Below are 60948 nucleotides of genomic sequence, written 5' to 3' on the forward strand. Positions count from 1 at the left end.
AATGTTGTGGTTGATAAATTGATGATGAATTCATGATTGGTTGTTGTTGTTGTTGTTGTTGTTGTTGTGAGGTGTTGCTGTTGATGAATGGAACCTTGGGTAACCATAATCTTTGAGCTTGTGATGATTTGTGTTGTTTATTTTTTTGAAGTTTTATGAAAATGGGTCAAATGGTGAATTTTGTTGGGAGAATGTTTTGGGTCAAATTTTATATGAATTTGAGTGTCTTTTCATGTTTGGAATCGTTTAGACAAACCATGGGATCAAATTTGGGCATTGGGAAGTCAAAATTGGGGTTTTGGGGTGAAAATGGGGTTTTTCCCGAGAGCTTACTGTCACAACCCGCCACAGCGAGCTGGAGGCTAGTTGGACGCGAGCAACAGGGGCTTCCTGTGGCTTGCTCGCCTCGCGAGTAAAGTTACTCGCAACGGCAAGTTACACAGGGCAGTACCCCCTGTTTCGCGTTATTGCATCTTTTTCTCTCATTTCTGTTTTGATTTGGTTTTTGGTGTAAACATGGAAGTTTTAGATAATCTTGTTATCTTTCCAATGGCTCTGGTCTGACTTGAAATTGATTCTTGGATTTTAAGTTATGAGGAAAACACTCTAAGGATGTCTTAGAGAAATTTTACGAAAACTCCGCATAACCACTTTTAAGTCAACCCAAACCTTATGGATTGTTTCCTACTTTCAAACTTGGGTTCTATAAGTTCAATTATGGTTTTCAAACTGTGATGTGTTGGGTCTAACTTTTTTTGCTTAGAAAATGGAAATTTCTTGAAAAATGTTTCGGTGAGACGAACTTTGTGATTTTCATGAATTCGTCGTGTTTGGCCGGTGAAACACCAAGATATCCTCTACTGCACCCACATGTGGCCTAGAGGTATACTTAGTTGAGGAAATGGAACTTGTTTACTTGGTTTTGGCTTAAATGCTCAATTATTTCTAAAGTTGTGATTTTTAGAGACGAAATTTGTTGGAAATGTTTTTAAGAGCCGATTGCCTTATGAATCCTTGTGGATAGTTGATATAATTTATGTGGAGATGATTGATGATGTATATATGTGATAACTATATGTTGATTGAATTATGAATGTTGTTGGTGATTGTATATATGTCAAGTGGTGGTGATTTGTTGTCGATTGCATATATACTAAATGTTGGTGATGGTGAGGTGATTTGTTTGTGTGAACATATGCATTGTAGTCGAGTCATATGTTCATGCATTCACGACTGATGGTGGCATATTTTATATCCAATTGAGGTGATTACGATGTTTTTGTTGCATCGAAGGTGACGACATTGAGGTGATTTGGCCCCATATGCATGTATGTGTCGAGTTTAGGCATATCACATTGCATGAGTCTTAATTGTTGTATTGAATGATGAATGTTGATGATGAGTGTGCTAAATGATCATATTATTGTAATGATTGAGGTTGTTATATGAATGTGGATGTGGAGGTTAAATGTTCATGATGATTTATTGAGAATTGCACTGTTTTATCTAAATCAAGTTTTTATATATTGATTATGATTGATGTAATACTAACCTCCAGTGGTTTTGACCGCCTACCTGTCTGTATGGATGGGTAGACACTGTGCAGGAGTAGTCCGCTTGCGGTGAGTGCTTGGATAGCTGGAGTTAGCCTCCGCTATCATTTAGAGTTATAGTCTAGGGCTCTGATTAGGTCGAGTCAGTGTCTTTTGGTTGTGTTGGACTTATTTTATTTATTTGAGGTGTACTGTTTGTTGAGGATGGAGAATTTTCATATGATGATGTATTTGACCATGGTATATGTATGATTTATTGTCCGCTGCGATTGTTGAGATTTATATCTATGCATGCAAGCCGTTGTTTAGTTTGAGACGTAGCGTCTAATTCTTGAATATTTGCTATATTCGCATGTTTTATTGCTTTAATTGAATTAGGGCGTTACACGCAGACCTTTGGCAATGAGGTACCGTTTCATTGTATCGTCGGCACCTCGTACCTGTACGATTTCCTTGTTGAACCTTTCGATGTAATCTTGAAGAGGTTCGCTCTTTCCTTGGACAATAGCTTCGAGGGAAGCCACCGTCTTTGGTTGTGTTCTAGAAGCGGTGAAATGGGTGGTGAACTCGTCGCAGAGGTCGCTCCATGAGTCAATATAGTTTCTCCGTAAGTTCTTGAACCATGTGACGGCTCCTCGTCTCAGCGTGGTGACGAAGAGCTTGGATTTAACGGGGCCTCGCACCGATCGATAGGTGACAACAGCTTCAATGTTCTCAATGTGCTCGTCTGGATCTGTTGTTCCGTCCTACGAATCCATTTGAGGTGGCTTCTCTAGTCCTCGGGGAATAGGAGCGTCTCAGATGCGCCGTGTTAATGGACCGTAAGCGTTATGATCATTCTGGGAATCGCGGTTGTCCTCATAACTAGAGGGAGACCAAGAGCGTCTGTTGCGTCTTGGTAGGGATCTCCTTGGACGAGACCGTCTTGGAGGAGTTCTCCTTCTGGTTGACCTCCAGGTGTGGCTTGGAGATCTGACGCTAACTGAGTGCCGAGGGACCTGGAATATGAGTGGCGAAGGCTCGTCCCTTTTTGCTAGGTGCTGGGGAAGGAGTCCGTTTGGATTGGACCAACTGGCACGCTTGCTACAAATCTATCAGACGTCAGTTCTGTTCCTCGATTAACGACGTCTGTCGTTGAACCGTGCAGATCAGGTTACTGATGAGGGCACCTGTTGGTGTAGCGTTCTCTGACGTCTGTGTAGGTCGTAGAGGACCTTGCAGAGGCCTTTCTTCGAGAGGGATATCCTACTAATGGATTATTTGTATGGCATCCCCTCTAGGTGTACCCATAGGAGAAGGTGAAGATGTCATTCCGTCCCTTCGAAGGACACGAACTTCACTTCGTATCTGTGAGCTGGCACCATTGGCAGTCATGGTAGTTTTTTTTTGAAAGCTTTGGTTTTTAGTAGTGTAAAAATGGGGAGAGCTTATATTTCCCACAGACGGCGCCACTGATCGTACTTGATCAGAAGGTGACTGCCGGTGCTTTAAATGCGGTGGTTTGAGTGGTGGTTGAATGCTTTAATAATGATTTCTTGGAACGGCGGGAGGGTGTGTACCTGCAGGCACTCCGATGCTCAAGTCAGTAGAGATCAGAGAATGAGGGTTTAGAGAGAGAGAGTAGATTCTACCTTGGGGACGGCTAAGAGTCCCCTATATATAGAGGTGGGTGGCTGCAGAGCCGTTGTAATGGTACACGTGAGTCTGGCGGTTATGAAATTGCGGGTAGTTTAACCGCCGGAGAGAGATTCGCGGGAACGTTGGAAGAGACGTTGCAGTTCGTTTGAACTGGTCTCACTTGCTCCATGCACCACCCCCCCTCGCGGAGAAGGTGTGTGTTGCGAGTAATATTGCCAAACACGGTATTTAGGCTTGGTTAGTGTTGGGCCTAAGTAAATGGGCCTTAGGTCTTTCGACCGATCCAGAACAGTTGTCATGTGGAACTAATTCTTTTTAGGTTAAAGTATTAATATTAACCTCTATTTATTTTTTTTTGGATATTTATTTAATTTAATATCATTTTTAGTTTATTTATCTTTTGTTCGCTATTAAGTTTTTTTTAGCAATTATTTATTTCAAAGGATCGTAACCCTAGATTAGGTACTTAGGTTGTGACATGGCCTAATACAGTTATTACTATCTTGCTACTTATATCTTGATATTTATTGCTCGTATACTAATAACTATTTGTCTAGGAAGTAATTAGTTAGTAACTAGCGAAAGATATCGAAAGCGAGTTGACTCTAGTAGTAAGTACTTAGGAGATAACATTAGTAATACTAAGTAAAATCTGCTGAACGTGGAAGGTAACTAGTTATTAATTAAGGAAACAAGCGTTTCTGGGGAATTAACCTAATAGAACCATTCTCTTTAACCCTTGGTAAAGTAGAAGATATAGGGTTGTCCGTTTGTAGAACTACTATGTGCGAGATAGAGCGTGCTATGAGTGTCCTAAGATTTATAGATGGGTAGACCTATAGGAACCCTGGCCTTCATTGCCTTTGGAAATCTAGAAAAGCCAATATAAAGTCTATGATTTCAATTACCTTAGAGACGGTAAGATCCCACACGTAAGGATCACCGTGTGATCAGTAGGTGCAACCAGACACAGGAGGGATAAACCTAGTTAACCGAGATTTATAGACCCCACATGTAAAGGATCATTGTGTGATCAGCAGGTGCAGTTTCCAACCTTCCAGGTTAGTCACGTCCCAATGACCTCATCACTTTTATATTCTACCTAAGATAAATAAACGCAACATGACTGTTATTTAATATCCAGCAATATAAACAGAGGGGATTCGAAGAATCCATACCACTGCATACTTTTCTACAACCAAAAACAGGTAAACTTGCTCTGTTGTAAATAGATAAAAATTGCAAGCTTCTAACCCTTATCTTTTATGATATCTTCAACTTAAAAAATAAGTAAAACAAATTGTTTGGACGAAACGACAATCCATGTGGATACGATACTCTACTTATCACTTTATTACTTGGTAAACAATTTGGTACACTTGCCTAATCCGCACATCACACTACAACGTTGAAGTTAAAATATGAATGAGGCGGTGAAACGGAAGGTAAGGTGGAAAGTGAATCACACCTCGAGAGTAATGAGGAACCACCCTTACAAAGGCGCGGAGGCACGTAAATGCCTCTGTGAGATGCGATGTGAATATAAGAGTATGTTAGAGATGATCTGGGTGGTGGAAATAGAGTTTGGCGTATGTCTATGCGGTAATCCGCATAAAGCTTAGCCTGCTCTCTCACCGCGCTGTCTAGAACAGTTGCCCCCCAAGTCATTACTGTCTTTATGGCGTAATGAACTTATTATCCAGGGCGTGAAGGATGCCACGTCGGTGAGTCTTTATATCCAGGTGAAAAGGATGTTGTGTTGAGGTACTCCGTGCTGGACTCCCTGGTGGAAGATTCCTACCGAGTGCGGTTAGTTTGGTTATAAATGACGTAAAACTAAAGGGACATCTTTTCGGTTTTGCTTTACACGTGTCAGGAGCATGGGAGACACTCGCTGCAACTTCTTCCATTTCAGGCGTTCCACCACTCAAGTGTTTCTAGGGGCTCGAGGCTAATTCAACCATTGGATCATGGCCTTTGGCTCCTGATTGATATGGAGCGTTGATTCAAACGCTTTAAAGTCTTTAAAAGGTGGGAAACTCTTCATTCCCACTTTTTCTATCTTCTCAGCTCAATTGCACACTGAAACCGCAAATTTATCCTTTATTAACTTCCTTTTGTTTTTTCAGATCTCCTTAGTAGATGCTAGATTTTATGGTGATCTCGTTCGATTTGTTTGACCATAACTGAAGAATTTTGATCAGGTATGTTTTCTTCTTCCTTTCGCCTTTAAATTGTTTTCATCCTTTTTTGATCAGGTATGTTTTCTTCCTCCTTTCTTCTGAAGCTTTGTTGTTTTTCTTTTCCTTTTTATTGCATCGAAATCATGAAAGACATTATTGTTCTTGACTCTGAGAGTTAATTATGTGAGGAAGTTGATGAAATGCTTGTTGAGTGGGACTGTGTTCCAGATGAGGATGAGGAATTCAAACCACCCTCTGACGTACGAGTGTGTGTTGTTTTTAATTTTGATTTGATTGAGCTGATAAATCATGGTTTTGTCACCAATTTTGAAAGTGACGAGAACTATTGGTCTGTGAGAATGTCTTTATTCTCGTATATGAAGCGTTCTCCCTTCAACCCGAAAATTATGTGGTGATTAAAAGAGACTTCCAGATTCCGTACTCACGGTCTTCCTTTTCTATTTTACTGGATGAAACTCACAAGATACGTCAATAACACATATGTATCAGGAGACGGTGGAGGATTCTAGTTCCTCGCCTGGGGGCAATTTTCCGCTTTAATGAACGGTGGTGGTGTCATTGGTGGAGGCACCGCAGCCGAATGAATCCCATTGTTCGCAATCTTTAGAGAAACTTCAGTGTTGTTCTCGTCCTGTTCCACTGGTGTGATTATAGGCGTTGAACAGTCTTCTAGGATCTGAAAAGCCAATCAAACTTCCGCGCGACAGAATCCTTTCTTATAGTGGTTCTGTTTCTAGTTCTAGCTATAACTTCAAATGGAATAAGGTGACTGTTGAACCTGTTGGAACAAAATGTGTTTGACAATACCACTTTGAGTTTTGATGATAACAAGGTATTAAAAAATGTCAATTAGATATGCTAATATTTGTTCAAGTGTGCAGGACCATAGACAAAAATTTAAATGTCTTTATATCAAGCATAGGTTCTGGAAGAACAAATGAGAGCAATGAAGTTAACAAAAAGGAAGCTTATGTTGTAAGAAAGAGCATCTGAAGAGAAGAGGTTCTGAAGATCATCAAAAGCAGTCTCATCAGAAGCTGTCTACCAGAAGCTGACGTCATCAGAAGCTAAAGTTCATTAGAAGCTGAAGAATGGAAGCTAAATTCAGTAACATGTTGTTATTCTGAATTCATATCATTACAGAAGGAATAAAAGCCTGGAGCAACGGCTATTTCAGAGGAATTAGAAGGTTTTGGATGCTTATCCACAAGAGAGTGCGGGAAAAGGACATAGTACATTTGTACAACCACTACCTCCACTACTCCACTCCTCATGTATGCAATAGTACAAGACAACAGTTGTGACTATGCTGGTATTTCTCTATACAAGGAATGGATTTGAAATTGTTCCCTCCTAGAACAATAACCAAATCAAGCAACAGATCATTGGTGATTTCATCAAGCTTCAACAACGACTCTTTTGTGATGTGCTGGAAATTTCCAACGTATCTTTCACACGTCTATATAAAGGAGTGAAGACCTGAAGATTGAAAAGACTCTTACAACAATTTCAAAGTGCCAAACCTCTGGTGAAATTGTTTCACATCATGTTCACTTAGAATTTCTTATCAACTTTTATATCTTAGAAATTCTTGAGTCTTAAGAGTCTGTATCTGATTTGTATTTGTGAACACCACTGATTGTATAACAAGTGTTCAAACTCAAACATTTATCTTTGTAATTCTGTTTGAATAGAAGTCTCTTGCTTTTGTGCTTAAGCATATGAAGTCTCTTGCGTTTGTGCTTGAGCATAGGAAACCTCTTGCAGTTGTGCTTGAGTAGTTTGAAGTCTTTTGCTTTAGTGCTTGAGCAATTGTAATCAGATATTGATTTTAGTGAACTCTCCTTGGCAGCGCAGGAAGGAGTGGACTAGTTCCGGATTGTGGAAGGAGGCACAATAATTGCTTTGTGTCTTTCCTCTCTCTCTCTCTCTCTCTCTCTCTCTCTCTCTCTCTCTCTCTACTTAACTGCTGCACTTAGACTCTGAACATTGCATCAGAACTTGAACTTTATCAGCTTCTGATCAGTGAATTCATTTTTAGGAGAAGAAAAAGAAAACACAATTCAACCCCCCTTCTTGTGTTTTTCTCACCATCAGAACCGTCATAGTGGAGGAACGTGAAACCAAAAATAGTTACGACGGAAGAACGCGTAACTGAAAACGATTATAGTGGAAAATTGTTTGAATCACTGGGAATCAGTGAACGGCCCCCCTCCTTCTAGCAGCAATTGTCCATCGAAAGAATGGTTCGATGGAGCGAATAAGATGTCGAAGAACAGTTGGCATCGAAGAGTGGAGCTAAATGACGGTTTCTCGTCGAAGAGGCGTTGTTTGGAATTCAAATACGCCCGTAGCAGTTATTAGAGGTTACGTCCTAAACGTGTCCGTAGGCAGTTACTTAGTATAAGTAGTATTTTCCTCAATGGAAAACGGGTCACAATTCAAACAAACTAAAAGCTTACACACTCAAACTATCAGGACACACACAAAGGAGAAACGAGTAAACAAGACATAATGTATGAATCTGTGTACCAACCTTTTTTACTTTCATTTACTTCAATGCAATTTCTAGTTTAACTCTTTAGTCTAGACTCTTTCCTTTTTTTCCTTCAAATCCTTTCTTTTTTTAAAACTTTTGCATCGATCCATTGAAGATAATCTCGACGGGTCTCACTCTGTTTCTGGATTTCGACTGATATATTCATAGTTTGCTAAAATAGTCACCAAACGATGTTGAGCAATCAAGTATAAACAGTATTGAGATTTGCTGGCTGATCTCGCTCGCCCTTGTCTTAAAACCAGTTCAGTAGTTTACCAAAATCCAGGGTAAAGAAATTGGCACGCCCAGTGGGACGGTTTGTACTTTTGCGTAAAGTCATTCCTTGTGTTCAATCTTCGGTGATTTTTGTTGTGTATGTTCTTGAGGAGTAGAAAGAAACTTCCAGAAATGGTATGTTCTACTCGTAGTAATCATCCACCATCAAGCCCAACAAGGGCATCTATGGATAATTCATCATTAAATGGAAATCCACAACAAAGTCCACATACGACGCCATCCCATGGCGAAAACGTTGATGAAACAGTGGGGGCAACAATTCCTGCTCATACATCATCAACCTTTCTCGTCACAGCTTCAACGGTTTTAGCGATTACACTATCTAATACGAATTTTGGCAATCTGTTAGTTCAAAATCCATGGTCCTTTGATCCATCAAATCTTAGGAACCAATCATACGGAATGCCTTCATCTTTTATGATGGGCCTCCATAATAGTCCACTTGTTGTTTCAGAGAATTTAAATGCGGTTCACCCTCAGTTTTATTATCTTTGGCCGAGTGTTTCTGGTTTAAATCCTCAAAAAAATTGACCAATGCTTCCTTGGTTGCCTTAAGACAACAAATGGAAGATAGTAACCATGAAATGGTCAATATGTTGACTCAACAAATTGGAACGATATTTAATCATTTAATTAGGGATACCCATAACAGTTATTTGGTATTATCAGACCAGATGGGGGGAATTGGTGATTTCTTTGGCGCTCCTCCACGGCGAAATGTGAAAATACCTCAAGTTCAGAATCATATGCCTATTAAAATGCCTGTCAATATACCTAATGCTGGAAATCTTATCAATTAAGTGCCCCAACCTGTGGTCGAACCACCAGCGCCAGGGGTGTAGGAAAGAATTCCAATTATGGTTAAAAGGAACCAAGATCCTGATCAAATAGTTAGGCAAGCCCAACAAATTAATTTGGAGGGTCAAAACAATATTGCCAACGTAGTCGAAACCCTTTTGACTCAAAATGGTTTCAACATGGGTTTGCATAGACCTAATTTCGTGTCACCTTTACCTGAGTAAGTGACAATGGAGGAATTACCCAGGGGTTGGAAAATCCCTAAGTTTACCAAGTTTGGTGGAGAGACTAATGAATCCACTGTTGAACATATCGCTCGTTACTTGACAGATGCGGGTGACATAGCAAACAATGAGAACTTGAGAATGAAATTTTTGCCAAGTTCCATGAAAAAAAAATGCCTTTACTTGGTATACAACGTTGCCTCCAAGGTCCATCTTTACTTGGAGTCAATTAGAAAAGGCTTTCCATGAACAATTCTACATGGGGCAATCTAAGATTAATCTCAAAGAATTGACAAGTGTTCGACGTAAAACGACGGAGTCTATTGACGATTGCTTGAATAGATTCAGGCTTCTTAAAGCTAGATGTTTTACCCACGTGCCTGAACATGAATTAGTTGAAATAGCTGCTAGCGGTCTAGACTATTCTATTCGAAAGAAATTAGATACTCAATATCTAAGAGATATGGCACAACTAGCAGATAGAGTCCGACAAGTCGAAAGAGTTAAAGCTGAAAAGGCAAGGGCTAGCAAGTATGGTGTTAAAAGAGAGAAGGTTGCTTATGTCGATACTAATGGCAATAACCAAGATTTCGACGTCGGTTGGAGTCTTGTCGAGGAAAGCGAAATTAATATCGCTGGACTGCAACCAGGACCCCCATTCGTATGTAAATTGTTAAAACCTTCCAATAGGAAGAATCCTGAGGAACCAAAAAATGACAAGTTTGTGTCTAAAACTTACACATTTGATGTCACCAAATGTGATGAGATTTTTGATCTACTAGTCAAAGAAGGCATAATGATAGTGCCTAATGGTTTGAAATTACGTCCTCTTGAGGAAAGATAAAAAAGAGGATATTGTAAATTCCATGGTAATTTTGGTGAAGACACATCTCGTCGTGTGGTTTTCAGGGACTTAGTGAAAAAAGCACTAAACGAAGGCATACTAAAGTTTGGAGACAAACCAAAGCAGCCTATGCAAGTTGATATTGATCCTTTGGTGAAATCAGATTCCATGTACCTAGAAGTTGCAGGCTTGAACATGGTGAAAATATCTGAGATCGATCCTATAGCGGCTACTGATGGTCCAAAGGTTAATATCGAAATGGTTACTGAAGGCCATCGATGTGCTGATACAGTGATTACTGAAGATCAGTATGAAGAAAAAATACAAGTGGTATTTCCTAAAGCTGAAGAAGATCTCATTGATTTTGTTAACAAATGCAAAATCTCTGGTTCTTTGGTTATGCTGTGTCCTAGATGTAGCGCCACTTTTGACAAGAAAGATGCAAAGAATTTTGAAGGCTTTCGACCCAAAACGAAGTGAAAAGGAAAATGGCTGACAAAAGGCCTAAGTTCAGTTTCAACAAAGCGAACATTCCTTTCAAAGACACATCCCCAATGCAAACCAGAAGACGAGACCAGTAAAAACCTTCACCCCTCCCTCCAAATCACCAAATAATCAATGGATATTTTCTGGAGGTAAGAAGTCTGATCACAAGTCTCCACCTAAAAAATGGGTCGAGAAAGTCAATGGAAAATCTTCAACTGAGCAGTGGGTATCTTCTGGTGGGAAGAGAAATACTGGACATAACAATCAGAATAAGATGTTTGTTCAAAAACAAGAAGAAACATCTGATTCGAAAAAGTTCATCCATAACGTCAACTACAAAGGGAAAAATCCTATGACAAAAACTCAATGGCGAAGATTCCAGCATCAGAAGAAGAATGATGCCTTGAAGGATGTTTCGAACATTGAGAAAAATGTTGACAGAGGGAAGAGCCAAGAACCAACTTTCTTCAACGCGTTTAGAAAGCCTGCTACTGAGAGAATCTTTCCTCCACTTTTAGATGTGAAGAAAGACCTTTCAGTCAAAGATGAAGAACTGACTTCGAATTTCACTCGTTCAAAAGCTAGCCTCAATATAATTTTTGTCGTATCAATGCTTCCGATTGAATATGACGTTATATCAAAGGTTACGGAGGATGAATATGATTTCATCAAAGAAATGACAGGATTTCATCATAGAAATGATGGCTCACCAGCCGAAATGTTATTACGTGATGGATAATGGTTGTGTAGAAGGACAACAAGCTATGTTCGAAAGACCTGATCATCACATGCAACATCATCTTAAACCTTTGTTCATCCAGGCTAAGATTAACGATGTTGGGATAAACAAAGTGCTGGTAGACGGAGGTGCAACAGTAAATCTATTGTCGCACTGTCTCTTGAAAAAGATTGGCGTGTCAGAAACTGATTTGAAGCCACATAATGTAGTTCTTTGCAACTATGAAGGGAAATCTGGAAGTTCCCTCTGTGCTGTTGAAGTTGACCTGGTGGTAGGAACTGTCAAAAGGCCAACTTTAGTTTTGATAGTTGAGTCAAAGGCTAACTACAATTTTCTACTTGGCAGAGAGTGGATACATGGTGTTGGAGCTGTTCCTTCAACAATTCACTAAAGACTCTCTCTTTGGAAGGAAAATGGTGTGCTAGAAAATATTTAAGTATACCAAAGTTACTTTGTGGCCGAAGTTGCAAACATCACAAAGAAGACCTTCGATAAACAATTAGCTAGAATTGGGCCATGTCCTATTTCTGCGATTGGTTATGAGAACGATGGCAATTTCCTTTGGTCAATGAAATTGCATCCAAGAGATGGTTTCATTTGGAAGAAAGAATGTGTTAAAGGTGATGTGATGAGGACTAGAGCCTCTATGTATCCAAAGACCCCAGCCTGGGGGCATCCTGAAATTGGAGTCTCACCATCTCGCTAGGAAGATGTCAGCGTTGATGACGACTGAACCCAATGTTTGGGAAAAGATTACGGCTTATGTGGCCGAAAACAATGAAAAAGCAGCTTTGGAAGCTGAGATCGAACAAGAAAGATCAATCAAAGATGTCGATGATGATTTTCGATTCAGTTCAATTGAAAGCCAAAGGTTAGATTGTATCTATAATAATGAACCTTTGGGTTTCGAGAAAGATCCAATGGGATTAACTGAGAAAATGAAGGCTCAGGATCCTTTGGAAGAAGTTGATTTAATTGATGGTTCAATAAAAAGACCAACTTATATTAGCACCAAGATTGACAACGATTTCAAAATTCAAATTGTTGAATTGTTGAAGAAATACAAAGACTGTTTAGCTTGGGATTACAATGAAATGCAAGGTTTGAGTTGAGATGTGGCAGAACTTAAGTTACCAATTTGACCTAACAAAAAACCAGCGAAACAGACTCCAAGAAGGTTTGCACCACAAATCCAGTCAAAGATCAAAGAAGAAATCGAGAGATTGCTAAAATGCAGCTTCATCAGCACTGCAAGGTATGTAGATTGGCTAGCTAGTATTGTTCTTGCTGTTAAGAAAAATGGGACTCTTGCCCCAAAAGATGAATACTCTATGCCAGTGGCAAAAATGCTTGTTGATTCTACAGCAGGCCATGAATATTTAAGCTTGTTAGATGGCTATTATGGGTATAATCAAATATACACTGCTGAAGAAGATGTTTCTAAGAATGCTTTTAGATTTACAGGGGCTTTAGGTTGTTATGAATGGATAATAATGCCTTTTGGCCTAAAAAATGCTGGTGCTTGCTATTAAAGAGCAATGAATTCTATGTTTCATGATTTTATAGGACAATTTATGCAAATTTACATAGATGACATTGTTGTTAAATCATCTGCTGAGAAGGATCATTTATATCACCTTCAAAGATCGTTCGAAAGAATGAGAAAATATGGATTGAAAATGAATCCATTGAAATGTGCTTTTGGTGTGCGTGCAGGCGACTTCTTAGGTTTTATTGTGCACAAAAAAGGCATTGAAATCAATCAAAACAAAACAAAGGCAATTTTGGAGACAAAACCTCCTTCGACAAAGAAAGAGCTTCAATCTTTGTTGGGAAAAATCAACTTTCTTAGAAGATTCATTTCAAATCTAAGTGGCAAGACTGAAGTTTTCTCACCACTATTGCGGCTGAAGATAAAAGATGTTTTCAAATGGGAACCAGAACATCAAAAAGCATTCGATGACATCAAAGCTTATTTGATGAACCCGCCTATTTTGTTACCGCCCCTTAGTTATAAAGTAATGAAATTGTATATAGCTGCTTCGGATAATACCATAGGAAGTATGCCAGCACAAGAAGATGAAAATGGTGTAGAAAGAGTCATTTACTATCTTAGTAGGGTTCTAAATGATGCTCAAACAAGGTATCATCCAAGTGAAAAATTGTGCCTTTGTTATTACTTTTCATGTACTAAACTTAAGCAATATATAAAGCCTATCAATGTTTACCTTTATTCCCACTTTGACATAATCAACAATATGCTGTCAAAGCCAATACTACATAGCAGAGTAGGTAAATGGGCTTTGGAACTTACAGAATATTCATTGACCTATCAACCTTTAAAATCTTTGAAAGGTCAAATTATTGCTGATTTCATTGTTGATCATTCTGTAATTGAAGAACCATTGAACTTTGTGGATGTTCAACCTTGAAAGCTCTATTTCGATGGTTCCAGCCATAAAAATGGCACTGGAGTTGGAATTTTAATCATTTCTCCTGAAAATATTCCAACCAAGCTTCACTTTTGAATTGACAAGCTTTTCTCTAATAATGAGGCTGAATACGAAGCCTTGATAGCAAGACTCGAGAACTTACTCGAACTGGGGGAAAAAGATGTCGAAATTAAAGTTGATTTTGAATTAGTCATAAAGCAATTGACAAAAGAGTACAAATGTGTTAAAGAAAATTTAATTATTTACTTTGCCACTACTACTTTATTGAAAAATTTCGATCGGGCAAACATTCAACATGTGCCTAGGATTGAAAATCAAGAAGCAGATGACTTAGCACAAATTGCTTCAGATACAGAATCACTGAAATAAAATTGAATGAACTTATCAAAATACGAGAAAAACTTGCCTCAAAGAAATCTGGTTCAGATAAATTATCAATACTAAAACTTGGGGGGGCAAGAGAACCAAATGGTGGTGAAATTTTTTCTTCAAGTCATGTTGAAATTTTTGCAATTGACAACTTATCGGACAATCATTGCGAACACCAATTGTCGAATACCTGCAAAACCCTGCGGTAAATACTAGTAGAAAGACTAAATACAGAGCATTAAGCTATGTAATTATTGGAAATGAGTTGTTTAAAAAATCTCCAGAAGGGATTTTACCCAAATGCCTCAGTGAAACTGAAGCATACCTAGCAATTTATGATACTCATAGTGGTGCATGCGGATCTCACCAAGTAGGTCATAAAATGAAATGGCTTTTATTTCGACAAGGGGTGTACTAGCCAACTATGCTAAAAAATTGCATAGTGTTTGCGAAAAGTTGTCAAGAATGTCAACTTCATGCGGGAATCCAACATGTGCCTACTAGTGAGTTACATTCGATTGTAAAGCCTTGGCCATTTAGAGGATGGGCTCTGGACGTAATTGGCGAGATTAAACCTGGTTCGTCAAAAGGGCACAAATACATATTGGTTGGAATAGACTATTTCACCAAATTGGTAGAAGCCATCCCTTTAAGGAAGGTTACTCAAGATGTGGTCATTAGTTTCATTCAAAACCATATTTTGCATAGGTTTGGAATTCCAGAAACCATCACCACTGATCAAGGATCAGTTTTTACAGGCCAAAAAACGGTACGATTTGCTAACCAAACAGGTTTCAAATTGTTAACTTCGACACCATATTATGCTCAAGCAAATGGTCAAGTCGAAGCAGCCAATAAAAACCTCATCACTTTGATTAAAAAGAAGCTGAAAGAAAATCCAAGAGGTTGGCACAAGACCCTTGATCAAGCTTTATTGGCTTATAGAACTTCCCCTAGAGAGTAAACTAAAACGACTCCCTTTAGGCTCACAGTTGGACATCATGTTGTGTTGCCTGCAGAAATTTGTCTTCAGTCGGCTAAAGTTCAAAGACAATAGGAAATCCCTGTTGACCATTATTGGAATATGGTTTTGGACGAGTTAGTTGATTTAGATGAAGAAAGGTTAAAAGCATTAGATGTTCTCATAAGGCAAAAGGATAGAATAACCAAGTTTTATAACAAAAAGGCCAAATAAAAAACTTTTGATGTAAATGACTTGGTTTGGAAAGTTATCCTGCCTATGGATAAAAGAGATACAACCTTAGGTAAATGGGCCTGGTTGGGAAGGACCATGGAAAATCCTAAGAATCTTTTTGAATAATGCATATGAAATCGAAGAGTTGCATGACGATAATCGAATCATGCGCATAAATGGAAAGTACTTGAGAAAGTATAAACCATTACTACAAGAAGTCAAAATAACTTTAGACTAATTTGAAAAGAAATAAAAGCATGGCCTTAAGAAATTAAAGCCAGCTATCAGGCAACTTACAAAAGTGTCGAATGATTACAATTTAAGTGCGAAGTCTTCAAACATTCATTCGACACATATGTTACAAAAATTACATTGCCCTAAAATCTAACTACAGCTACGAAAGAATTAGCCAAAATGGAAGGTGCTCCGAAAGTCATCAAGCTCAATGTCGAAACGGCAGAAGATGCAGATGTCAGTTTGAGAATACTCGTAATCTTGTCCAGGAGAAGGCCAGTAATAGCCAGGTAATCTTCCGTCTCAGATACAGGTATCCTTTGACTGACACAGAGTTCTCAGAGTCAAACTGTTAGGCATTGGCCTATCCCACCCAAAAGGGAGGAAACAAGCCCAATAAGAGGTTCCCCACCCGCTCATGCGGTGGCGACGTTCGCTAAGTTTATGAGCTCGAAAGAACCTAGTAAAGGTAGAAATCACTTTGTCGATACCTTCAGTTCCCTCTGCAGTGGCATCTAGCAACATCAAAAAATAATCCACTACTTCGGCTATAGGAGCAGAGGCAATGTTTAAGACATGTCAGACTTTTTCCACATTGGGGTCAATTTCGTGAAGCAAACTAACTCCACGAAGAACACAAGAGTCTGGATGACCATTCTTAATCATTGCGTTAAGGAAAGAGACTTGACGAGAGGTAAGATCATCAAAACCCAACCAATCCGCATATTCTGGGGGTAAAACCCTAAGTACCTCCGGGAGCGTACATATTCTTGCATGGGCTCTCGAAGTTCGCTCGAAATTTGAAAGTTGGTGACTACCATATTCTGCTACTCTATGTGTAATCATAGCAAGTTCATCATCACCCAATCTTTCCATTATTCTAGAAATACGAAAAGTAAAGGACGACAGAGCTTGTCTCTTTTCTTTCTAGAGATAAATGGAAGGAGAGAAGGAAGGTAAAATGAAAAATGGTGGTTTATATAACCCCGAAAGGATTGAAGAAACTAAGGTTAATTTCAAAGGTTAACCTATCGGGTGAAGCCACACATCTATGTGGAAAAGAGGCTTTCCAGTGGAAAAAGGAAAGTTAAAACGCCTTTAAAATCACAGAGAAAGAGTCAATAAGATCCCATGATAGGAAAGGAAAATGAAGAGTTCTGATGAACTAAGAAATGGGAGAGAGAAAGGCACGCACCTTTTCAACTTCAAATTTCTAAACGGATGTCATGGACGATTATTGAAAGTGGAGCAGAAGTTGGATTCCACGATTTGGAACGTGGCCCACTAAATGGAGTTTAATGACACCATTACTAAAAAGGTTGTTTTTAACTGCCTTTAAAAGTTTCTAATACTGATAAATTGGTTGGTTTCGACCAGGTAGATACGCTCAATGAAGTTCAAAAAATGTACTCTTTCTTCTTCTATCTGAAGATACCAACGAAAAAGACATTTTTTGGGGGGCAATTTGTTAGCTTGTATTTTCATCAGGCTATAATAAATGCGGTCAGTGAAGTTTGACCTAGATTTCGAAGAGAATGAAGCAAGCTCAAGTCTCAAGTTTGACAGTCAAAATGAAGAACAGAAGATTGGCTGATCGAAAGAATGGTTCGACGGAGCGAAGAAGATGTCAAAAAACGGGTGGCATTGAATAGTGGAGCTAAATGATGGTTTCTGTCGAAGAGGCGTTGTTTGGAATTCAAATACGCCCGTAGCAGTTATTAGCGGTTACGTCCTAAATGTGTCCGTAGGCAGTTACTTAGTATAAGTAGTATTTTCCTCTATGGAAAACGGGTCACAATTCAAACATACTGAAAGCTTACACACTCAAACTATCCGCACACACATAAAGGAGAAACGAATAAACGAGCCATAACGTATGAATCTGTGTACCAACCTTTTTTGCATCGATCCATTGAAGATAATCTAGACTGGTCTCACCCTATTTCTAGATTTCGACGGTTATATTCATAGTTCGCTAGAATAGTCACCAAACGACTTTGAGCAATCAAGTACAAATGGTCTTGAGATTTGCTGGCTGATCTCGCTCGCCCTTGTCTTAAAACCAGATCAGTAGTTTACCAAAATCCATGGTAAACACCTAGTGATGATCAATGAATACAAATGGATGTTCACGATGCTCCGGTACGGCTGAGGCTCCGCAAATTTTGGCCATGAACCTTTATCTTAAACCCTATGTACGTATAAAAAAAAGAGAAAAAAGAGATTAAGCCTTTGAAATACTTCTATTCATCTTTTATTGGCGTCCCACAACAAAAAGGAGAAAAACAATGTAAACAAAAACATGTGTTTTTCAATGAAGGGTCATGTTAACCGGTGCCCCGGGGCACTGGTTAAAGAAGTTAAAAGAGAAAATTTTAAATTAAAAATGTCACTTTTTATACTTTTATGACATTAAATGCACAAGTTTCAATGTAACATTACTAAATTTGGCTTCCTTAACTAGTGCCACGAGGGCACCGGTTAACATTTCCTTCAAATATTAAACTTTTTTGTAAAGGGGGTCCTATCCTATGAAAGTACTGAACCGAGGAAGGTGAAGAAATGTGGGGTACCGAAATATGATACACAAAGCTTTCTGACACCTGGATGATGGGATTAACAAAAATGGCAAGAAAATAAGGGAGATAAATTAAATTAAATGAAAAGGTACAAGTAGTCCAAATGTAATGACCCAAATCTGAAGAATATTCATATATTTTGTGTAAAAGAAATTTCATGTATTGCTATGGGAATAATTCGTGCATAGAACAAATCTTTGGTAGTTGAAGTTGAAGCAGTGATAGGTCCACAATCAGTCAATCATAATGTATAGAGAAGGAAACTAAAAGGGTTTGGTGATGAATGTTGAAGGGTAGTGGGTAGGGTAGGTAGGTCCTCTTCTCCACCCCCTCAGTTCAACAAATTCTTCACTATACTTCAATTATTCTCTTCTCTATTCAAAGAGTACAAAACCATGTTACACTTTTTGTCGTTGACGCAATTTAGCAAAACAGTTAATGGATAACGAAAGAGGAAATTAAAATTAAAAAGTAGTTATTTTGTTCAATAAAAAAGTAATGGGCGGCTAAGGTTGAAATAAGTTTTTGTGTGGATATCAAACGCATTTCTACTTCCTAGATTCCGTGATCCAATCAATTATCCATATATCTATGTAGCAAAATACTAAAAGTTATATTAAAATTGATAAGGATAAATTTATATATTAAAAAAATGTAACAAAAACACACACACACACACACACACATATATATATATATATATATATATATATATATATATATATATATATATATATATATATATATATATGGACAAGATCTGTTGACACAAATCCTAACTGTTTACTTTATTTGATCAAATGCTAATTATAGTGCCACGTTTTTATTTATGTGTATCCTTTCTTTCAATCACATACTATTATTGTTTTTAATGATTACAAAACCCAAATTGAAAACATGATCTTAACATGATCCTCTTATTCTCTTGTCTGCAAAGTCAAAATACTCCATAACTAAATAATAAAATACTTCAAGATATTAGAGTTTAGAATTAATTGAAAATTTGCTCAAAAAAAAAAAGAATTAACTGAAAATATTAGTTTTTTTTTTACTAATTGGAAATATTAGTTGGTTAATCATTGTTCTGGAAGAAAAAATGATTTTACTACTTGAGTGTTGATGAGTTTGCTTCCATTGGTTTAATGTATTGGCCATTAATTCTTGATTGAATAAATATAAGCAACTTCATATGAATTTCTGATATAAAATCAATTTTATATCAGGTGTCAATCGATAGTGAAAATTGATAATAACAACGAAAATTGATAATCATGTTAACTACTCCATCCATTTCAAAATGAGTGTCGTTTTAGGTGTTTACACACATATTAAGAAATGCAATGATTAAGAGAAAGAGAATGGTTATTTTACCAAATTATCCTTATTAACTAGTATTGGTTAGTTTTAAAAGTTATACTTTGGAAGTAGTGTGCAGAGTATTAATTGGAGGGTACAATTGAAAAGAAAAAGTTATTATTGCATTGGAAACTGAAAGCGACACTTATTTTGAAACAATTTTTTTTGGCTAAAACGACACTCATTTTGAAACGGAAGGAGTATAAGGTAAAGTTTGGTAAAGTTTTTAATTGTTAGAAACATAATTACAACCTGTTCCCTTTTCCTAGACAAATCAATAAAAACAAGCGTACATATACCTATCATATTACAAATTGGATCATATCAATATTTTAAGATGAAAACAATGAGAAAGGTAATTACAAGTTTTATTGTATTCTTCAACGGCAATGAAATCGAAATAAGAAAAGTTATGATCAAACAATTTCTAAAAGAAAAAAAATAAATACAGGCGTGAGTAATTTCAGGAAGAAGATGGCGTGATTTCATTTATCTCCTAAAGAGTCTGCACGTAAGCAACTAAAGCAAATAAATATGAGCCATTAAGATGAAAAAAAGAACGGATAGGATTTGGTGTCATCGAATCCGTTGACACCTGACGTCAACATATATATGTGTGTGTGTGTGTGTGTGTGTGTGTGATTTTTATCTTTAGGTTTATTTGATCAATTGGTTCTCTAAATAATTTCAAATTTTCATTTTAGTCCCACAATTAATAAAACTCAGGTTTTAGTCCCTCACTTTTTTCTCTGTTAGCCAAATAAATCTCTTATGTCAAAACATTAAAACTTCCGTTAGTATTGAGTCCAAGTGGCAAATCCTAAGTGGCTGGTATAAAAGGACGGATTTTTGTTTTTTAGGGAAAGAACGATTTTTTTCTTAGAAACCTAGAATTAGGGTTTGCTCATCTTCAACTTGCCTCATCTCTGTATGCAAAATCCCTTGTCCTCATTCTTGCTATTGCTGTGTTATTTTCGCAAGTGCGCATTTTTACCGAAGTAGTAAAAAAGTATCCTTCCAACAGGGAGTTGTGTAAATTGATTCTCTTTTTAATTAAGATTAGCTGAAAGATTAGGGTTTTAAAAGTATGGATTTTTGATTGATTGAAAATAATAATAAAAAGAGCCTCGGGATCGTTGGTTCATCATAATGACAAATCTTTCACAATCCAAACCTATATACTAATTTTATGTTAAACCTATTTCTAAAGACCGGTTTCTCTGAAGCATATCAAGGTTTCTCTCGAAATCAATGAGTGTGTTTTAACAACAACCACACCTATTCTCATGCTTGATCGTTGTTGAAACCCATTACGAACGAAACTTTAAGGTCTCAAAATTTTCTAGACTATTCTCATGTTTATAAAACCTTGTCTAATCTCACATGTCCAATACTAACCTTCTTCTTTCGATACTTCGGTTAGTATTTGAAATAAGAGTTAAGAACGATGAGATTAGATTAGAAAAATAGGGTTTACATGAAATTAGGGTTCTAGGCTTGGTTTGAATAGGATTAGGTCATTATACTTATCCAACAATCCCAAGACAAAAAAGTCTACTCACTAATGTTCATCGTAGACACAGAGATTAAGAAGAATAACATGAAAGTAAATAACAAGAATAATAAAAAGAAAGAAAAGTAAGAACTTTTATTAATGGAAAGAGTTGTCACATAAAATTCCCAACAACAAAAGATGAAGAGATATGTCTGGTCGCTGCTCTATTTATAGCCTAAAGCTAACTTAAGCCCTAAGAAAAGGAATAAAAATTACATAGCAAGCAACCCATGGGCTTTTAGGTCTGAAAAGTAACAAAATAGCAGTCTGAAACCTTTGCACGGTCGTGCTCAGCTTGGCATGGGTCGTGCCAGTCTTTGAACAAAATAGCAAAAATGGGAGCTGCCATCGAGCACGGTCATGCGCCTGCAGGCACGGACCGTGCCAGTCTCTCTAGAGTTTGGCACGCTTGAATAACTTGGAGGCACAGTTTGGATGTTGTCAGGCACGGTTGTGCCTGATATTTTTGCACAGGATCTTCATATTTTTGGCTACAATCAGCCCCAAATCATGCTCTAGATCCTTCCATTCTTTAATCATGCTCCAAAACCCTTTCTTTTGTTCCTGAAATTAAATAACAACAAAATGAAGTAAAATAGTTCTAGAAAGTAATTAAAAACACATAAAATCTTAATAAAATAGACACTAAAAAACACTAAATTATTGACTTATCCAGCTCCCCCATACTTGAATCTTTGCTTGTCCTCAAGCAAAAGGCATAAACATTAGCAGCATAAACAAAATTAACATGTGACAGCACAATTAAGAACTTTTGTCTCCTCCAAGGCTTTGTTTTCAACGTACACTAATCACAAGTTCTAGTATTTCTTATGAACCTATTCAACTCAACAACAAGTCTCAAGTGAGTGAGTGAGTGTGTGTGTGTGTGTGTGAGTGTGTGTGTAGTCCAGCTTTTTCTTGCTCCTGTGTAAGAGATATTATGAGGAAATAGGTTCTAACCTTAACACTAAACCAACCGAGAAAAGTCCTTTCTTCATTTCATATCATAGAGGTGAGAATCCTTTTGATCATGTCACATTTCCACAATATAAACAAGTTGCTTGCATGCCTTTTGCAACAAAACAAAACAAAAAATTAAAATTCAAGGGAGTTCGAAACACTACGACACTTAAACTAAAACAAGACACTTTATTGACTTCCCCCATACTTGGGTTAAACATTGTCCTCAATGAAATCAAAAGTAAACAAAATAGAAGAGGGGTAGGAAAGCTGACATCTTTCTTAGGCATTTTCTTGCAAACGAACATAACCAAACTTCCTTACTTTAAAACCATGTTTCTTTTTATCATCCTGGACATTTATTTTTGGCTTAATAGCTCATTTGGTCCCTCAATTAATTTCCAGTTTTCATTTTGGTCCCATATCTAATAAAACGCACGTTTTGGTCTTTCAATTATGTCTCGGTCAGTCAAAAAAATCCCAAACGTTAACTAAATTCATTTCCGTTAGTTTTTGGCCACGTGGACACAGGTATAAAGGCAAAATGTTAGGGTTTAGAGAGAGAAAAATCTAGTTTTCAAAAAATAGAAAGAGATAGAGAGAGAAAGACAAAAAATTAGGGTTCATTCTTCTTCCTATCTCTCCAAATCGAATCCCCTCCAAATCGAATCTCCTTCCTCCAAATTTCGTTCTTCTTCATCTTCCTTCATCTTCATCCCTATCATTTCCCTCAAATTTCAAAAATCTGGAAAAAATCCATTTGCCCCAAATTTCGAAAATTTCTGGAAACGAATCTGAGAAATGTCAAATGAAATGTCTCAATCTATTGGGTCTGTTGGTTCAAGTCTTAGAAGAAGAGTAGTGAGTGAATGCAGGTGTGGTGAAATTCCAGTAATCCGCACTGTTACTGACAACACAAATCCGAAATTTGGGAAAAAATTTTGGGGATGCAAAAATTACAGGAATCATTATGAGAAAGGTTGTGGATTTTTTAGGTTAGTTGATAAAGGACAAGTTGATGATAGGGATCTGTTGTATTCAAAGTTGGAGAAAAAAAACCAGAAGTTGAAGAATGCATTGGAGATAACAAGGATATGGTTGAAGAAGTCCATTATTTTTGGATTATCATCTTTTGGGTTGTGCCTTGTGTTTGGGACTGTATTGCTATGCAAGATTAGCTGTGTAATGAAAGAATGAAATAGTTAGAACCGCTATATTTTGTAATTCCTGAATGAATGAAATGATGATTGTAATGGTTCATATGAATGAATGAATTTGTATTTTGAATTTGAATTAATGAATGAATGGTTAGGGCCCTTTGTTTTGTTAACTATGAATGAATGAATGAATGAATTTGCATTATGAAGGAATGAATGAATGTTTCTGAGATTCATTTGTATGATTGAATGAAGGTTGCCACAACATGAATGAATATAACCTTTGTATGAATGAATGAATGAATTTTGCAGAAGTAGAAAAGTATTTTGCAGAAGTAGAAGAGTGTTGCAGAAGTATAATAATGTCAGAAGTATAAATAAGTAGACAACATAGCTGAATTTGATTCATTGTATTAAACATAATACAGGTCATTACATCCAAAAAGTGATACTGCACTTGGCCTTTACATAACATGTATGCACTTAGGCAATACATCAAAACAACCATTAGAGGTATATTGTACCTTGCACTTAGGCAATACATCAAATTCAACAGATTAGGTAGATAGCAGATTGCAATTGGGCATTACATAAAATTAAGCAGAACAGTTAAAATGTACCAGCAACTGGGCATTACAACAAAATTACCACATTAAGCATAAGTATTATCCTACCAAAGAGGCATTGCATCAAAAAATAGTCATTAATAAAAGTTCCTAATGTTGAGTTGAGACTGAACCCTCAACTCTAGCAGAAGTCTTTTTCTTCTTGCCTTTTGATCCCTCTGGTTGTGATGAAGATATCTTCTCCTTTTGGTTCCTCTTCCTTTTACTTGCACCTTCAGTTCCAGGTTGTGCACCATGAGTGGTCCTTTGAGTACCAGCTGATGTTCTTGTAGCAGTTTGAGTAGTCCTTGAAGCAGGTTGTGCACCATGGGTGGTCCTTTGAGTACCAGCTGATGTTCTTGTACCAGTTTGAGTAGTCCTTGAAGTAGGTTGTGCACCATGAGTGGTCCTTTGAGTACCAGAAGTCCTTTGAGTACCAGCTGATGTCCTTGTAGCAGTTTGTGTACCTTGAGCAGCTTGTGTATTCCTTGAAGCAGTGTGTGTAGATTGAGCAGCTTATGCAGTCATAGCAGATTGTGTAGTTTGTGAAACTTGTGGCTGACTAGACTGCACTGTTGAGGCTTGTGTTGGAGGTGGTGGAGGTGGTGGTGGGAGCTTTCAAGTGGCCTTATTATGCCCAGGTTGCTTGCATCTGGTACATTTGATACCCCATCTTCCTCTGCGCAGTTGTCCATCAGTCTTCAATAGCTCACCTGCCTCATTGTTTCTCTTCTTCTTTGGTCTACCAGCTTGCCTTCTAATTGGTGGAGGCTGCAAATCATTGTATTCAGTCCTTTCCCACAGACATTGACCATTAGCAGGGTAGATTACAGATGAGTATCAAGCTTCATACTTTGCCTTTCTGTAACAATCAGGGACAAAATCATATATATTCAAAGACCTTTTCCTCATGCAGGAAATGGCATGACAACATGGCTAGCCTGTCAAAAGCCATTTCCTACAGTCACATTCATTCCTAAGCAAGTTTACATGGTACTTGTATCCAGTTGAAGAAATGTGCCAAACCTCAAAATCATACTCAGTACTTTGCCTACATACAATCATATAAGGCAATTAAATTCATATAAGAAATGACCCAGCATAGTATTAAACATAATATGGTACATTAAGAGAAAAACATTTAAGGAAAGTCATACCTAACCAACCAGTTGTTTGTGTTAGCAGCTTCTCTGACCATTTTTTTTTCTTTATATTAGGAAGCACATCATCCTCATATCTGGCTATTTTCTTTCTGTTTGCCTCCCATTTTTCCATCAAATACACTCTAATGTCTTCACACATGGTCACCACTGGTTTTGATCTTGGAATGATGATAGTTGAGTTGAATGCTTCAGACATGTTATTAACCAATGTATCACACATTGGACCACTTGTGAACTGTGACTTACTCCAATGTTTAGCAAGAATCAACATCAAGTAGTCATAAGCAGCTTCATTAATATCTTTGATCTCATTCATTGCATCTTTGAAAGCATTATCATAAGTGGCCTTGGCTGCCCTCCACATTAACTCTTTCAACTTTTTACCAGGATACTTCTTTCTAAAATTGTTATAGAGGTGTCTAACACAGAACCTCTGATCAACTCCTTCCAACAATTCATCCATTGCTGGCAAAAGACCCTGCAAAAAAGTGGAAATTAGAAACATATAAGAATGAATTATTTAAGAGATAACGACCATAAAATTTAAACTGAAGTTTACCTTTTGTTGATCACTTATAAAGGTGTATGTCTTGCATAAACTTGTCCCACCTAGGTCGTTGATGAGAAGTTCCAAAAACAATTTCCATGATTCTTTTGTTTCACCTTCAACCACAGCAAATGCTATTGGAAGCATCTGGTCATTTGGGTTCCTCCCTATTGCAGCTAGCAATTGTCCCCCATAGTAACCCTTCAAAAAACAACCATCCAGTCCAATAATAGACCTGCAGTGCATAAAACTATCCTTGCATGCTTTGAGACAAATGTACATTCTTTGAAAATGGGGACATAAAACTGTTCCAGGATTTTGAAGATATTCTTCTGTTCCTTGGAATGGCATGGTAGATATCCTCACAGTAGAATGCCTATTTTACCTTAACAGTTCATGTGCATAATCTTAAATCCTAGTATACTGATCCCTAAAAGATCCATCAACCTTATCAATTGCAATACCCCTAGCCCTAAATGCCTTAGTCAGATTAACACCAACATTCCACTTTTCATGAGCTCTATTAACAATATCAGTCAATTTCAAATCTGCATTTTCTCTTACCCTAGACTGAAGCTTGTCTCCCAACCACTCAGAATTCATCAGCTTTACATCAAAGTCTCTGGCACAAGTGTGATATTCATCTTTAGCAACCTTTCTCAACTGCCAAGTTTCTTGATCTGGAATCTTGGCCAAGTAAGCCTCCCATTGACAAGGACGTTTACAAATCACCCTCACCCTCCTCTTATCATTCTTAGTAAATTTAAGAGGCCTTCCTGAATGAACTTCATAAGTTCTGATATCTTTTTGAAATTCTTGCTTAGTTCCAAAGTAAGTTCCCAACTCCCACTCATAGTCTTTCATGTTATCCAGAAGCTTAAAGGTTGGAAATTTATTCTTAGGCACCCCATCTTCATCATCAGTCTCACATCCACTATCTAACTCATCACAGTTACAGTCTTCTTCATCACTCAATTCCCTGTTTATCAAAGGTCTAGATGGCCCACCCTGTTGCAAGTTGTTAATCAGCTGGTCCCTCAAATCATCTTCAAACACTACTTCATTCACCTTTTTCTTTTGTTGGCTCTTTGGTGGTCTTCCCCTCTTTTTCTTAGGCTGACTGCCACTAACCTCTTTCCCCTTTGAACCAGACCTGCTAGTACCCTCTCCTACTTCATTACTTTTCTCTGGTTCAGCTTCAGCATTAAATCCCTCAGCTCTGCCCAAATCTGGTACATCTGGTACAACTTCCACAGTTGGGTTCTCACCTTCACCAAGCACATCACCCTCTTTGTTTGCTTTGTTTTTTCCTTCACTAGTTACCTTACTCTCTAGGTTTGTTTCTTCAACAAAATCAAACCAACAACCATCTTCCTCTCCAATAACTTCTTCTGAGCCATCTATACTAATTGCTAATGCACTATCTTCACCTTTACTGTCTTCCCTTTGCAAGTTTGACCCATATTCATTTGTTAACCCATACACAAATCCATCCCTTAAATCAACAGAAGGCCCATTATCTTCTCTCACATAAGCTGGCCCACCTAAATTAATCACAAAATTTATCCCCCCATCAACCACAGTGGGCCCCATATATTCCCCCTCATTCAACACAGTAGGCCCCACATGTTCTCCCTCATTCACCACAGTGGGCCCCACAAATTCTTACTCATTCACCACAGTGGGCCCCACAAATTCTTCCTCATTCACCACAGTGGGCCCCACAAATTCTTCCTCACACACAAGACTGGGTCCCTCATCAGTTACTCTATTTCCCTCACCATTGACCCCACCATCCACCTCACTCTCTAGGTTTGTTTCTTCAGCAACACATCCTCCTTCTTCAACCTCTACTCCCTCATTTCCCACTTCAACCTCTACTCTCTCATTTCCCACATCTTCCCCAAAATTCATTGCATCTTCAAACACAGCATCATCAACACCCTCATTTCCCACATTATCCCCTGCATTTCCATCATTCTCCACCACATTATCCTCCTCCTCAACAATTTCTTCCACAACAACTCCCACATTCCCAGCTTGTATAGAATACTCAATCAAAGGGTTTAGAGGTGCCAATTGTGGATTTTCTCCTACAATGTGAACCACATAAAGGTGTACCCTATCAAACTCTTCAGCAATATGTATCATGCTTTTACAACCTTGATCATCTCTCAATCTAACAAGCTCCATCAGTAGACTAGGGTCATAGTACCAAAGGGCCCTTAACATTGGGTAACCTAGACGCTTTAAGGTTGAAAGCAAGGAGAAATAACTCCACAAATCTGGGTCACACTCTAGTGCGGTTTCAATCCCATCATACCCAACTTGATTCAAATGGGAAACCCCCCCCCCCCCATGGTGAAGCACAAGCAAAAAACGACCCTCCAGCTGTTAAAATCGAAAAAAATTTACTTAACCCAGACAAACAGAGGGTACAAATCATTAAACATTTTCAAATCCAGTATATGAATATTCAAATCATTCATATGAAACCCTAACCCTAAACCAGAAAATGAATAAAAAATTGATTGTTATATGAAAACCCTAACCCTAAACCAGTAACCATTCAAGTTTTTCAAAACCCTAAACCGGAACACAAACCCTAACTTTTGAAATCAAACAAAAAACAACAACATACCTCATCAGTAGGTGCGAAATCTTCGTCTTCACCAGCCATCTTCGAATCTGCTAAGCTTTTCTCGCACAGATCCTTCTTCTTCGCCTTCAATCCCTTCTGTTGGAACAAAATGTGTTTAACAATGAACCTTAAAGAGTTTTGATGATAACAAGGTATTAAAAATTGTAAATTGGACTAGCTAATATTTGTTCAAGTGTACAGGACCATAATTATAAAGTCACATCATCATTGGTTCTGAATGAGCAAATAAAGAGCAAAAGAAAATGAAGCTTAGATGATTCTGAAGGCAAAGCGCTCCTGAAGTCAAGCTGCTCCTGAAGAAATAGCGCTCCTGAAGTAAGCCACTCCTGAAGAATAGTGCTTCTGAAGACAAGAGGTCCAGAAGCCACATCATCAGAAGCTGCGTCATCAGAAGCTGCAGAAGTCATATCATCAGAAGCTGCATCATCAGAAGCTGCCTCATCAGAAGCTATTTCACCAGAAGCTGAATCTCAACTGGATTTGCAAAAGATTCAAGAATTGAAGAATTATCAATGCAAAAGCTGTCCATTGGATTCGAAAACACAAACAAAGGATTAGTGGAATTTTGCAACGGTCATTTCAAAGGTGTTTGAAGGCTTGTGCTTGCATTTTGGACGAAAGCGTTGACATTGTACTTTGTACGAATTGTACAACCACGTTCTCCACTACTCTGTTTTGTGTCCACGCTTCAAGACAAGAAAACAGCTCCAGAATACGGTCTCGCCTGCATATATGTTCCTTTGGATAAGGAATGGATTTCAAATTGGTTCTTCATAGGACAACAACCAAATCAGGCAAAAGATCATTGGTGAAAGATCAAGCTTCACTAACGACTCTTTGGTGTGCTGGCAATTTCATAACGTCTCTTTCACACCTCTATATAAAGGAGTGAAGACTTAGAGAATCGGTAATGCAAGAACGCTAAACGAAAGACTCACAAGATTTTCACAAGTACCAAACCTCTGCTGAAATTGTTCTGCATTCACTTAGAATTTCTGTGTCTCAAAGTCATATCTTAGAAATTCTTAAGTTCATTGAGTCTGTATCTGATTTGTATTGTGAGCACCTCTGATTGTATATCAAGTGTTCAACCTTAAACAATTTTCTGTGTAATTTTGTTTAGTTAGGAAGTCTCTTGCAGTTGTGCTTGAGCAGGAAGTCTCTTGATTGTGTTCTTGAGCAAAGGAAGTCTCTAGCTTGTGTGCTTGAGCAAAGGAAGTCTCTTGCTTGTGTGCTTGAGCATTTGTAATCAGATATTACTCATAGTGAAATCTCCTTGGAAGTGCAAGGGGGACTGGACTACTTCCGGATTGTGGAAGGAACCAGTATAATTGCTTTATGTCGTTCTTCTTCTCTCTCTCTGTTTTATTCCGCTGCATTTAGATTCTGATTATCACTTCAGAAGCTGTCTCACCTAGCTTCTGATCAGTGTGTTCAGTTTTTAGGAGAAACGAAGAATTTTTCAAAACACAATTCAACCCCCCTTCTTGTGTTTTTCTCACCTTCAATTGGTATCTAGAGCCTTGGTCTGTTGTGTATCACTTAACCGTGCAACAGTCAAAGATCTGAGAAAAACATGTCTACTCCTCCTCCTACTGGTCCTAGTGATACTAGCTATAAACATGTCTCACATGATTATAGTGATAGTAAGAAAACCAGTGTTGGAAAAGTTCCAAAGTTCAATGGAGATGCTGAAGAGTTCTCTTGGTGGAAGACCAACTTTTACAGTTACATCATGAGCCTGGATGAAGAATTATGGGATATTCTGGAAGATGGTGTTGGTGATTTAGTCCTTGATGAAGAAGGAGCTGCTGTGGATAGAAAGAAACATACTCCAGAACTGAGGAAACTTTACAAGAAGCATCATATTATCAGAGGAGCCCTTGTCACTGCCATACCCAAAGCAGAGTATATGAAGATGAGTGACAAATCCACTGCTAAAGCTATGTTTGCTTCTCTCTGTTCAAATTATGAAGGGAGCAAGAAGGTCAAAGAAGCAAAGGCTCTCCTGCTTGTACATCAGTATGAGTTATTCAAGATGAAGGATGATGAAACTATTGAGGAGATGTACTCAAGGTTTCAAACCTTAGTTTTTGGGCTACAGATTCTAAAGAAGAGCTATGTTGCTTCTGATCATGTAACCAAGATACTCAGAAGCTTACCTGCCAGATGGAGACCAAAAGTGACTGCCATTGAGGAAGCTAAAGATTTAAACACTTTAAGTGTCGAAGATCTTGTTAGTTCTCTCAAAGTTCATGAGTTAAGTCTTAATGAACATGAGTCTACTAAGAAGAGTAAATCAATAGCTCTTCCATCCAAAGGCAAGTCATCAAAAGCTCTCAAAGTAGTTGAATCTGAAGAGGAAGAACAGTCAAGTTCAGATTCTGAACCAGATGCTGCTGAAATGGCCATGCTCTCAAACAGACTTCAATATCTGGCCAAGAAGAACAGAAAGTTTCTCTCCAGAAGGGGTAACTCCAGAAGCTCAAAGAAAGAAGATCAGAAGGGATGCTTCAACTGTAAGAAGCCTGGACACTTCATTGCTGAATGCCCTGATCTTCAAAGAGAAAAGTCAAAGGACAAGTCAAAGAGGTCTACATTTAAACCAAGCAAACTCAAGAAGCAGATTAAGCAGAGTTTAATGGCAACCTGGGATGATTTGGGTAGTGAATCTGGATCTGATAAAGAGGAAGCTGATGAAGATGCAAAGGTAGCTGTTGGGTTGGTAGCAACAGCAACTTCAGAAGCTGGATCAGATTCAGACTCAGAAGATGAAAACGAGGTATATTCCAAAATTCCCAGAGATGAACTTGTTGAGTCACTTAAAGAACTTCTTACACATTTTGAAGTAAGAACCAATGAGTTGAAGGATTTAAAAGAAAAATATGCTGATTTGGTACAACAGCAAAAATCAACTCTATTGGATCTGAAAGCTTCTGAACAAGGACTTAGGGGCTTTGACTTCATGTGTAAAACATATGAAGATCAGCTCAGGTTCTTATGTCAGAAGCTACAAGAAAAGTGTAATGAAAAACCTTTAAGTAACCATGAAATTGCTCTTGAAGATTTTATTATATCTGGCATTGACAGAAGCAGAGTAGCTTCTATGATTTATAGCATTTACAAGAACAATGGCAGAGGAATTGGTTTTCCAGAAGTGAAACTTGAGAAAACCAATCTAAAATCTTGTTGTGAATGCATCAAGGAAGGTCTGAAAACATTCTTTGTACCAGAAGGGGCTGAGTTGGAAACTGTTGTTCAATCAGAACCTGAAGCTTCTAGTCCTAAGGCTAAGATTACTTCAACGCCAAAGAACTCTAAGTCAAAGGCTATGATCAAATCTGATTCCAAGACTTCAAAGGTCAGGATCCTGAAAAGATCAGAACCTATTCCTCAGAGTCTGGTGAAACCAAAATCTGGGGTTCTGAAGTCTAAGTTTCAGAAGAAGATAGTTACTGCTTCTGAAGTACCAAAACCTAAGGTGATGGTTAATCAGAAGCAACCCAACTCACAGCACAAGGTACAAGAAGTGAAGAGTAAAGCCTTAAGTACTAACCTTCCAGGACCCATAGAACAATGGGTACCTAAATCTAAAAATGTCAATGATGCAGGTATGTCTAACAGCAGTGCCAAAGCAAAGATCATGGTACCTAGACAGCGGTTGCTCAAGACACATGACAGGAGACAAGTCCATGTTCCTCAGCCTAACAATGAAAGAGGGAGGAAATGTGAAATTTGGGGGCAACCAGTCAGGCAAGATCATAGGTACAGGAACTATTGGTAATTCCTCTACCTCAATTAATAATGTATGGTTGGTAGATGGTCTTGAACATAACCTTTTGAGCATCAGTCAATTTTGTGATAATGGTTATGATGTGCTTTTTGAAAAACCCAACTGTACAGTAATCAACAAGAAAGACAAATCCATTGTGTTCAAGGGAAAGAGAGTTGACAATGTCTATAAAATCAATTTTTCTGAACTGGCTGATCAGAAGGTGGTTTGCCTACTATCAGTGAATGATAAGAAATGGATGTGGCACAGAAGGTTGGGACATGCTAACTGGAGGTTAATCTCTAAGCTTAGTAAGTTACAACTTGTGAAAGGGCTACCAGACATTGACTATCATTCAGATGCACTCTGTGGTGCATGTCAGAGAGGGAAAATTGTGAAATCATCTTTTAAAACCAAAGACATTGTTTCAACCTCAAGACCTTTAGAATTACTCCATATTGATTTATTTGGACCAGTGAGTACTGCATCCCTATATGGAAATAGATATGGATTAGTCATTGTTGATGATTACAGCAGATGGACTTGGGTGAAATTCATAAAGAGTAAAGATGTTGCGTGTGATGTATTCAGTAGCTTCTGCACTCAAATTCAATCTGAAAAAGAATCAAAAATTTTGAAAGTCAGAAGTGATCATGGTGGAGAATTTGAAAATGAGCCATTTGAAGCTTTTTGTGAAAAACATGGAATTTTCCATGAGTTCTCTTCTCCTAGAACACCACAACAAAATGGGGTTGTAGAGAGAAAGAATAGAACTTTACAAGAAATGGCCAGAACCATGATTCATGAAAACAATTTACCAAAACATTTTTGGGCAGAAGCAGTGAATACAACATGCTATGTTCAGAACAGGATCTATATTAGACCTATTTTGGAGAAAACAGCATATGAACTCTTTAAAGGAAGAAAACCCAATATCTCTTACTTTCATCAATTTGGATGTACATGTTACATTCTGAACAACAAGCTCTACCTAAAGAAATTTGATGCCAAGGCCCAAAGGGGAATCTTTTTAGGTTACTCTGAAAGGTCAAAGGCATACAGAGTGTATAATTCAGAAACACTTTGTGTTGAAGAATCTATGCACGTTAAATTTGATGACAAGGAGCTTGAAGATAAAACTTCAAAGCAAGGTGAAAGTTCTGCAGAGATACAGGTTCCTGAAGCTACTCCAGAACCTGATCAGATAGCTGAGTCTGAAGATAGTCCAGAAGCTGAACCCACATCAGAAGCACAAGATGAAGCTGCTTCTGATGAAGCACAAGATGGCTCACATCAAGCAGATCCTCCCAGAAACACATTCAAACACAAGTCTTCACATCCTGAGGAGCTAATCATTGGAAACAAGGATAGTCCAAGAAGAACAAGATCACATTTCAGACAAGAGGAGTCAATGATTGGACTAATCTCAATGATTGAACCTACAACGGTTGATGAAGCACTTTCAGATGATGGATGGATCCTAGCTATGCAAGAAGAGTTGAATCAATTTCAAAGAAATGATGTGTGGGATCTGGTACCCAAACCTCAGCACAAGAACATTATTGGAACAAAATGGGTATTCAGAAACAAGCTGAATGAGCAAAGTGAAGTAACAAGAAACAAAGCCAGGCTTGTTGCACAAGGGTATAGTCAACAAGAAGGCATTGATTACACTGAAACGTTTGCTCCAGTTGCAAGATTGGAAGCAATCAGGTTACTTCTTTCCTATGCAGTTAATCATGGCATAATATTATATCAAATGGATGTCAAGAGTGCTTTTCTAAATGGTGTCATAGAAGAAGAAGTGTATGTCAAGCAACCTCCTGGATTTGAGGATATTAAATATCCTAACCATGTTTTTAAACTGAAGAAATCACTATATGGCTTGAAACAAGCTCCCAGAGCTTGGTATGATAGACTAAGTAATTTCTTAATCAAAAATGATTTTAAAAGAGGACAGGTTGATACTACACTCTTCAGAAGGACCCTTGGGAAAGATATTCTTGTTGTGCAAATATATGTTGATGATATAATATTTGGTTCTACTAATGCATCTCTTTGCAAGGAATTTTCTGAGTTGATGCAGGATGAATTTGAAATGAGCATGATGGGAGAGCTGAAGTTCTTCCTTGGCATTCAAATCAATCAATGCAAAGATGGAGTCTATGTTCATCAATCAAAGTACACAAAGGAGCTTCTGAAGAAGTTCAAACTTGAAGATTGTAAAGTGATGAACACTCCAATGCACCCCACGTGCAACTTAAGCAAAGAAGATGAAGGAGCTAAAGTAGATCAGAAGCTGTATAGAGGTATGATTGGTTCTTTGTTATACCTCACTGCATCTAGGCCAGATATTTTATTCAGTGTATGCTTGTGTGCAAGATTCCAATCAGATCCTAGAGAATCTCATATGACTTCTGTCAAGAGAATCTTCAGGTATTTGAAAGGAACAACTAATCTTGGACTCCTTTATAGGAAATCCTTAGATTATAAGCTAATTGGATTCTGTGATGCTGATTATGCTGGTGATAGGATTGAAAGAAAGTCAACCAGTGGCAACTGTCAATTTCTGGGTGATAATCTTATATCCTGGGCTAGCAAAAGACAAACAACTATTGCTATGTCTACAGCAGAAGCAGAATACATTTCAGCTGCAAGTTGTTGTACACAACTACTCTGGATGAAACATCAGTTGGAAGATTATCAGATGACTGCTAACAGTATTCCCATTTATTGTGATAATACTGCTGCTATTTGTTTGTCTAAAAATCCAATTTTGCATTCAAGAGCGAAGCACATTGAAATCAAACACCATTTTATCAGAGATTATGTTCAAAAAGGAATTTTAGATATACAATTCATTGATACTGAAAATCAATGGGCTGATATATTTACTAAGCCTTTAACTGTTGAAAGATTTGATTTTATAAAGAAAAATTTGAACATGCACTTTGTATCTGATTAAATGCTTGCTTGCTCCTGAATAGGATTTTAGGTTCTGAAGTTAGTTCAGAAGCGGTAGTCCATCAGAAGCTCTTTATTGAGGTTCTGAGGAAAACTCGCTTCTGATGATGACGTCAGCATCTGAAGTCCAGAAGCTGGATTTGTTGCTTCTGAATAGTTGAATTAGTGGAAACGTTGGAAGTTACCTTTTAAAAAGTAACTTCTGGCCCACTAACTTGGTAGTCACTCTGTGAACTTCTTACGTGGCCTGTATGTGTTGGTGTATAACTAAAAGGGCAATGATGATTTAATAGCTTTGAAAGTACTTTTCACGTGCCCCCAATTTAGTCATTAATGTTATGTTTGTTTGTCTCTTTTGAATTGCAATCGTTTTACTTTTAACACTTTGACAATTCACACACTACTCACTCACAACAAACACATTTGCTCTCAAACCTCTTGCGAAGTAAGCGCATTCTCTCAACCTTAGAACCCTAAAATCTTCATCTTCTTCAAATCTTCGTCAATCATCAAATGGCATCATCAAGCTCGCAACGAGAAGTTTCAGTATCTACTTCACGAATGATCCCTGAATATGACTACAAAGGAAGAAGCATGAAATTGGAAGAATGGGAACTACAGGTTCAAATAGAAAATCCGGTGGATTTTGAATCACTCGCCTTCCATGAGTGTTGGATCAGAAGCTACTATGAAAAGCAGGAACTTATGCATTACTTCAAGATGTTGAATGGACCAACATACGAAGCATTGGTAAGACACTTCTGGGTGAGGGCTAAGGTTTATGACAAAGCTGCGTCTATAACTGAAGAAAGTCAAATGGTGTTGATTTATCCCGAACTGGAAGGGAAGACCAGAGAAGAAATGGGTCTTGAGCCATTTACAGGTATTGAAATCAGGTCAAGTATTTGTGGTATTCCAGTAAGAATTGCGGAATGGCAGATAGAAGCTGTACTCTGTAGAGAGGCCTCTGGAAAATACTCTGGAATTGATCTCTCAAATACAGCTGAAGAACGCCTCTGGAAAGAGAAAGTAAACTTGGCCCTGTACAACTCAACACAAGCAGGAAAGTATGCTGATCTAAGCATGGATAAGAAGCTGCTTCTGAAGATTCAGAATGAGGACTTACTTCCATATGGTGGAAGTGAGAAACCCAATTTGGCACAAAAGGTCTTTCTTCAACACTTCATTAAGAAGGAGAAAGTGAACGTGCCAAAATATATGTTCAAATACTTGATAGAGTGTCTGAAACAGAGTCAGCTGCAGAATAGAACCTGGGTACCTTATGGAAGACTCTTGTCAGAAATATTCTATCAAGGAGGAGTCTTAGACAAGCTAAGCAGTGCTGAAGCCTTCACAGATGAGTTGCTTGATACTAAAACTGGAAAGTTCATTAATGCACAAACCCTCAAGAATATGAAGTTGATCCCTGCTGTCACCAAGCTTCATACAGATTTGAGTGAATCACTTGTTAAGTTTGATCTTATGAAGGACTTTCCACCCATCTGCAAGAAGGATCCCATTGAAGTGCAGATGTACTATATAAAGGAACATTTTGAGGCAACCAATGAGAGAATCAGATTGGAAGATATTCCAGAGGAAATGTATGGTGGTGCTCTGCCACGAGCCAGAGGCAGAAAGTCAAAAAGAATGATGACTGCAGAGCAATATCTAGAGGTTGAACAATCTGCTAAAAAGGCAAAAGTTGCTACTGACAAGCTCAAAATTGGTAGTTCATCAGTACCTTCTATTGAAGAAGCCATTGAAGACATGGATTCCAGGATGATCATGGATGTTGGCATTACTCTTGATCAACCTGCAATACCAAAGAAGAAAAGGAAGCAAGCAGTAAGGAGGACCAAGAACTTCCCTCATGTTTCTAAGAAGACTGAAGTTGCTACTATTGTGTCAGAAGCTATTGGAAAAGCTATGGAGATTGCTGCTGAGCTACAAGAGTCTGTAGTTTCAGAAGCCAAGCAACTGTTGCTGATGACCAGTGAGTCTGTTAAAGAGGATTCTGATCCTGAACCAGAGAAGGTAATTAATATATCATCAGATTCCGCATCCTCACCATTATCAGATTCTGATGATTCTGATGATGATATACCCTTAGCCCAACTCTTTCAAAAACCAGTAAAAAGCCAGCCAACATCAACCAAAACCAACAAAAAGCCCTCTCAGTCAACTACTTATGAACCAGTTGGTCACATAATTAATGAGAAGTTGGCTGAAATGGCTGTGCAGAGAGAAAGAGTCATTGAGACTATCTTTCGCCTTAACCCTCAACCCCTTAACATTCAACCTCTCAACATGATTCCTCCAGAAAATGTTGAGTTTACCTCAGAAAAGGCCTCTGAAGCAACTCCAGAAGCAGCTGCTTCTGAAAACGTTGTTTCAGAAAACCCCCATCAACAAACACCTGAACCACATAAACCCACAACACCCCCACAATCACCAACAGCTACCATTGACCCCCAACTCAACACTCAAACATCAACTTCACCACAACAACCACCAACTGAAATTGAACACTCCCCACAACCAACTCCCATGGATGTTGACATCTCTCTAGTCAATGTTCAAGCCTCAACCTCTACCACTCACATTGCCTCTGACCAGCCTTCATCTTCAAACACACAAACACACTTTACCATTCCACTTCCTAACCCTGTTCAAGATCTGGAAATCAGTGATTCTGATCTTGAAATCCTTGAACAACCACCCACAAACATCCTGGAATCTGGATATATTAATTCTGAGCTTCTGACAATCCTTAGTAGATTGCATAATCTTGTGGATCAACGAAGGACAATTGATCTCACAAGTGCATATGAAGACTCCTGGACATCTCTTCAGAACCGGGCAGCTGAGCTTATTGAAGATATCAAGGCTAAATGCATCAGAGTCAAGCAAGCTTCAGTCAGAAGACTAATAGAGCATTTGAATCAGAGTCTCAGAGTAAGAAGTTCTACACTGCTCCTGGCAAACCAGCCTTTCTTCTTAGAAACGGATTACTTGACCAGAGAAGCAAGGTTGTGTAAGCTTCTGAAGAAACAGATGGCACAGCAGCAGCAAGAAGCTAAGGAAAGGGAACAGGCTCTTCTCCAGAGGCAACAACAGCTTGAAGAACTGTTGCAGAAGAAGATTGAAGAAATGGAGGAGATGAAGAAACAACATCAAACCAACACTTAGTTGCACACCCTTGTGTTTTTCTTTTTGTTTGTTGTTTGTTTTGAATTCCTAGTCCTTGCTTCTGAAACCATTCTGTTTTAATTCTCTTTGCTTCTGAATGCTTACTGATTCTGACTGTTTAGCTGCTTCTGATATTTTAGATATTCATGTTCATATATTTTTGATCTGATTAATTTCTTGTATACTCTCTTTTGATTAATTTCTTGTATACTCTCTTTTTGTCTTTTATGTTTTTTTTTATCTTTTTTGATAATGACAAAAGGGGGAGTATATGTGACAAGTATTTAAAGGCTCTGAGCCCCATTAATGGCATTTGAATTTTTTTTGAAAAACTTCTATCATTTTTTTTACCTTATTGGTATAAGCTATGAACGAACGAAGGAGTATCAAAATTCAAGTAAAATTAATTGAACCATTCTTCTTATCTATAAGCTAATTCTTTCACTGATTCAATTTTGTTTTTAAGCTCTGATATTTTTTATTGTGCGAAAAATGAATTTAATTAACCTGGATAGAACTTAGGGGGAGCTTACAAACCTCACCTTAAATACTATCAGACTCAGGCGAGTTTGAGCTTACAAACCTCAGATTCTGAGCTTACAAACCTTAGAACCCCAAAGTCAACTTGTTAATTAGATTAACAACAATTGATCAATTTTAAATACTTTTGTTTGTCATCATAATAAAGGGGGAGATTGTTGGAACAAAATGTGTTTAACAATGAACCTTAAAGAGTTTTGATGATAACAAGGTATTAAAAATTGTAAATTGGACTAGCTAATATTTGTTCAAGTGTACAGGACCATAATTATAAAGTCACATCATCATTGGTTCTGAATGAGCAAATAAAGAGCAAAAGAAAATGAAGCTTAGATGATTTTGAAGGCAAAGCGCTCCTGAAGTCAAGCTGCTCCTGAAGAAATAGCGCTCCTGAAGTAAGCCACTCCTGAAGAATAGTGCTTCTGAAGACAAGAGGTCCAGAAGCCACATCATCAGAAGCTGCAGAAGTCATATCATCAGAAGCTGCATCATCAGAAGCTGCCTCATCAGAAGCTATTTCACCAGAAGCTGAATCTCAACTGGATTTGCAAAAGATTCAAGAATTGAAGAATTATCAATGCAAAAGCTGTCCATTGGATTCGAAAACACAAACAAAGGATTAGTGGAATTTTGCAACGGTCATTTCAAAGGTGTTTGAAGGCTTGTGCTTGCATTTTGGACGAAAGCGTTGACATTGTACTTTGTACGAATTGTACAACCACGTTCTCCACTACTCTGTTTTGTGTCCACGCTTCAAGACAAGAAAACAGCTCTAGAATACGGTCTCGCCTGCATATATGTTCCTTTGGATAAGGAATGGATTTCAAATTGGTTCTTCATAGGACAACAACCAAATCAGGCAAAAGATCATTGGTGAAAGATCAAGCTTCACTAACGACTCTTTGGTGTGCTGGCAATTTCATAACGTCTCTTTCACACCTCTATATAAAGGAGTGAAGACCTAGAGAATTGGTAATGCAAGAACGCTAAACGAAAGACTCACAAGATTTTCACAAGTACCAAACCTCTGCTGAAATTATTCTGCATTCACTTAGAATTTCTGTGTCTCAAAGTCATATCTTAGAAATTCTTAAGTTCATTGAGTCTGTATCTGATTTGTATTGTGAGCACCTCTGATTGTATATCAAGTGTTCAACCTTAAACAATTTTCTGTGTAATTTTGTTTAGTTAGGAAGTCTCTTGCAGTTGTGCTTGAGCAGGAAGTCTCTTGATTGTGTTCTTGAGCAAAGGAAGTCTCTAGCTTGTGTGCTTGAGCAAAGGAAGTCTCTTGCTTGTGTGCTTGAGCATTTGTAATCAGATATTACTCATAGTGAAATCTCCTTGGAAGTGCAAGGGGGACTGGACTACTTCCGGATTGTGGAAGGAACCAGTATAATTGCTTTGTGTCGTTCTTCTTCTCTCTCTCTGTTTTATTCCGCTGCATTTAGATTCTGATTATCACTTCAGAAGCTGTCTCACCTAGCTTCTGATCAGTGTGATCAGTTTTTAGGAGAAACGAAGAATTTTTCAAAACACAATTCAACCCCCCTTCTTGTGTTTTTCTCACCTTCACCTTCGTCTTCCCTTACTCTCAGTGTTTTCGTCTTTCTCTCTCTCTCTCTCTCTCTCTCTCTCTCTCTCTCTCTCTCTCTCTCTATCTCTTTCTATTTTTTGAAAACCAGATTTTTCTCTCTCTAAACCTTAACATTTTGCCTTTATACATGTGTCCACGTGGCCAAAAACTAACGGAAATGAATTTAGTTAACGTTTGGGATTTTTTTGATCGATAGAGACATAATTGAAGGACCAAAACGTGCGTTTTATTAGATATGGGACCAAAATGAAAACTGGAAATTAATTGAGGGACCAAATGAGCTATTAAGCCTTTATTTTTTTCTAAAACTTGAAAAACAAAGCAAGTAAACAAAAGTAAATCCATGGGTTGCCACCCACGCAGAGCTCTTTTAACGTCATTAGCTTGACGATAAAAAAAGTTTATGCTTCTTAATCTCGGTTACGTAGAGCATTGTGTGCAGGTAATGCTAAAGAACATTCTTTGACACAAAGATCAATCACATCAATCATACAACATGAATCAAAAATAGAGGGACCATTCATCAAATTGGCAATTTCAAACTCTACCTTCTCGTCACCTACATGAAAAACTATCTTACCATTCTTAACATCAATAACAACACCCGCAGTATCGAGGAATGGCCTTCCTAGAAGGATCGAAATTTCAGAATCCTCTTCGATGTCTACTACCACAAAATCCATCGGGATATAAATTTTTCCCACCTTAATGGGGATATCCTCAAGAACTCCGGCCGGATAGATAATGGAACGATCGGCCAACTGCAAGGTCATCTTAGTGGGTTTCAAATCACCTATATCAATCCTCTTCAACAGGGACATGGTCAACAAGCTAACACTAGCCCCTAGATGACACATGACTTTCTCAATGGTTTCCTTCCAAATCACACAAGGGATGGAAAAACTACCTGGATCTTTGAGCTTTAGAGGCAATTTCTTTTGTATGACAGCACTACATTCTCTTGTTAGAGCTATTGTCTCATTATCCTCTATTTTTCTTTTCTTTGATAAAATATCTTTCAAATTTTTTGAATAGAGAGACATTTGAGACAAAGCTTCAGTAAAAAGAATATTAATGTATATTTTTTTCAGCATGTCAACAAACTTTTTAAATTGTGCCTCCAAGTTAGGTTTAGCAAGCCTTCTTGGAAAAAGAATTTTTGGCGAGTGGTTGAGTTTTTGGCTTTTCACTCTCTCCTACGACCTTCTCACTTTGTGGCTTTTCACTCTCTACCCCTACTTCCTTACCTAGTAGCTCATTACTCTCCTTCTCAACCTCATTTTTCTTTGTTTCCACAACGGGGTCCTCTAGTTGCCTACCATTCCTAAATGTAATAGAATTTATTTGGCCTTTGGGATTGGTTTCAGGTTGACCTGGAAAGATTCCGGGACTTTGAGAGGAATTAGCTACATGTTGGGCTACTTGAGATAATTGAGTCTCTAGCATTTTATTGTGAGTAGCGATGGAATCCACTTTTGAAGCAAGCTTGTTGAGAGAGTCGTTCAAAAATCCAGTTTGGTTTTTAAGTTCTTGGTATTTGCTTGGATTGACCCACTACATAATTTTCTAACAAAAGTTCCTGATCGTACGTGATCAAAAGGAGACTGCCGGTGCTTTGAATGTGGTGGTTGTGACGGTGGTGGAATGCGTCAGAATGCTTCTTAGAGCGGATGGGGTGTGTGTACCTGCAGGCACTCCGACGCTCAAGTCAGTAGAGATAAGAGAGTGAGGGTTTTTGAGGAAGAAAGAATTCTACCCTGGGGACTGCGGTGAGTCCCTTATTTATAGAGGTGGAGAGCTACAGAGCCGTTGAGGAGACACACCTGGCTCTGGCGGTTACGAAATCGTGGGAAGTGTAACCGCCAGAGATTTTATTGCGGGAACGTGCACAACGTGCAAGAGAGACGTTGGGGTTCGTTTGAACCGGTCTCTTTGCTTCGTGCACCCCCCTTCAGGCGAGGGGGTATGTTGTGAGCAATATTGCCAAACGTGGAGTTTGGGCTTTGAATGATATTGGGCCTAAGTAAATGGGCCAAGAATCTCTTTGGCCGATCTAGAACAGTAGCCCCCCAAGTCGTTGCTCTTGATAAAGAGTGATGACTTAAGTGCGGGCGTTTTGCTCGTCAGGAGTCGGTCTCAAGGGAAATTCAGTTGGTATGTATCCCCGTGTTAGAGGAAGAGATGGATCCCGTTAGCGGACTTTACGCATGCCTTGACTTGGAGGATCGTTTGCGAGGCGGACCGAGAATGCTGAGACTTTGGGCCAGATAGGCTCGCCTGTCTCGAAGCGTTTGTTCTCCCTCTAACGATGTAAATTCGCCTGTCAATGTGGCGGAGTCCGGCATATGTATGTCCGGCGATGAGATCGGAAGGAAAGATTCCCTCGTCAGGAGGTTTGGTCGGATGTCATTCCATAATTAATGCTAAGGTCTCGAGGGAGAGGTTGAGGAGACATGACCTTTGGTTTCTGAGTGACACGTGTGCAAGCTGTTAGTAGCACTTGAGTGCCTATAGTTTCCAGCGTGTTCTCGGGTTGTATTTCCAAGGTGTCATCATCACTGTTGATTGCATCCTGACGTTTGGTGAACCGTAGTGATGGATCAGAACCCTTGGATGAAAAGGTTTGATCGAATTTGGACCGTAGAAGCGGTGCTTAAGAGGAAGAGCTGCGAGCGAAGGGATGCACTGGATAGACTTCGTGACTTTTGGGTGGTTTGTGGAACGAGTATAAACAGTTCCACTGTTGTTTGGAACGTCACTGCGTTTCAAATTTCTCCAAGACTTAGAGATTTTCCCCAGTTTCCAAAAGCAAAGTTCTTCCAAATTTTCGCATCCCAACCGCAACTTCAATCTCTTCTTCTTCACAGGTAGAGTTCTGTGACTCGCTTCTTTTACTTCTATACTTTAGTTTTTGTTTTTCTTTAGAAACCGTATGAATGCATGCTTCTAGGGCAGGAGTAGTTTTGACTCGGTGGTTTCCGCCGTTGGTTTAGGCGTTTGCCACTGTGCATCAAAGAGTTTTGTAGGTATGCTGTCTGTTTTCTGTTTAGTGTTTCGAAAAACATTGGCGACAGGCTTACGCTTCTTCCATAAGCTTTAGGTCTGTTCGCTGGGGGTAGGTCCCCTCGATGCGTGAATTTGAGTTTCTAGACCCTCTGGCTTTTTTATGGTAGCGTTTTGATCCCTTCCTTGCCATGACCGACCTGATAGGTGAAGGAAGGGTGGATCTAACTGTTAGATTCACTTTTTCCCTTGCTTTTTCCAGATCTGTCATGGCTGACGAGGGAGTTGCTGCGTCCGTAGTTATGAGGCCCGGAGAGGAACCCTTAGAAACTGAATCGGTGTTTGCCGCTGATGGTGTGAACGAAGCACCTTTTGACCTCATCGGTGAAGGTAGAGACTGGGAGCTGATTCTACCGAGCACGTCCAACCGGGTGTGTTCGGAGTATGAAAATTACGTATTTCCCATGTATGAAGTGATTTTCAAGGACATGGGTTTTCGGCTCCCTTTCTTTAACTTCCAGCGGGAGGTGCTTCGCTGGACCAAGCTGTCACCTACCCAGATTCATCCAAATTCTTATGCCTTTATGAGGGCTTTTGAGCTGTTGTGCAATTATCTTTGCATCCCTGCCTCCAAGAACGTCTTTTTCTCCTTCTTCACCGTACAGCGGGGTACGGACTGGGTTTCTTTTCGCCAGACCCAGAAGATGTTTGAGGCCTTTGCCGGGAAGATCCGGAGTTTCAAAGAGCGCTTTTTTCTGGTTCGGCCTAAGAGTGCGGCTGCTCTGGAAAGTCTCTTGGAGGCTGCTAAGGAAGGTGGGCAGGAGCGTCGTCCTTACTTCCACCTGTGCTGGTCTCAAGACCATTTTGCTTATGAACCGAAGGACTTCGGTCGAACCATCGCCACTCTGACTGATGAGGAGAGAGGCCTTCGTCAACAACTCTGGGCTTTCATTGAGTCCCTTCCCCAAAGGGTTAAGACTGACCGACGGGGGGATCATTTGATGAATGCAGACGGGACCCCAGTAACAGAGCCCCGCTTCATCAACACTTATGAGTTGTTGACCTCCGATAATTATGATGCCTGTCTTGGTAGCTTATTTTCTTGTTTTTGTCTTCTTGTTGTCCTTTTGTTTTGTTTCTCCTAACTTATAAGTTTCTTTTGTCTTGTGTTTGCAGAGAAAATGAAGAAGGACTTGGCAGCCCTTGTGAATGCGACCAGCAAGAAGCTCTCGGCCAAGAAAAAGCGTAAAAATGTCCTGTCCCTGGAGCATCTGATTTCTGGGTCTGGTCATAGCTCAACCCTTGGTCCTGTGGTGGATTTGGACAGGGAGGAGCCATCTGAGGAGTTGGTGCAGGATCCTGCCAAGAGGCAGAGGGTGAGGGTGTCCTCTGAGGATCCAATCACGCCGATCAAGGTTGTTCCCGTCCGTTCTGAGAAGGGAGACTTCCTCCAGTTGCCGAGGGTGTGGTCCGAACCGGAGCTGTGTGGTCCCCAGTCGACCCTTTTCTTGGATGATTCTGAGCTGAGGATTATCCAGGATCAGGGTCCAACTGGCCGGAGTAAGGCAATAACTGATTGGGTTATTGCCACTATGAAGGCTTTGGAGGTCGCCGCTGCTCTGAATAACGCTTCTCTGGACAATGAGGTTCGGGTCGATGCTCTGGTGCCGGAGAGGGATGCTCTGACCGCCAAGGTGGCTGCTCTTGAGGAGGATCAAAGGACCAAGAGGTCAGTTGCGGAGGAGCGTGACCGTCAACTTGCTTCTTTGAAGGAGCAGTTTTCTGAGACTCAGACTGTTCTTGAGCAAGCAACCGACTCCTCCCGGAAGCTGGCGGAGGAGAAGGCGTCTTTGGAGGAGGCTCTGAAGAAGGCAGACCTCCCTGGAGAGGATGAGGCGGAAGACCTTGCTGTCCTGCGTCGCGCCGGCCTTGTGGACAAGATTGGTGAGCTGGAAGAAAGCTTCGTGGAGGCCCTTCAGCTTGGCTTTAATCGGGCGGTGGCCTAGTTGAAGGTGACGAACCCTGGCATTGAGCTGAATATCGAAGGAATTCATCCTCTTAGTGAGGTGAAAGACGGGGTGATCGTTCCGCCTCCTGATCCTGAGGAAGAAGATGGGCATGTTGATGAAGCCCAGGCCTGATGAGGCCTTGTAATTAATCTTTCAACAACCAACTTGTAACGACAATGTGCGCCCTTAGTGGTTTTAGCACCTTAATAATATAATTGCTTTATTTTCAATTGTACTTGTTTCTGAAGTGTATGCTTTTACTTTTAAGTACAATGTTTTGAATTTTGCATGCTCGTAGTGTGAGGCTTACTATACTGTTTGAAGTATATGTTTGAGAGCGAATTATCTATTTAACTTGTATGTTTGATAAATTGTGATAATTCGTATGCTCTTAGCTGCTATCGAGGGCGAACTATCTATCTGCCTTGTGTTTTTTGACAGACTGTAATAATTCGTGCGCTCTTAGTTGTTCAACTTGCGAACTTGTCTGCTTTCGGATTGCAAAGCTCTTTAAGTTAAGTGTAGCGGGATGGGCTACCCCCCGTAGTCATTATTTCGACGAAGTGACTTAATGACTGAGAGTCTTGTACGCCCGCCCGACGCTTTGTAGCTTTGACTTGATGAAATCAAAGTTGTGTCTTTTGCTTTCCAAGTAAAAATTGACTTCGCTTGGAAAGTTTTTACCTTTGCGTAGTTTTGCAAGGAAGAGCTCAGGCAAGAAGTTTTCTAACTGTTTACGCGGAGTATTAGTTAGAAGTGTTTGCACATCCAAGAGATTGTTTATCTGAATGTGTGTCCAAAGTTATGGACGTGTAACAGCGAATGAACGAGAGAAATTTTTCTAAGTTCGCTCCACTGAGGCGTGAAACACCCATCGCGAGCTGGGGTTCTACCTAACATGCCGAGCAGTGATGTCGCAGCGGTAAACGTACATACTGAGGAGTAAGAGAATTTGTTATGTAAAATCCTCTCATCCTTTTTCTTTTTGGATTCGGAGTGGCACGACTTTCCTCTTCCGTTTATTTGCTCGACGGGGAGCGATGAGTCCGTTGTATCGAACTAAGTACATACATTAGAGTGGGTTGGCGTTGTTTGCCATCTAAGTGTGGTACTTTTTGAGTTTTTCTGCATTCCAAGTCCTTGGAATTGCGTTTTGATGGAGGTCTTCGAGTCCGTAAGCTCCTGTCCCGGTCTTCATCCGGATCCTGAAGGGGCCGTCCCAGTTGGCGGCGAGCTTCCCTTCTTCGGAATCCTTCTGGTTTCGCCGGAGGACGAGGTCAACTACTTCGAATTCTCTTTTGATGACTTTCTTGCTGTGGCGAGCAGCTATTTTCTATTTTAGTGCTGCCTCTCGCAAGGTTGCCCCTTTCCTGACTTCGTCGACGAATTCGAGCTCTTCACGTAGATTTCCCGTGTTGGCCGGGAAGTTAGTGCTAGCGTCCGTACGCCATGTAAGTTCAGTTAGCTCAATGGGTAAGACCGCTTCTGTCCCGTACGTGAGTCGAAAAGGTGACTCGCCAGTTGTGGAATGGGGAGTAGTTCTGTAGGCCCAGAGGACTGCGTGTAATTCCTCCGCCCATTGTGTTTTGGCCGCGTCTAGCCTCCTTCGTATTCCTCACAGAACTACCCTGTTTACAGCCTCGGCGAGGCCGTTGGCTTGAGGGTGTTCGACGGAGGTGAAGCTTTGCTTGATGCCGATATTCCTTAGGTAGTCCTGGAACCGTTGGTCCGTGAACTGTGTATCATTGTCGGATATCACTAATGCTGGCACTCCGAATCTTGCTAAGATGTTTTTCTTAACGAAGCGGAGGACGTTTTTAGCTGTGATTTTGGCCAATGGTTCTGCTTCGATCCATTTGGTTGAGTAGTTGATCGCGACGACCTGATACTTTAGTTGCCCAGAGGCTTTGGGGAATGGTCCCAGAAGGTCGATGCCCCACCATGCGAAAGGCCAAGGGGAGACCAAGGATGTTAGCTCAGTAGGAGGTGCTAGGTGCATGTCCCTGTGTCGCTGGCATTTATCGCAGAGGTTCACGTAGTCTTGGGCGTCTTTCAGCATGGTAGGCCAGTAGTATCCTGCTCGTATGCCTTTTTCGCGAGAGCTTTTGCACCAAGATGTTGTCCGCAGATGCCGTCGTGAATGTCGGCGAGGACTTCTTGGGTCTCGTTGGGTCCTAGGCACTTGATTAGCGGAATGTTGAAACCTCTTTTGTACAAGGTTCCTTCCACCAATGTGAATGAGCAGGCCCTCCGTTTCAACCTTGTTTGTTCTTGCGGATCGGTCGGGAGCTCGCCATTTTCTATGTATCGAGAGATGGGTCCCCTCCAATCTTCCATTCCGATGATCGAGTTGACCTCTTGGTGCAGAGTTCCTATGTTCTGGATGCTTGGCTCGCTGAGGACCTCTTGAATTACTGTTTTGTTTCCGTTCGCAGTTCGCGTACTTGCGAGTTTTGAAAGAATGTCTGCCCGAGTATTCTGTTCGCGGGGAACGTGAATTACTTCTACGGTGTCGAATTCTTTCATTTTCTCTAGTATTAACTGGACGTACTTTTGAAGGTGGTCTTCTTTTACCTGGAACTCTCCCGTGACTTGGGAAGCCACTAGTTGCGAGTCGGTAAAGATTTTCACCTTTTTGGCCCCCATGTTTTTGGCGGTTCGCAAGCCAGCCAGAAAGGTTTCATACTCTGCAGTGTTATTGGTAACAGGAAAAGACAAAGCGAGGGAAATTTCGACAACGATACCTTTGTTGTCTTCGATGATTATTCCCGCTCCGCTTCCTTTGGCGTTAGATGACCCGTCTACGAAGACGGTCCATTCTTCGGGGCTTTCCTCAGCCGGGAAAGTCATTTCGGCGAGGAAGTCGGCGAACACCTGAGCCTTTAGTGCCTTTTTGGATTCGTAATGAATGTCGAACTCGGATAGCTCGGTGATAACACTGGTGGCGCAGAGAGCGTTTCTTTAAGGTGCTGTAAGGCAGTTTCGCACTCGTCTGTCCATTCGAACTTCGCTTCTTTCCTCAAGAGTTTGAAGAAAGGAAATGCATGTTGAGCGGACTTCGCCACGAACCTGGAGAGAGCGGTCAGCATTCCGTTGAGTGTTTGGATGCACTTTTTGGAGTGGGGTGTCGGAAGCTCAGTAAATGCGCGGCATTTGTCTGGATTTGCTTCAATTCCTCTTTCTGTAAGATAGAAACCGAGGAATTTACCCGCTTGGACTCCGAAGGTGCATTTTTATGGGTTGAGTCTCATGTTATATTTCCGAGTTTGCTCGAACACTCTTCTGAGGTGAGTGGCATGATCCACCTCTTGTTGGGATTTTACGATCATGTCGTCCATGTAAACCTCTAGAATGTTGCCCAGAAATGCCTTGTCGTAAACTCTGTTCATCATTCGTTGATAAGTAGCCCCCGCGTTTCGTAGACCGAAGGGCATTATGTTGTAGTAATAGTTCCCTGATTCGGTCATGAAGGCTGTTTTCATTTTATCTTCTTCAGCCATGGGTATCTGATTGTACCCAGAATAGGCGTCCATGAAGGATAAAAGTTTATAGCCAGAGAAATTATCAACGAGTTTGTCGATGTTAGGAAGAGGATATGCGTCTTTAGGGCAGGCCCTATTAAGATCGGTATAGTCAACACACATACGCCATTTTCCATTAGATTTTTTGACAAGTACAACATTGGAGGGCCAGGTAGTGTATTTTCCCTCGGAAATAAACTTTGCCTCTAGGAGGTCTTTTACAGCTTTTTCTGTAGCCTCTGAGTTTTCAGGAGACTGCTTCCTACGGCGCTGGGCTACAGTGCTAACTCCGGGATCCACTGTCAGTTGGTGACAGGCGACGCTAGGGTCGATTCCGGGCATGTCGGCTGCGCTCCAGGTGAACAGGTCAGCATTTTCTCTGAGGCAGTGGTTCTTGACAAGTTCGGGGAGATCCTTGCCAATCTTGAAGTTCTTCGAGGGGTCGTTGCCGAACAGGACCAGCTCGAATTCACCATCGGGAACAGGTCGAAGAAGTTTCGCGTTGAGCGGATCCTTCTTCTCCCGTTTTTGCTCCTTCAGGTCTTCCTTGGTGAACCTGGGGTCAAGTTCGACCAAGTTGGCATCCAGCGTACTCGCAGCAGCTTTCCCTTTGTCCCCGGCAGATTTGCTGGTTTGGGAAACCGAGTTCTGGGTCTTATTAGCTTGGAGGAAACATCTTCTAGCAGCTTTGATGTCTCTGCTGAGAGAGGCGATGATGCCGTCTTTTGCATGGTACTTCAACTTCAGATGAACGGTTGAACATGCGGCCCCCAGCTGGGCTAACCCGGTCCTCCCTATAATGCAGTTATAGAGAGAAGGTGACTAGTAGCTCTACGTACCCCTATGGTTGAGTGGATGAGCCGTTGAAGCCATAGAGTTCATCTCCAACGTAGGGAGAAAGGTTTTTCTCCGTCAATTGGAGAGTTCTGAACAGGTTGGTGTACATGATGTCGCATGAGGCCCCTGTGTCTATCAGGACTCGTCGGACATCTGCATTGGCCATCGATGCTCGCACGAGCAAAGGAATGGCTGGATTTGAAGCTTCACCAGGCAGTTCGGAGTCGTAGAATGCCAAAGGTGGCCTTCCTCCTCGATTGGAGGGGGCCATGGCATTGACTTCCATGAGTTCCAGGAATTTTCTTTTCACGCTGCCCATGGAAATGTTCAGCGTCCCTCCAGTGATGATGTTAGCGGTAGGGAACTGCTCCCAGGTGCATGAGTAGGGGGTGATTTCCAGGTTATCAGAGAAATCACCAAGATGTTCCACGGACATTGCAATGGTCCTTTCGGGCTTAGATCCGTCGCCTATAAGTTCGACGGCTTTCCGTTCTGCTTCCGGATTTTTGACGTACTGCTTGAGTCGACCCCTTTGGATGATGAGTTCGATGGCGTCCTTCAGATGGATGCAGTCGTCGGTGGTGTGTCCGTGGCACTTGTGGAATCGACAGTATTTTGTTTTGTCGACTCCCTTCCTCTCCTGAGATGGAGTCTTTGGAGGCTTGATGCCGACTTCTGCTAGATCGGCCACAGCGATCTCAGCGAGGATTTTCTCCCTTGACATAGCCAGTGGAGTGTACTCGGTGAAGTGACCGTTTGGTCTCTTGCTTTCGTGAGCAGCTTTGCCTTCCCTCTTTTTCTCATGGAAGGGCTTTTTGGAGGATTCAGCAGCAGGTTCCTCCTTCCTGACCTTGTTGAGGTTGTCCGCGTACAAAGCCTCTTCGTAGGCGATGTATATCTTGGCGATCGCTAGGAACTCGTTGAGAGTCCTTGGGCGATCCAGGAGGACAGCTTTCTTGACGTCTGTCTCGTCGCGTAGGCCTTTGGCAATGAGGTATAGCTTCATTGTCTCATTTGCGCCCCGGACCTGGACGGCTTCTTTGTTGAACCTCTCGATGTAGTCTCGGAGAGGTTCGCTTCTTCCTTGGACGATGGCTTCGAGGGAAGCCACCCTTTTTGGTTGCGTCCTTGACGCAGTGAAATGGGTGGTGAACTCGTTGCATAGGTCGCTCCAAGAGTCGATGGAGTTTCTCCTCGAGTTCTTGAACCACGTAATGGCTCCTCGCCTCAGAGTAGTGACGAAGAGCTTGCATTTAACGGCGCCCCGCACCGATCGGTAAGTGAGAACTGCTTCGATGTTCTCAATGTGCTCATCCGGATCGGTAGTCCCGTCGTATGAGTCCATCTGCGGCGGCTTTTCCAGTCCGCGAGGCATAGGAGCTTCCCGGATACGCCGTGTGAACGAACCGTAAGCATTACGATCCGTTTGGGTATCGCGAGTGTCCAAAGAACTGGAAGGTGACCGCGAGTGCCCGTTGCGTCTTGGTGGAGACCTCCTGGGTGGAGTTCGACGCGGAGGGGATCTTGGCGACGGGGCCCTTTTGGGAAGGGATCTCCTTGGTGGAGATCGTCGGGGGGACCTTCTTGTTGACCTCCGGGAGTAGGATGGAGATCCGATGCTCGATAAATGTCGAGGGGATCTGGAATGTGACCAGATGGTGCTCCCTCCTCTTCTGTTACGTATTGGGGAGAAATATCGCCGGGTTTGGACGGTTGGACGTGCTTGCTCCAGATCCATCAGCCGGCGGTTCTGTTCCTCGATTAACGACGTTTGTCGTTGAACCGTGCCGATCAGGTTGCTGATGAGTACGCCGGTCGATGCTGCGTCTTCTGGCGTCTCTGTAGGGCGGACGGGACCTAGCATAGGCCTTTGTTGGATAGGAAGTACCTGGGTTGGGTCCTCCCTGGGTGTATCCACAGGTGAAGGTGAGGATGTTACGCCATCCCGTAGAGGAATGCGCACCTCACTTCGTAGCTGGGATTTGGCACCGTTGGCAGCCATTGTAGTTTTTTGTTAAAAGCTTTGGTTTTTAGGGATAAAAACGGGGAAGCTTGTATTTTTCCCACAGACGGCGCCACTGATCGTACCTGATCAGAAGGAGACTGCCGGTGCTTTGAATGCGGTGGTTGTGACAGTGGTGGAATGCGTCAGAATGATTCTTGGAGTGGATGGGGGGTGTGTACCTGCAGGCACTCTGACGCTCAAGTCAGTAGAGATCAGAGAGTGAGGGTTTTTGAGGAAGAAAGAATTCTACCCTGGGGACTGCGGTGAGTCCCCTATTTATAGAGGTGGAGAGCTGCAGAGCCGTTGAGGAGGCACACCTGGCTCTGGCGGTTACGAAATCGTGGGAACTGTAACCGCCAGAGATTTTATTGCGGGAACGTGCACAACGTGCAAGAGAGACGTTGGGGTTCGTTTGAACCAGTCTCTTTGCTTCGTGCACCCCCCCTTCAGGCGAGGGGGTATGTTGTGAGCAATAATGCCAAACGTGGAGTTTGGGCTTTGAATGATATTGGGCCTAAGTAAATGGGCCAAGAATCTCTTTGGCCGGTCCAGAACAGTTCCAAACTGGATTTTTGAAGGACTCTTTGGTTGTTTGTATAATTGGGTGGTGCTATTTGCTGTCCAAAAGGATTTTGAGTAGTTTTATTATAAAATTTTTGGTTTGGCCTCATTCCTTGATAATAGTTCAATTACTAAGGACTTTCAACAGCAGTACCTAGTTAGCATTCAACACTACTATGACCAAATATTCCACAAACTTCACACGGTGGTTGAATGTGTGTTGTCAATCTCATTATGGCTGCTCTGAGCATAATGTGATTATCCAACTCAGCTGAGCCCCCACCCCACTCACATACTGAAGTCCCAACATTATGATGAATTATTTTTGTTTTTGGATGTTATTTTCTTAATTCTTTTATTTTAAATTTTAGTTATTGAATGCCATTCGGTTTGATACTATTTTTTTTATTCAACATTTCATATTCCTTCATTTTTTTCTTCGGTGGGATCAGATAGTAGTAAAGTATAAATGTATTATGATGAGTTAACAAAATACATGATGTATCAATGCAACTTATATGCTTGTCTTAGCCTAATATGATAATTCAATATATTGTAGGCTCCCCCATCTGACAAAGTCATGACATTATGCTTAACTATTTTGTTAGTGTTTGGATGTCAATTGTATAATTTTTTATCTTCAAATTTATTTTTGGGATGCCATTCACTTTCATGCTATTTCTGCACAATTTTTCCTTTGGTAAAATATTTAATCAAACATCTTCAACTCCTTCAACAAACTCATAAACTTATCAGCAACTCCATATTCTTTATACACTCACCAACAAATTAGCCACACCATCCTTAGTTCAGAGATTTCTTTTTTTAATCTAGCTTCAACTCACAGGAAATAATATTATATATCTGTTATTTTTTTTTTATAAGCTTTAGTGGGTCATTTGCCTCGTTGACGTGCTAGTCTCTACACACAAGGACGTATATTGAGTTATTAACAAAACAAAAAATGTTTAGTTTCCCATAAAAACTAAGAAAGAAAATCAAATACATTTTACAATTTTAAAACATCGTTTATTTTTTAGTTTTTTAAATTATCAACTTGTCCTATGATTCATATATTCGTGGGTCTTAATAGACTTATTTAGCAAGACACGTTTTTCAAGTGGTGTGAGCCACACCCATCAATTTCATCTTAAAAGAGAGTGTTTGAGAGTGTGTGGTTAACACTTCTTTTTTGTCTCGTTGATGGATTGTTGGCAGTTAATTATTGTAAAAAAAAAAAAAAATCATTGTGGGAGATACGGAAAGAAAGAAACAATAGGATCTTCACTGGTAAACAATGCTCAATTTTACAGGTGGTGGACAAAATTAAGTCGCTGTCTTTTATGTGGTTGAAGGCGAAGTTTCCTTCTCTTCACCTCAACTATCATGGCTGGTGGCTTTCACCTTTCACTATCTTGGGCATTGGATAATTGTTTCTTGTCTATTTATTTTTGTCGTTTTTCTCGGTTTGGTAACCGTTGTATCTATTGTATAACTCTGTTCTTCCTAACATGTCTGTTCTTCCTAACATGTCTTATGTTAAGAAGGACCTTTTGATGTGGTAATATAGTTCATTTTAGCCTCTTAAAAAAAATTATTGTAAAATATTGAGTGATTGTTTGGTCAAAACCATGAGAGAAATTAGGAAAGTACTGAAGTGAATCTACAATTTGGAATGGATCAGCACCATGTATAAAGAATGCCTGGTCCTTAATTTCAGGAGTATCACTTTTGACATTTAATGCACAACGTTTATTTATAAAATTGGCTGTTAAAAAAGTACTCCCTCCGTTTCAAAATGAATGTCGTTTTAAGTGTTTACACACATATTAAGAAATGCAATGATTAAAAGAAAGAGAATGATTATTTTACCAAATTATCCTTATTAACTATTGGTTAATTTTAAATGTAATACTTTGGAAGTAGTGTGCAGAGTATTAATTGGAGGGTACAATTGAAAAGAAAAAGGTATTATTGCATTGGAAACTGAAAGTGACATTCATTTTAAAACAATTTTTTTTTGCTAAAGCGACACTCATTTTGAAACGGAGGGAGTAGTAGAAATATATCAAATGATATTAAAGAGTTCATTACTGTGTAAACAATATAAAGAGTTCAAATGATATTTAATGCACTACATTTTTAATGAACTTTTGCCGTATATTTATATGTAGATATTATTACAAAGTCGTAGATTCCTAGTACATTTAATAGCAGAAGTCCAAAAATGAAGGAGTGGTTTTTGTTCTTATAATATCAAGGCCTAAGACAGCAATTCATGTAACTCAAAGCATTCCTTCTCCCCTGCAAAATTATAAACAACCTATGAGTTAGAAAATGTTTCCATCGATTTTATATTGTAGTATCTTTATGTTAAACGAGTTTGAATCTCATCCAAAAAGTTAGATCAAAGAATGAGGGTGTCCAAACACTATACTATATGTAGTATCAACACTATACTATACCATCGGTAAGTAAAATGCCTCAGATGTAAGATTAGAGGTGTTAAAAGAATTGTGGCGTCTGCAACCAAGAGATCAATTAAGAGGGGGTAGATTTGGTGATGGTAGCGGTCGCAGTGGGTTAGTAGATTTTCGGTTTGTGGCAGAAGTGGTAGATTTTCAAGTGATAGGTTTTCAAACAGTGGAGAGGTGGTGGAAATTCTAGGGTGGGAAGAGATGGTTAAAATTCATTGGATTTGGAGGATTTAAGTTCAGATGAGCTCAATGTGTCCTCAATCCATTAACATAATTTGTTTTAGATGTCGTATTTTCTTTAAAAAGAGAGGTACTATCATAGTGTTGATTTATAAATGTTTTTTTTATGTATGAGAAAGCACATTTATATATGACAGATGTACGGTTCGATTTTTTATTTATGAATTTATACATTCAAACAACCTGGAAATACGTGCCATGTGGGACTCCAACAACTTTAATATCCACCCTCACGAGTTTTATGGGTTAGATTTTCCACATTGCAGTCCTTAACCCAACTCTCATACCATGTTGAATGAGTTTGAATCTCATTCCAAAAATTAGCCCAAATGATAAGGGTGACAAAATACATTGATACATCCAATAACCCGAAAACCTTAGCAAAGTTGGACTTCAAACAAACACCAAACAACTTCAATACTTTAGTCTCCAATCATCCTATTTCCTTCTCCTTGTCCCTCTTTCTCTCTCATACATACATACATACACTCTTCCCTTAACCGCTAAGACAATATTTGGTGGTTGAATTATTTAAAAGTTTAAAGAAACAATGGTCAAAGACTTCTCAAACTCCGAAAAGTGGAATTAGTACGAAAAACTACATAATCAATATCTAATTTGCCGAACGAAGTTTAGCGACGATGGAGAGACGAAATTTATTTTTCCGTCACTAATTTTGGTCATAATTATATTTTTTTTTCAAGGTAATTAAAATCAAACAAAACCCACCTTTTCAACCTGTTAGACTAGGAACCGGACATATACTTGGTTCGTTTGACCTCTAAAGTCGGCCTACAATAGAATTGGGAGAAAAACCAAAAAACCAACAAGTAGAGCTGTCAAAAATGGGTCGGGCTAATGGGCCGTCCTATTAGACCACATTTTTGGGCCGGGCCTAAAAACTAGCCCAAAAATACACTCGGGCTTTTTGGCCCAAGCCCATTTGGCCCATAAAAAAATGGGTCCGGACCGGGCCAACCCATTTTTACTATTTAATTTAATTTTTTTTTAAAAAAATAGTATATTTTTGAAAAAAGTTATCAACTATTTTAAAATTTATTAATAAAAAAATATTTAAATAAATAACTTAATAAAAATGAATGAATTTAGCTTAAATTTTTAAAATTTTAAAGTTTATAAATTATTAATTTGATTTAATTGAATGAATAATCTAGAGTTTCATTAATATTCAATGTTAATGTCAAAATTATTTGCACTTTTATGTCCATCCAATCATATTTTAGAAAAAAAAATAGTGGTGAGTGACTAATATATAAAAAATACATAAGAAATAGTAAATAAATTTTAAAAGTAAAAAATAAACAGGCCGGCCTGGCCCATGGCCCACACAGGCCGGGCCGGACTCTAGAATCTGCGGCCCAATTATAATTGGGCTGGGCCGAGCCGGCCCATTTATGTAGTTGGGACTCTCGGGTCCGGGCCGGGACGAGCCAACCCATTTGACACCTTTACCAACAAGGAACCGGTAAAACCAAGAAAAATCTGCGATTGAGCCGATTACACTGGTTGGAACGAATTCTCTTTTCTCACTCTTTTTTTTTTTACTAAAATAATTGAATTATAACGTCATTTTGGATTTTTGGTGAAATGGGCCTCACAATTGAAGCCTCAACTCACCCAAATCATGAGAACATGATTTTTAGAAAAAAAAAATAGTGGTGAGTGACTAATATATAAAAAATACATAAGAAATAGTGAATAAATTTTAAAAGTAAAAAATAAACAGGCCGACCTGGCCCATGGCCCACACAGGCCGGGCCAGACTCTAGAATCTGCGGCCCAATTATAATTGGGCTGGGCCGAGCCGGCCCATTTATGTAGTTGGGCCTCTCGGGTCCGGACCGGGACGGGCCAGCCCATTTGACACCTTTACCAACAAGGAACCGGTAAAACCAAGAAAAATCTGCGATTGAGTCGATTACACTGGTTGGAATGAATTCTCTTTTCTCACCCTTTTTTTTTTTTACTAAAATAATCGAATTATAACGTCATTTTGGATTTTTGGTGAAATGGGCCTCACAATTGAAGCCTCAACTCACCCAAATCATGAGAACATGATTAAAGTTAGGCTTAATAACAGTTTTGGCCCCCTATGTTTCAAGAAGTTGCAATTTTGGTCCCCTAACTAAAATAATTCGATTTTGGCCCCCTTTGCACTTTTGGCCCCTAGGCCAATTTTGACCAAGTCAATGCTGACGTGGCGCCACGTTTGTAATTTTTTTAATTAATTTTTTTTAAAAAAAGTATTTTTTATTTTTTAATTAAAAAAAGGGGAAATAGTCACTTTAGTCCCTGAATGGGAAGCGATTCGTCAATTTAGTCCCTGAATGCAGAGAAACTTCAAAATAGTCCCTGAATGTAAACTCTGTTAGTCAATTTCGTCCCTGACGTTAAATAGGTCTGTTAACGATGACGTGGCGGCTGATGTGGCAATATGATAACTGCCACGTAAGATTGTGACTTGGCAAAACGTAAACACGTGGCAAAACGTAGTCACTTTAGTCCCTGAATCGGAAGATATTCGTCACTTTAGTCCCTGAATGCAGATAAATTGCAAAATAGTCCCTGAATGTAGACTTTGTTAGTCAATTTAGTCCCTGAATGCAAACTTCATTAGTCAATTTAGTCCCTGAATGTAGACTCTGTTCGTCACTTTAGTCCCTGAAATTGACCATGCCGTGACTGTTTTGCAATTACTCTTCATTCATGGACTAAAGTGACGATTCCTCTCCCATTCAGGGACTAAAGTGACTAATTCCCCATTTGTTGCTTTGAATCTTCAGCTTTTTCAGCTTAGATTGTTGCATTGGACATAGAGGTCCACTTATGTTGGCCAACTTCAATCGGTTTGATGTCATAGTTCTCATTATGTATGACCTTATCTCCTCTAATAAAGTCACAATCGGTTTCGCTCGGTATTTCAAAATACTTGAGTTAAACCCCTCACAAGTATTGTTGCATACATTATCAATCTTAGGATCAATACAAAAAAATGGGGAATTAGTCACTTTAGTCCCTGAATCGGAAGAGAGTCGTCACTTTAGTCCCTGAATGCAGATAAATTGTAAAACAGTCCCTACATGGTCAATTTCAGGGACTAAAGTGACTAACGGAATCTACATTCAGGGACTAAATTGACTAACGAAGTTTGCATTCAGGGATTAAATTGACTAACAAAGTCTACATTCAGGGACTATTTTGCAATTTATCTGCATTCAGGGACTAAAGTGACGAATCTCTTCCGATTCAGGGACTAAAGTGACTAATTCCCCAATCTTACGTGGCAGTTATCATATTGCCACATCAGCCGCCACGTCATCGTTAACAGACCTATTTAACGCCAGGGACGAAATTGACTAACAGAGTTTACATTCAGGGACTATTTTGAAGTTTCTCTGCATTCAGGGACTAAATTGACGAATCGCTTCCCATTCAGGGACTAAAGTGACTATTTCCCCTTAAAAAAATTTTAAAAAGTATTTTTTTATTTTTTTAATAATTAAAAAAATAAAAAATAAAAAAATTTACACACGTGGCGCCACGTCAAAATTGGCCTAGGGGGCCAAAAGTGCAAAGGAGGCAAAACATAATGGGCCAAAATCGAATTATTTTAGTTAGGGGGCCAAAATCGCAACTTCTTGAAACATAGGGGGTCAAAACTGCTATTAAGCCTTAAAGTTATTTGATATCTTTAACTTATTCACGATGACAATCACCAAGCCGAGGAACAACCAAGATCATAGAAACATGCACTTTGTCCTTCCCGAAACCTTATTACTCTTGCAATCACCAAGCTGAGTTCCATTACATGGTGTTTTGCAAGCTTTTGTGTTGGAGTTTCTTTTTTAATGGGTTGCAGTATTTGGTTCTCCTTTTATAATATTATTTGTCATTCAAAATAAGAGTTTCCTTTGCCAACACTACACCTAACTTTGGTCCATGTGCGTTGATCAAGGGGGTATGGACCAAAGCTAGGTGGAGTAGTTGCTCAAAGGGTCATCATACTACATTATGTTATTGTTGCAAATCAAAACTTAAACAAGAAAAGTCCACAACCAAGCATACATAGCAAATTATTATGAAACTGAAATTTTAATAACCAAGATCATGTTCTCACCATAACAGGAGAATCTGCATGAGCATGGTGAGCGTGATTATGTCCAAAACCATGACCGTGACCATGACGATGATTTGTAGCATTGGTGGCGGCAACCCTTTCATTGCTAATGCTGAGACGACGCTTGACTTCAGACCAGTCTGTTTTATGATTCTTCTTGTTTTCGCGCGCAATGTTGAACACCATCGAGTAGTCAGTAGGCACTCCTTTTGACTTATTTTCCCACCCTCCAAATTGTGGCACAGACATCTTAGGCTTCTGCTGCATATCACATTTTTTAAGTCAGTAACTCAATTGATTTCTTATTTTTCACAAGGAAAATGCATAGTTTATTTTGAGTGTAAATCTCTTCCCTTGTATTGGTTAGTACCCCCTTGATCAACGCACATTAACCATTACAAGTTAAAGGTTTCACACTCCAATATACAACTATAACAAAAAAAATTAAATTATTTATAGAAATTAAAAGAGAAAAATTAAGTCTTTATATTAGCATTTAATTTTCTTTTATCTTAACCTTTTGTTGATTATTCAATTTGTAAGTAGACACTATAGAATAACAATGTTGATTCCATCGTCTCGGCCTTGTATTGGTTAACACCCCCATGATTAACGCACATCAACCAATACAAGCCCAAGATTCAAATATAAAGGAAAAGGAAGAGAAGATAAACAAAAAAAAAAATAATATCACATAAAATGTGATTTGTCATTCCTTATTTTTAATAAATTTGGTTAATACTTCGATGATTAACTCTATATATTGTCTTCTTTCAAAAAAAAAACTCTATATATTGTCTGCAATATATATACTATCAATAACAACATGGTGATAATATGAAAATGGAGAGGAACTTGCTGCATCAAGAAAAATATTGGTTAGATACATATTACTAGAAAAAGAAGTTAGAATAACGATAGAAATTAAATCCGAAAAAAATAAAATTAATCACTAAATTAACGGTTCTAATATTTTGCGATGAAATTAGAGACGGAATTTTCATTTTCTATCTCTATTTTTGTTACTATTTTAACTTTTTCTAATAGTTAATATACATAATTATTTGGTTTATATGTTATAGGTACGAAGTTTCTACCGCGGTTTAGAAGTTACAAATCTCCATCATATAACCTAAGGGGCACACAAGTTGGATTGTCCCATCCAAACTTAATTTTCTCCATACACAAAAGTCCGGGATCGATTCCTGGATCACTTGCTTATGGGGCATAAATTTACTAATCTATTGTTGATATATTTGGTTAATTGAAAATAAAGATTAGAGATAGCATGAAATTTCATGTATATATTAAGTTGCAGGAAATATATAATGAGAGCGAGGGCTTCAATCTCATGATCAAAATCTAGATATTTAACTTTATTATCCGGTAATGTAAAAACGATTATAATTTTGTTTTTCATTCATGATCCCTAGCTTGGTCATACTCATATCCATTATGATTCACACCACCTACCAAATATCAATCAATATATAGCAATTTAGGCTTACCTCCTTTCGTTCCATATTTGGGGATTCAATAGGTTAAATTAACCCTTGGAATTTTAGGCCCCAACTCTTTAGTTAAGATGTTTGCCTAAAGCACTTTTAATGCCTGATTGAAGAGGGTGGGAATTTCTTCCCACAAGGAATTAAATTTGAACAATATAGGAAACTAGGATCCTACTTGAAAACTCTGTATTTTCATATCATTAGTTCTTCAAGATATCCCAGCTCCAAGAAGATACCAATGGAATTCATGTATTTATGTGATGCTAGATGGGTCTTGATCAAGTCAAAATAGAGGCCAAAATTATGGTTGACATGAGTTCTGTCCTTGAGTTGTGAACCGTTAATTGTTAATTGGAACATTGCCTAAATAAGGGGAGCTCTATTTAGCTGTAACAAAAGATAACCACATAGAATTTTTTATCTATATATAACA

The 60948-nt window shown here is 39.4% G+C and overlaps 4 protein-coding genes across 5 annotated transcripts; 1 reads left to right on the top strand and 3 right to left on the bottom strand.

The window, feature by feature from the left end:
- Positions 1-11347: 11347 nt before the first annotated feature.
- On the top strand, positions 11348-11713 carry LOC146937479 (uncharacterized). The gene has a single exon (XM_085749438.1). It carries the CDS (start codon positions 11348-11350, stop codon positions 11711-11713), a length of 366 nt encoding a protein of 121 aa, XP_085605564.1.
- Positions 11714-40626: 28913 nt separating this feature from the next.
- On the bottom strand, positions 40627-41259 carry LOC146937480 (uncharacterized). The gene has a single exon (XM_085749439.1). It carries the CDS (start codon positions 41257-41259, stop codon positions 40627-40629), a length of 633 nt encoding a protein of 210 aa, XP_085605565.1.
- Positions 41260-47280: 6021 nt separating this feature from the next.
- Positions 47281-48078, bottom strand: LOC146937481 (uncharacterized). Its single transcript, XM_085749441.1, has one exon. The coding sequence runs from the start codon at positions 48076-48078 to the stop codon at positions 47281-47283; it is 798 nt and encodes a 265-aa protein (XP_085605567.1).
- A 6213-nt stretch (positions 48079-54291) lies between these two features.
- LOC146937482 (uncharacterized) lies at positions 54292-60741 on the bottom strand. Of its 2 annotated transcripts, none has more exons than XM_085751777.1 (3): positions 60516-60741; positions 59008-59265; positions 54292-54456 (listed from the first exon to the last, which is right to left on the bottom strand). In XM_085751777.1, exons 1-3 carry the CDS (start codon positions 60528-60530, stop codon positions 54409-54411), a joined length of 321 nt encoding a protein of 106 aa, XP_085607903.1. In that variant the 5' UTR covers positions 60531-60741; the 3' UTR covers positions 54292-54408. The 2 variants fall into 2 exon arrangements, with proteins under 2 accessions (XP_085607903.1, XP_085607902.1); XM_085751776.1 differs by having other exon boundaries at positions 59008-59268.
- Positions 60742-60948: the final 207 nt, after the last annotated feature.

This window comes from Medicago sativa, chromosome 3, assembly GCF_051527215.1.
Source record: "Medicago sativa cultivar Bolivia chromosome 3, Bolivia_mono, whole genome shotgun sequence".
Lineage (NCBI taxonomy): Eukaryota > Viridiplantae > Streptophyta > Magnoliopsida > Fabales > Fabaceae > Medicago > Medicago sativa.

Coding starts and splice junctions, on each gene's coding strand:
- LOC146937481 (XM_085749441.1), bottom strand. CDS start 48,078: ATGACTTTCCCGGCTGAGGAAAGCCCCGAAGAATGGACCGTCTTCGTA.
- LOC146937482 (XM_085751776.1), bottom strand. Junction 54,457..59,007: donor ATGCAGATTCTCCTGTTATG/GTGAGAACATGA, acceptor ATAATTTTGCAG/GGGAGAAGGAATGCTTTGAG.
- LOC146937480 (XM_085749439.1), bottom strand. CDS start 41,259: ATGTCTCTCTATTCAAAAAATTTGAAAGATATTTTATCAAAGAAAAGA.
- LOC146937479 (XM_085749438.1), top strand. CDS start 11,348: ATGTTCGAAAGACCTGATCATCACATGCAACATCATCTTAAACCTTTG.